At 35.4% G+C, this 72,089-nt stretch overlaps 4 protein-coding genes and 2 long non-coding RNA genes across 7 annotated transcripts; 4 read left to right on the top strand and 2 right to left on the bottom strand.

The window, feature by feature from the left end:
• The first annotated feature begins 13,154 nt into the window (after positions 1–13,154).
• LOC112703085 (uncharacterized) lies at positions 13,155–21,298 on the top strand. Its single transcript, XM_025754401.3, has 15 exons — positions 13,155–14,372; positions 14,504–14,559; positions 14,894–14,952; positions 15,070–15,141; positions 15,316–15,396; positions 15,604–15,711; positions 16,162–16,224; positions 16,356–16,436; positions 17,111–17,176; positions 17,763–17,918; positions 18,377–18,469; positions 19,216–19,254; positions 19,563–19,645; positions 19,867–19,939; positions 21,006–21,298. Exons 1-15 carry the CDS (start codon positions 13,447–13,449, stop codon positions 21,174–21,176), a joined length of 2,127 nt encoding a protein of 708 aa, XP_025610186.1. The 5' UTR covers positions 13,155–13,446; the 3' UTR covers positions 21,177–21,298.
• Positions 21,128–23,885, bottom strand: LOC112703086 (ATP-dependent 6-phosphofructokinase 3). Of its 2 annotated transcripts, XM_025754402.3 has the most exons (11): positions 23,567–23,885; positions 23,410–23,456; positions 23,278–23,317; positions 22,997–23,197; positions 22,668–22,880; positions 22,522–22,590; positions 22,299–22,428; positions 21,903–22,174; positions 21,773–21,821; positions 21,529–21,683; positions 21,128–21,453 (listed from the first exon to the last, which is right to left on the bottom strand). In XM_025754402.3, exons 1-11 carry the CDS (start codon positions 23,651–23,653, stop codon positions 21,304–21,306), a joined length of 1,413 nt encoding a protein of 470 aa, XP_025610187.1. In that variant the 5' UTR covers positions 23,654–23,885; the 3' UTR covers positions 21,128–21,303. The 2 variants fall into 2 exon arrangements, with proteins under 2 accessions (XP_025610187.1, XP_025610188.1); XM_025754403.3 differs by lacking the exon at positions 22,997–23,197.
• A 2,893-nt stretch (positions 23,886–26,778) lies between these two features.
• On the top strand, positions 26,779–27,686 carry LOC140174233 (uncharacterized). The gene is made up of 2 exons (XR_011863490.1): positions 26,779–27,096; positions 27,214–27,686. It is a non-coding gene; the product is annotated as an uncharacterized lncRNA (long non-coding RNA).
• Positions 27,687–34,955: 7,269 nt separating this feature from the next.
• On the top strand, positions 34,956–38,683 carry LOC112703087 (mitochondrial-processing peptidase subunit alpha). Its single transcript, XM_025754405.2, has 13 exons — positions 34,956–35,168; positions 35,510–35,746; positions 35,859–36,155; positions 36,267–36,434; positions 36,543–36,710; positions 36,813–36,893; positions 37,018–37,084; positions 37,197–37,294; positions 37,672–37,744; positions 37,832–37,902; positions 38,051–38,100; positions 38,187–38,299; positions 38,398–38,683. The coding sequence occupies exons 1-13, from the start codon at positions 35,130–35,132 to the stop codon at positions 38,448–38,450; spliced, it is 1,515 nt and encodes a 504-aa protein (XP_025610190.1). The 5' UTR covers positions 34,956–35,129; the 3' UTR covers positions 38,451–38,683.
• A 20,712-nt stretch (positions 38,684–59,395) lies between these two features.
• Positions 59,396–61,926, top strand: LOC114924279 (uncharacterized). Its single transcript, XR_003811292.2, has 3 exons — positions 59,396–59,701; positions 61,258–61,316; positions 61,577–61,926. It is a non-coding gene; the product is annotated as an uncharacterized lncRNA (long non-coding RNA).
• A 5,018-nt stretch (positions 61,927–66,944) lies between these two features.
• On the bottom strand, positions 66,945–68,427 carry LOC112704086 (protein IQ-domain 26). Its single transcript, XM_025755644.2, has 3 exons — positions 68,008–68,427; positions 67,696–67,881; positions 66,945–67,616 (listed from the first exon to the last, which is right to left on the bottom strand). Exons 1-3 carry the CDS (start codon positions 68,293–68,295, stop codon positions 67,035–67,037), a joined length of 1,056 nt encoding a protein of 351 aa, XP_025611429.1. The 5' UTR covers positions 68,296–68,427; the 3' UTR covers positions 66,945–67,034.
• Positions 68,428–72,089: the final 3,662 nt, after the last annotated feature.

Raw genomic sequence — 72,089 nt, forward strand, 5'->3', positions numbered from 1 at the left:
CCCGGATCCGAGAAGAAGCCTTAAAACGGCGAACGGCCCTCAGATACAATCAGAAAGTAATAAAGCGACGCTTCTCCATTCACGACCTGATTCTAATCCGAAATGACATCAGAACACAAAAGTCGGGAGAAGGAAAGCTAGCTGCAAATGGAAAGGACCCTACAAGGTAACAGAAGTCTTAGGAACATGCTATTACAAAGTATCCGACCTAGAAGGCAATGAGCTGCCCAGGGCCTGGCACGCCTGTAATCTAAGACGATACTACAGCTAGAAAAATATAACCTGAGGTGTACTCTTTTTCCCTACAAGGGTTTTTTAATGAGACACCTGGTCAAGAAAGGCACCCGACCTAGCCAAGGGTAAACACTCTGTAAATATTCTTTCTTTTTTAATACTAATAAAATTTTTCTCTTTTCTTTCTCTTTCTTCTTCATGATGAAACAAATCCCGGAAAGTACCCCGCCAAGGCGCATTAATTTATGCTCGGCAAAACGCACAAAATCATTGCCAAGAGACCATACAAGGTCGGCAAAGATAAAGCGACGAGGTTCAAATTAATGTGAGAAGTTATAAAGCAACTCTGAAAAGGCTCAAAAAGCCAAATAAAAAGAGATTACAAAAATAACTTAAAAGGCCGACCAACGACAAGGTCGGACCTAACAAAGGGAAGTACTCAGCCGCACCCCCCCGAGGTCCGAGAAAAAGCCCGGATCCGAGAAAGAAGCCTTAGAACGGCGAAAACAAAGATTTCGAAAACGCTTACTAAAAAGTTGCTATACATAAACAACTAAAAAGTACAAGCGAAAAAACGAAATCAAAGGGAAGGGCAAAACAAAGTTTCAAAAAAAGCGCTAGCTAAAAGGTTGTTATCCAAAAACAACTAAAAAGCATAAAAGCGGAACTAAGAGTCAAAACGCGAACAAGCACCGCATAATAAGCTAAAAAGTTACTACAAGTAGCTAATAGCAAAAGGGTGTCCAAAGCATCAAACAAAAACCGTCCAAAAAGAGCCCACAGGCCGGGCAAAAAACCAAAGATAAAAGGATTACAGAGAATCAAGATCCTTTCCAGACTCCACATCGGCAGAAGGCTGCGGAGGAAACATAGAAATCGGGACAGCATTGACGGCGCCATCATCTCGGTTTAAAACCTCCACGCCAGATCCATCCCCGGCCAAAGGTAAAGTCGGGTTCGCAACCGAAACTTTGGGGTCGGACACCGGAACCTCATCCTCGTTGGGAGCAGGAACAATCTTTCCCTCCACAACAACGTTATCCGTACTAAATAAGCTCAGATCCAGGTCAGGAGCAAGAACCCGGACCTGAGCCTTCAAATTTTCAAACATAGCATCCATACCCTTAGCCACATGTCCTTCTAGCTCGTAAAAATCATCCTGAGCAGATCGCAACCTCTCCTTTGTCTCCACAAGCTCAGTAAATGTCCGAGTATAACTCTCCTTCGCCGCCTTCGCCATCTCCTCAGATGCATTCGCTGCCGCCACAGCCGCGGTAGCTTTAGCTTTCTCTTTCTCCAAAGATGCCTCCAGCTCAGTAATCCTAGCAGCCTTCAGTTCACTAATCCTCTCGAACTCAGACTGAGCCTTCTCAAGTCGGGAACTGGTCGCACCAAGGGGGGATTTCTTGAACTCCCGGGCAATAGCGGCATGAAGACTAGCCATCTGGACACAACTCCGCGCCATATACTGAAAATGGTGCTCCATAGACACATCATCAGTAGAAATAAAGGTCTGAGGGAGAATATGCTGTTCAATCCAACCAAGAGCATCAAAATCCTTGTCATTAAAGCCCGCAAGCTCTTGGGAGGTCTTCTGTTTCTTGGGAGGAGGACCCGAGGACGAAGGCGGGGAAGAGTGACCGGGTCCAGAGGACGGAGGATCTTGATTAATAGCTCGGAACTGGGGAGTCGGAATAGTCTTCGACCGAGTAGTAACACCCACAGTAGTCTTCTTCGGAGAAGATCGGGCAGAAGCCTCCCCAGCCTCGATATTTCGAGCAGCCACAGACTTCTTCGTCCGACGAAGGTACTTCATGGAATCCGCCTGAGAAGACATCTCTGCAGAAATAAAAGAAAAAGGATTACCACAAACAGAAATTTCACCAAAACAAGCAAAACCAAAATACTAAAAAAGATGAATCTCGAAGAGGTCGGGAACTACCTAACTCGGAACGGAGAAGGCTTGGATCTCCCAACATTTTCTTCGTGTCCAAGTGAGGTGCCCGACCCCATAAACTGCTTACCACACCCACAAAAGCCTGCTCCACCTCATCTAGACTCTCAAGGGTATACTTAGTAGACACTACATTCTCCTGCCAACAAAGAGGAAAAGAAGGCTCCCCACTCTCATCTAGAAAGAAAGGTCGGACGTCTCCAGTAGCCCGGACCTTGAAATAAAAGTTCTTAAAATCATGAAAAGACTCATCATACAGGGTACAAAACTTCCTTCCCTGGTTAGCCCTAAAAGAGACCCAAGATACCTTCCCTCCACCCGACCCCGGCTTCGTCAACACAAACAAATAGGAAAAAAGAGAAATAGAGGGAGAGACGCCCAAAAACTGACACAAAAGTTGAAACAGCTTTAAAAACGCCCAAGAATTTGGATGGAGCTGCGTAGGGGCAAGGTTACAAGACCATAACACCTCGGACTCCAGATCGGTAAAGGGAAGTCGGACACTCAGCTTAGAGAAAAAACAATCATAAGCATAAAAGAAGAGCTTCTCGGAACTATCTAAGGGCGGGAAGCACACTCTCTCCTCGGAATCCGGGGCCACTAGTTCATAATCCCTCTCAGACTCTCTATTTTCACATATGCTACAGTGCCTACGGAACCTAGCTAAATACTCAGAATCTACCACAGAAGGGACTCTTAGAGGAAGAGGGTCTACCCAACCAAGACCACATGGAATCTTAGTCGACATCGCTTGAAGAACCTTTCGAGACATAAAATTCTTACCTACAAAGAAGAATACAACAGCAAGCAAAAATCACATAAAGAAGACAACGAAAACCCATTCAGCAAAACAAGAAACAAAAACCCCACGAAGAAAATACGGCAACCCGGAACAAAAAATACCAGAGAACAAAAAGAGCCCCCCCATATATACAAACAACAAGCAATGGCGGCGCCTCTTTTCGGGGCAACCCAGGCATAAAGAAAAAGAAACAAACAAGAGCCACACAAAGAACAGAAGCATATGTGCACAAGAAAAGAGAAACATGGGAACAAACCTGGAAGAAAGAAACGAAGACGACGAGCTCCGAAGCAAGGAGAACGAAACGACGGCACAGAGGAAACCCCTGAAAGACACACGGAGAGATTCGGGGAAGCAGAGCAAAGAGAAAGAAGAAGCAGTGCTCGAAAAAGGATAAAGAAAAACAAAAGGCAGAAAAGGAGGAAAGGGGCAAATAAATAAAGCCTTCACAGGGCCCGGACGGAAATCGAGGAAAAAACGGTAAAATGCAATAAATGCAGGAACGACCATTTTTGAATTTTGAAAAACTACTATGCCCGAGCTCGACCTCCCAAAAAGGACGAACTCGGGCAGGGGCACTGTTCATACCCTGACCGGGCTCCTCCAACTCGGCAAAATCATAAAAGGTCTGACCTCGTCCTAAGGCTCACGCCTAAAGGTCGGACCTCGGACAATAAAGCAAGAAAGGCCCATCAAAAGGAACGCAGCCCAAAACCTAAAGGCCGAAAAGGCCTAGAAAAGGCGGTTCCACAAAGATAGAGATAAAACTCCCAAAGATAAGATAAGATAAGAATATCTTATCCAGGGAAGATCACGACTAACTACTATAAATACACTGGAACACCCAGGTATGGCATTCATTCCACATTCTACACATATCTGCTTGGACCCATGCTAACTTAAGCATCGGAGTGTCATTGCAGGTACAACCACCAACCACTCTGCATATCAAGCTCGGGTCCCTGAACCCCCACCTCGGGCCTCTCCAGACGACCGAGCTACACGTTTCAGGTAACCCTCGGAACACCTATGAATAGAGGAATAAAGTTGAAATATCGAACTACTCTTCAAAAGGATTAGCAAACAAGAACTTCAAGTTAGGACATGAAAGAACAGGTCGACTCGAACGAAATTCAAGACACACAACTGAATAGCCTCGAGAAATAGTTTCTAGCGTTCCCAAAACCCGCGATTCGCTTTACTCAAAACTCGCATATCATCTATGATAACCCATTAGTGCTTTCATATACATAATTCACTAGTATTAAGCCGGCCAAACTTAATACCAAGAATTATGCAATGCAAGACTAACAGTGTTAATCAATAGACCATCATGTGCATAAAGCTCTAATTCTCGTCATTCGACAAGACCTAATACATGACAAATGCTCAGAGCATGCAATCGAAGCATAGTCGGTCCATTCCTCAGGCTCTACAGAAAAGACCGCTCTGATACCATAATGTAACACCCTAACTACCAAAGCTCACGCTTCCAACTGTGCGACTCTGATAGCTCGGACATTACGACGACACTTATACTATTTAATACTAAAATATGAGCCTATTTAAAACTTTAAACCGCAAAACCGCTCCCAAAAATACTTTTGCTATACAACGTATATCCATACATACCATACAACTTACAAAAACTAATAAAGGGTACATCCATATATATATATATATATATATATATATATATATATATATATATATATATATATATATATATATATATATATATATATATATATATCATATTACAAGCATTAACCAATACAATTCCTATCCCTCTTACAGAATATATCAAGATAAAGGTGAGGGCACAATAAACCATAACTAAAACAATACAGAGCATCTCAACAACAACTAAATAAACTCTTCGTGACTTCTGCACCCATATCCTGAAAGGGAAAAAATGTAAGGGGGTGAGAACATCATCCTCGAAAGGGTTCTCAGTAGAGGATTTTTGGGAATTACTATAATAGGATACGTGAAGATAAACAGTACCAGTGATTAATAATCGTCTTGTGCCTCTTTTCAAAAAACAACGGTTTACAATAAAAGAGAAATCTGAAATCTTTTCTGAAAGAGGAACTATTCATTTAAAACAAGATTCAAAAGTCTTTCAAAAAGGTTTATCTATACTTAACCAAAATAGCCTTTCATATTTTTCCAAACCAGAAACACAAAACTGAAACCAATAATCGGTCCATCTCAATTCAACCACGGCCCTAGGCCCAAACACTCCAACCATCAACCAGTCACCACAATCCAACAGAGTCTCAGTCGCAAACACAAATAGGAAGGTTCAAGCACAAACAAACAATTACAACAAGTAGAACAATTAGCAGTTAATCACAAAGGCAAACTAAGTACAATATGCACACTCAAACAATGTCACATAGATGCATATGATACATGCCTGTCCTAGTGGCTGATGATATCATCTGTCGGTTATAGAGCCAACCCGACAAGTCCTGGTAGCTAACCATTGGACTGTCCCTCTATCGCGCATCCCCAACTCGAGTTATACTCAACATAAACTTGATCATAATCATGATCCATATCCAACATCCTCACTGGTGTATATTCACGAGGGCGAGCTCATCCGGAACTTTCACAGTGCCCGGCCACACTTATGACATAGGGTCAGCAGAGTCTCGAGCCTCCACCTGGAGCACGTGGTGGCTAGCCACTGCTTTCTCCTAGGGAACTCGTGCCTCTGATAGTGGAAGTGCAAATCATAATTATCAATAATTCAGCATATACATGCATTCATTCTCAGCCATGGATCAACATCCATCTCAGCCATCCGGCTCACTGTTCAGTCCAAAACCAGCCAATATTCATATCATACACAGTCATTTCGGCTCACGATTCAATCCAGAACCAGCCAATATTCATAATGATACACAGCCATTCCGGCCCATAACAAAACAGCACCACCATTCAACATCATCAATTTCATAAAATTGGCATTTAAGCCATAAATCACTTTTTCTCAATTCATTTCACTTTGAAATCAGGTTTTAACTCTTTTCAGCCTTGGCTTTAAAGATCTCATTTCTCAAATCATCTCAGGCTCATAAGCCACTTTTACTCAAGGTAAATTCCCGTTTAAAACAGTGCCACTCTCGGCATCCTCTTTACAAAACTTCCATAACCATGGAAAGTTAAAGATTCATTTTGAAACATTCAAAATCATCCATCCGACAATAGAATTTTATAACAAAGCTTCTCGGCAGAGTCTCAAGTCTTTAAAGGAGAATAACATAACTCATTCTGTCAAATTCTCTTAAAATCATTAAAACCTTGGCTTTCCAATTTGAGTAATAAAATAGGATCTAAGCCAAACCGAGTCACATAATCATTTACTTCTTTCAAAGCCGTTTCCTTTACTTAGGAAAAACCAATTTCAACCCCCATGATAAATTCTAGAACATTTCAACTGTTCAAAATTGTTTTAGTCTTGCAAGAATTCAGAATTCAAAGAGTACTTAAAACCTTTCTCAAAACATTTCAAAATGAAACTTGTCAATAGACATTCATGTTCTTTCAAAGTTATTGAAACTCCTCTAATTGAAACCCTCAAGTCAAATTCAAAGGCATTGCCCTTGTCACATTTAAAACAGCTTTAAAACATAAGTTTCATCTAAATAACTTTCTCCTGAAAGAGATACAATGCCTTTCTTAAGAAGCAAGACTAAATCACAATTTCCTCTTTAATAATTCATTTCAAAAGCATGAATCATCCTTTTCTTGATAATTCAAATAAAATAGTAGAAGTCTTTAACTCATCATTTTCTAGACAACATTCAATAAAGACTCGGATTTTATAGAAATTTCGGCAGCACCTTCCCTAAAACTTGGACTTTGACACCCGGTTCGGGTCCCAACTAAACTGTTTCACAATCATTTTCAACAGTCCAAATTTCAAAATCAGTCCAAGGCAAGCCAAAATCCAATAGTCAACTCAATTCCATATTTCAAGAAAATCGTTTCAAAATTAAATCATTATCAGCCGAATAAACTCATTTCTAAAGCTTTAAAGAAACGGTTTAGCAACAATCATTTATCAAACCAGATCATTTAAAGCAAACCAGGCTGAATTCAAAAGTGTATTCTATTTTTCACATTCTCAAGAAAATCAACTCAACTCAAATCAATTCCCAACGGATTAAACTCGATCTCAAAGCTTTAAAAGAATCAACTTCAAAAGCATGTCGTTTCACAAAACCACACAACAAACCAACCGACAAACGTTCATAATCAATCGAGACAATTCAAACCATACATAAGGCCGATACAATCACCAAATACACATTTTCTCACATCAGTATCCATATGTCATAATTCTAATATACAAAATATAGTTTTTCGGAAAGCGCCCCTACCTCAAAACGCAAATTCATAACCCAAACACGTCCTTTCCACCTCAACCCAAAATCAACAATCAAAATCCCGACTCCGCGTGTTTTTCTCAATATAAGAAACAGCCTCAACGCCACGTATAAGCTCAGCTACTACTTCCTAACACATCAATATCGCGAAAATCTTAAAACTCATAACTGAAAACAAATGGCAAGGATTTTCGAGATAAAACACTTACTAAAATAAAAGGAATGACACGGCAGCCTCCGCAACACTTATGCGACACGAAATCACCGGAACTCAAACCTACATTACCAAGCCTCAAGGTCTTTAGCCAAACATAACCGAACACTAAACCAGGGGTTTTCGAAACGCGAAATACTTACTATACTAACAAGCGAAGCAGCTACAATTTCGAATTACCCCAACAAAAGATCTGTGAGTGGCCAGAAGCTCCAGTGGCCCAACAGCAGCTTTAATTCCAACGCGCAAATACCGGGACTCAATCCTGTGTAACCAATGTCTTAGAATTTCTAACAGATTATAACAGAGTACTCAATTTAAGGGGTTTCGGAAGCAAAACGCTTACCAAGAAAGACTGGTTCCGGTGGCCACAATACTGCTCCCGGCAGCCAAAGGTGCAGCGGCCATGACAACAATGGCAACTGAGCTCTAACGGTGGCAGAAACCCTTCCTACTTACCCATTCCGGTCTCCTTCTCCCCAGCAGCAACAAGGCAGTGGCGGAGCCTTCACAGCGACGGCGGCAGCTCAGCAATGGCAGAGGGGTGGCAGAACCTCCTACCACCATCCCGCCTCATCTTCCATGCAACCTTCTTCTCTCTCCTCGAAGCTCGACGGCGACAGCGCACAACGGCGCGGCTCCGCGCGGTGGTTCGCACTCCTCCTCGCGTGACCTTCCTTCCTTCTTGCGCACAAGCCCACTCGTTAGTCTCCTCCTCTCTCGCCTAAGTCCCAATCTGTGGCGGAGACGACCCCGCAAATAACATGGTGGCATCAACTGGGCAGGGATGGCAGGACGCGATGGCGGCAGTGGCGCTAGGCCGGCGACGCCCTTCCTTCCTCTCCTTCTCAACGATGGCGCGACGCACCTCCCTTTCTCATCCTCCTGCTGGCTCACTGTTTCTTTCTTTCAGGGAAAAGGAAACTTTGTATGAGTTACTGATGGGAAAAAAAGGAATGGGGTGGCGGCTACAGGGTTTCAAGTCTGTGAGTTTGCTGAGGGTGAAAGGGGAAAGGGTCTGCTGCTGCGGCTGTGTGTTTGGGTGAAGGGAACCAGGTCGGGTACAAGTCACTGGGTTATGGTTTCCTCATTTTGAAAATTAGGGTTAGGGATATTTTGGTAATTTCAAATAAAAGTAGGGGTAATATAGTAATTAGGAACAAATTTTAATCCAACAAAATTAATGTATAAAAATACTATTTGCTCATCAATTTTTATAAATTATTTTCAATAAAATGTCCCAACCAAATAATTGGAAGTAATATACTTAATTTCTTCATATTCTAAAATAACAATACTAATATTTTAAATATTACTTATTTAATCCAAATCATATGAAATTCTTATTATTTCATAACTGCTAATTTGATAATTTAAATATAAAAATAATCCAATAATTATAAAAATTGGATAGTAATCATAACTTATCTCAAAATCAATAGTTCACAACTTGCCTTAATTATCTTGAATAAAATAGTTTTTGAAATTAAGGTTATAAATAACTATATGATTTGAGACTTGATCATAAAAATACTTTTTAAAGATTCTGGGTCTTACATTAGGTATGTAGGATGCTGTCCGGGCCATCATCATCAGTGCAGCAGCGTCTTCTGGGGCTGAATTACTGTGTGTTGACATATAACGTACTATAAGAATAAGAATAGACGAATGATATTGAAAACCAAATTTTATTATGCTGAACTTACATTTTAGATGGAGCTGGTAGAACCATGGGTGTGCTTTCATCAGGTTTCGGGGGTTGTGGAGTGCTGCAGTGTTAGATAAAATGAATCATATTATAAAAAAAATAGTTACAGATCAATTGTGAAGATATACACCCAAATAAGAAAAATATACACCCAAATAATAATAAAATAAACCCAAAAATGATCTAAGGAAAATATACACCCAAATAATAACCAAATACACCCGAATATTATTCCTTACCTTTTTGTTCTTTCTTCACTAATTTTTTCTCTCGGAGACTTTGCGGGGGATGGTTCAATTGCTGACACAGGAGTTGTCTAGGACAGAGAGACATAAACTTGAATCGGAACTTTAAACAAGACAAAAATAAAAAGTTAAAAAAGCCTGTTAAAATTCATAATTATAAGGTTGAAATTTAATTGTATAACTCACATTGAAAGCGCTTCAGTTTGTGAATGTGTCTCCATCCGCACAACCATCATGTTCTGTTGAGCTGGGTCACTGGCTTCTACCAGACTCAACCTGAAATACACCCAAATAAAGTCAAAATACACTTGAAGCATTGAATAGAAACACAGACTTTGTTTTTTGAAAACTTACATAGTTGCATTTTTTGCTTTTTTTTCGCCTTTTTTTCTTGAATAAAATATTAAAGGACTTTTTTTTCTAAAAAAATATATACAGAATTAGAAGCAGATGGTAAAAAAAGATAAAAGCAACCGATATTAAAAACAGAAATTACATGCTATCAGCCGGTTTGTTTATGCTGCTTTGATCTGTTTGTCCTTGAGACAAAGGATCATTCTCACTTCCTAAGTTCACCTCCAGCATTCTAAGCATAGAATAAACATCATTCAGTAAAAATATCATACAGTTAAATCAAGAAACAAGATTTTATCAAATAAAGGTTCTTACGTTTCGGATGAGTCATAGCGACCTTCTGTCGATTGCAGGTCAGCTTCCTTCTTCCTGGAAAACCAAAAATAATTATCAGCAACCAAAACACCTTAAAATCGGTAATATACACCCAAATATAACAAACCCCTGTGCAGCAGCTTTTTCATTGGTTTTCTTCTTTTTTGATTCCTTTAAGAATTCTTGTAATACTTCAGTTCCAAATTTAGATCTGACAGTACATGCATAAAAGAACATGTTAAAAAATATAATTTTGATGATAAACGGTAATATAGCTTTATAAAGTATCTTACCCATCATAGGATTGAGTTTGTTCACGAGACGAATCCTCAACAACGTGCTTTCTCTTTTTGGATTGCGCCCTGGAAAAAAAAGTATGAATCAGAAAAATAAAATAAAATTGATGATAAAATACTATCCAACGCTGTGCTTACTTTAATTTTTGTGTGTAGTCTGAATTTTTTTCTTTATTTTTTGTTTTTTTTATTGGTGATGATTCTTTACTTCTGAAAGTTAATGAGAAATACTCTTTTAATACATCAAATTTTGAAGAAAGCGATGATAATTTCAGAATCTTACCCATCATTCGATTCAGTTTCTGAATTGGAAGGCAAACAATCATTAGTAAAATACACGCTAAAAGTGACAAAATACACCAAAAAATATTACTTACTTTTTGGTTGTTCTGGTAGGTTGTTTCCTTTCTGGTTCCTTTTACTCTTCTTCAGACTCAGACTCAGAGGAAGAATCAATTTCAGTTTCAGATGTATCACTCTCAGATGATGATGAACTTGCCTTATTTTTTTTGTTTTTTTGTTTTTTTTGTTTTTCCTTCATTTGTTTCAATTTCTTTTTTGTTTCTGCTTTCTTTACGATGCCCTGAAACAGTAGAAATATTAGTTTACAACATCTACATAAATAAAATACACCCAAATTAGAGAAGGTATTCTGTTCACTTACCATATGTCCATCTATTTCTGTTCTCGTCCTTGCAACCAACTGCTCTCTATTCTAGTTGCTAACCCAGGGCAGTCCAGGATTTTCTTCTCCTTCATTGTCTTTGTTTTTTTCCAGATGGAAATAGATTATCATCAAGGCAAAGAGGCAGCCTTCGATTGATTTTTTCTTTTTCAGATGGTAATTATTTATGCCTTTGATGATGAAATTCAGCATATGGGCTCTCCAGTTACCCTCCGTTATTTTGTTCATCTTAAAAATTGGAACTATGTGCACAGGAGAGATTTTGTTTATTGTTGTTGGCAACAAGAATACCATCTGAATATAGAGGATGAAAATTCTCTCGAATATCAGGCGATCTTGTTCATTTTCAACACCAATACTCATGTTCTCATCGGTCAAATTCTTTAGAGTCTTCCACTGGAACCTTCTAAAAATCAGTTTGTTCTCTTCAAAAAGTTTCTTATAACTCACTTTATCAGGAAATAGATCTCCTACAAAAAAAAAAAATTACACTTTAAATCACTTTAGATACACCCAAATATCACTCATATACACCCAAATATCACTCATATACACCTATATTATTTCTTGATTACATGATAGCAGAATAAGATATTATAAAAAATGAAAGTATAAAAATTTTTTGTAATTAGTTACCTGATGCATTGAGACCAAGCGCAGCCCCTATTGTGCTGGGTTTAACTTTAAAGGAACCATAGCTTGTTTCAAGTGTGTATTTGCCCAATTTAAAGGAGTTAGCCAACTCCTTTAATAGTTTGTGATGCACCCTCATTGGCGGGATGTGAATGAGTCCACCAAAACCTAATTCCCGAATAATCGCTTTCTTTGCCTCGCTTATATTTTTAAATTTTTCACTCAATAATCTGGTGGCACACTTCAAGTCTTTGGTTTGCTGTAAAAAAAGTAAAATTAGAGTCATTTAAATAACATATATTTTTAAACAGATACACTCAAATATCAGCCACATACACCCAAATCTAGTCTTATAAACATTTTTTTTCAATTAAACAAAATTAAATGAGTTTAAAATCATATTCCAATCAACTAAACATGCATAAAATGACACTACAAGGTTAAGCACAATTAGAACAGGACCAGTTAGACTTTAATACTCCTAATATATATCAGTCCCAAATACACCTTTACATTTTTTTTGGATTACATGACATTATATGAGTTCAGAAAGATATTTAAGTTCAAAATGCCACTAGAAGCAACAATCGCATTCCAAGTCTGATATATACACCCAAAAGTCCGTCATATACACCCAAAAATCATTTAGAAGAGGAAGAGTCTTTCATGTAAACATGTAAACATGCACAATACAAAGTATACAAACCTACTTAAAAAATATGTAAACATACACAAAACTTGTACCAGAACAGATCAAAACACACGTTAAAGCATTCACTAGAAGTACGTAAAATAGCGTAAATGAAGAACAGTTTCATCAGAACAGTAATATAAGATCTAAACCAAGAACAATGAAACAAAGAGAGAAATACGGACGATATAGTGCTTCGATTTCGAAATCAGAAACAGAAATGTTAAAAATATAGAAGAACAGTAAAACAGTACTTTGAATAATGTTTGTTCGTTTTTTTTGCTATTTTTGGATGGAGATTTGTATGTTTTTTTCTTGATTTCTTCTACTTTTTGCAAGGAGTTAGAAGGTTTCTTCAGAATTGCTGTTGGTTTCAAATGTGGCTTGAATCTCGACGATTTAGGTATTGATTGAGGAAGAAGATGAAGAGTCTTTCATAATGAATGCGTTTTGGAAAAATGAAATGGTTGAATAAGGCACATGTGTTTACGCTCAATTATAGAGGAGTGTAGTGCGCGTATTTTTTGTGGGATTTATATCAATTTGTATAATTTGTAAGGCAAAAAGACTTGTATGTGTAACAGTAAAAAATATAAATTTAACCAACGAGACAAAAAATAAATGTAAAAAATAAATGATAGTAAGATTAACGGGAGAGACTGAGAGTAGAACGCTGATTTGAATTTCATGGAGAAGACAGAGAATTGAGCCAAGCTCTATGAGGAGGAGAAAATGCGCGGTTACACCCAACTGGCCAACTCACTGAAAGTTTCAAACTTGTTGGTGTCGCGGGTAACTTAGTCGTAGTGGTGCTCTCACCATTGCTGATGGTTTTCAGCTTTTCTAAACATAACAACAACACTTTTCTCTCTTTCTCTCTCCCTCTCTATTCATAAACCCTAGAAATCAATCACTATGACACTGTTTCGAAGACTCATCTTCATTGAGCACCAACGGCACCGCCTTTTCAACCTCACATACATTTTCTCTGCTTCTTCTTCTTCTTCTCAATATCATTATCTTCGTTCCTCTCCGTTTTCCTCCGCCACCACCCCTTCCCCGCAGACGCAACCTGACGACCCCGCCCACCGTGGAACATCCCCGCGCACGAGGTGGAGCACTTACGGAGACATTTTTGACAGCCACACCAAAAGAGCCCCCGCAATCAGTGACCATGAACTAGAAGAGCATGAAGAAGATAAACAACTGAAAGAAGAAGAAGAAGAAGATAGTATTGAAAAACTTCGTTGTGCTCTCGAAAAACGTGAGAGGAGCAGAGTGAAGACAGTCAGCACAATAAATAATGACATTTTTGGCAGCCACACTGAAAGAGCCCCCGCAATCAGTGATCATGAACTAGAAGAGCGTGAAGAAGATAAACAACTGAAAGAAGAAGAACAAGAAGTAGTAGAAGAAGAAGAAGAAGATGAGGAGGGAGAAGAAGAAGTTGAAGAACCTCGTCGTGCAATCACAAAACAACGTGAGAGGAGCAGAGTGAAGACCGAGAGCTCAATTCATGGTGGAGATGTTCTTCCGGAGAGAATCATTAGCACCAAGAGAAGCGGCGGCGCGAAGGTGAAGAAGCAGTGGCTTTGCTCCAATTGCGGGTACACAGCTGGGAAATGGTGGGGGATATGCCCCTCCTGCGAGTTATCTGGTACAATGAGGGAGTTTCATGAGGCCAAGGTCACTGATGCTGATAAAAGCAGGGCCAAAAGTGGCTTGGCGGTTTGCGAGGATACCATCCGGTTGTGGCTACCGCAGAACGCTGCCGAGTTGCGTCCTATCAAATTGGAGGAGGTAAACAAAGGATTCAGTCACAAGCAGTGGAGAATCCCTTTGTAAGTTCCCTTCTTTTTGTTAGGGTTTTGCTTTTGTCCTTCTAGATCGTGTAGCCATTGCTCTTTGAAATGACATGTGCTTCTTTTCTGAAGTGTTATATTGTGTAGTTTGATGTTTCCTTTAATTTCAGGCCTGGTACTTTCGGAACTGAAGTTTCCACTGTGCTTGGTGGTGGTCTTGTACCAGGTTCAGTCCAATTTACTCAATCTACATATTTAGTATATCTGCTATCAATATGACCCTGACGATGAAAACAAACTTTAATGTTTTGTGGGTGGAACAAGTTGGAAAGACTTGCTGCTTTTGCTGGTTGTCTTGATGAATGAATTGTTGCTTCACTGTCTATGACCCTAGTACGAATTTGAGCTAGTTGTTTGAGAAGTTACAATGGCTTTTTGTTTACTGTTTCTGTTTCCGCCCCCCCCCCCCGGGGGGGGGGTTGTTCATGTTTACTTGCCACTTCAGTCCAGGGTGAATTTGATGCCAATGACTAACATCATCAATAATTGTTGGTTTGAAGGCTCATTGACTCTAGTTAGTGGTGATCCTGGTATTGGCAAGAGTACTCTATTGTTACAGGTATGAATTATTTATTTGGTGGTAAACTGAATCTAGATCGGATTATCAACCTTTTTTTATTTATGTAGTGGTCAAGTACCACTAATGCTTTGTTTTATTGCGACTTTTGATTGGAAGATGGCAGCAATGATAGCAAAGGGTTGCAGTGAAGGCAAAGCGTCTCGAGTTTTATACGTATCTGGTGAAGAGGTTAGCTTTTATTGGGTTTCTTTCTTGCATCCTGGTATTGTAGTTTGGGATAATATTTGATTTCCCTGATGTGGGCACTGAAGTTTAACGTTTGATTTGTGACTGTGCTCTGGGTTTAGAGTTGGTTGACCTTCTTTAATTTGGTTGCATTTATTTTGTTTTGTCATGTGACAGAGCCTTGAGCAAATTGGTAACAGAGCAGAACGCCTTGGGATTAAATCAGATATATATTTATATTCAAGTACTGATATTGAGGTAGAAATCTGGATTTCTTCTGATTAGTTTGCTGCTAGCATTCTTCTTGCTTTACTATTTTCTGTTTTATACATGGATTTTTATTGAAGTTGTTGTCTAGGCCCTATTAAGCGATCATTTCATGTAATAGCCTTAACTTGCGACAAGTGTATGGTGAAGTCTAGATACTTGTATGCTTTTTTATCTTAATTTATTTCATCCTTTCAGGACATATTGAAGAAAGCTCAGCTTCTTTCCCCGCGTGCTATGGTTGTTGATTCAATACAAACTGTTTATTTGAAAGGGCTATTATCAAGTGCTGGAGGTATTTTGCAGGTGGATAATCTGGCATATTTATCTATCCTGAAGAAAATTTAAATTTATCATGAATGATTTAGCTGTTATGAACAACAAATTTCTGTTTGGATTGTCTCAAAATGATATGTCACGTGGTGTGGTGTAGTTTGGTAACTTTTTTGGGGGTATTTAATTGGTTTTTTTTTCCCCATGTTAACTTCATTTTCCTAGCATTGATCCTACTCAAATTAATGTTTTCATTATATATATATATATATGACAAGATTCACGAGTAGTAGTTTATCCTTGCTTAAACTATTTAATTATTTATTTGGTTGACAAGTGGAACTGTCTATTTTCTTGTCATACCTTATTGTTTTAATCTGCTCATCTACTCTACCAAAAGTGGTCAAAGAGCATTACATTGTCCTTTTAACAATGAAGGGATGTTGCTTCCTTGGTAGATGACATTTCATCGGTGTGTGGCAGGTGAAGGAATGTACAGCGGCTTTGATGAGATTTGCAAAAACAACTAACATCCCAATTCTATTGGTGAGCACACCATTAATTATCATTCCTGTATAATATCTATTTGTTCTTTTTATATAGGTTTTCTGTGAACCTGAGAGAGCAGGGTTATATGATCTTGATAATTGTTTTAATTTTTTCCACCTGGTATTCAGGTTGGGCATGTGAACAAAAGTGGAGATGTAGCTGGACCTCGTGTCTTGGAGCATATTGTTGATGTTGTTTTGTATTTGGAAGTTGGTACCTTCTTACATTGTACCTTCTTTGTATAGTTTTTAAACATGATTTGTGCCTATTTTTTTTTTAAAACAACTAGAGTACCACCCACGCTACGCGCGGTTATATAATTTATCTATATGGCTAATTAATCATAAAAATTGATATTAAAGAAATACAGAAAAAGGTCTAAATTTAAACACAATGATATAAGCATGTGTAATGATAAAAGTCAATCCTTCAATTTAAATATGTTAATGTATGTCGAGAAGCTTCACTTCTTTACGAATAATAAATGTCTAGTTAGTTGCATTATAATGTTACTTATTTTTTAGTTTAAATTTTTTTGAGTTTCATTATTTTATTTGTTGATTGATTATATTTTTCTTATCTAAACAAAGTGGAACAGAGGACAGTTAATAAGAGGATGGTGTATGTAGAGGAAGAGGAACACATGTCTCATAAATAAAAAAATTCCCATTTTTTTTGCAAGTCAATCATCAATGATCCCCTTTTGAAAATTTCAATGTTTGCAGCACCTTGTTCTTCCTAGTCGTTTACTTATTTTACTATGTTACATTTAAATTAAAACTATGCTGTCTTGTTTGCAGTACTTTTTATGTTACTAATAGCAGAATTATTGAAATCATTGAATTTAGTTAAGTTTCCTCCCATATCATCTTTTACTGGTCAGGGTGAGAAGTGTTCTTCCTACCGTATGCTCCGTGCTGTGAAAAATCGGTTTGGATCCACTGATGAGGTATGCTATTGCTACTACTTTGATGGTATGGTCTACAATGTTCTTGATATTGCCTACTTGGTTTCTACCAATACTTTTGAAAACTATCTGTCAGCAATGTGCTTAACATCTTTAATATTTCTAGATCCCATTTCTTGCATGTTTTGTTGTAAGGGATTTAACATGTCTAGTGCTGTTGCTTATCATCAATATAATTAAATAGAGAAGTAAGTTTGTGAATTATTATACCTATCAGGATCAGGGATATGATTTTGTGGGGAATTGTTAGGCTAACTACCTTGCTGACTCAGCAAGTATTTGCGTGGGGCAGGTTCTGGGGGTGGTGTGAATGGTGAGGAAAGGGAGTAGAAAGTGGGGTGGGCAATCATTTGGCTCAGACTACAGAGTCAGGCTGCTTTATGCCCTGAATTATTCTCGTTTTCTGCATCTCTATCCTTCTGATGCCCAATTTTTGGTTTCTTTCATATTATGTCAATTTCTCCATGTTATTTGAACTTGATATTACTTATTTCCCTCTCCCTCTTTAATAATCATGATCTGGGAAGAATGATGTTTGATATGTGTTGTCTTCAATTGGTTTCATCAGCTTGGAGTTTTTGAGATGGTACAATTGGGACTCAAGGCTGTTCCAAATGCCTCTGAAATATTTATCACTGAGCAACCAACACATTCAGATGTTTTAACTGGAATAGCTGTTACTGTACTAATGGATGGTTCAAGAACTTTCTTAATTGAAATTCAGGTAACTTTCTTTTGTGCTATCATTGATCAGAAACTAGAAGCTGTTAAGCCCGTTATGGACTTCCTTCTTTCGATTTTATATTGAGTTAGAACCCTCATCTTCCTTGCCAGTAATTGATGATATAACACAATTGTAACTTTGTAAGAAAACAATGATGCTTACAGACTTACAGTAGTCTTCCTTCAATACTTACTGATAAATTCGTGCAAGCAGTTTCTAGATTTCAGATGAATGACACATGTTAATGGGGCCTTTCAACAACCATATTCATTCGATACTGTGCTGAGTTGTCAAAGCTCTTAATAACAAAATTGCAAATTTACAATTATGGTAGTGTTAGAAATGTCCAATACACCTTAAATTTCATCATTTTGTCTTGAGCTAATCTTCATCTTTATTATTTCTTCTCTATCATTTAGAAGAAACTATTTAGGCTGTTGTTCAATTATACTTTTCAGGCACTTTGCCTTTGTCCTTCCCCCATTCCAACTTCGTCAGTGGATCTACAAGTTAATGGGATCCCTACAAAAAGAGCTACTATGATAAAATGTGTAAGCTTTATTTTGGCTAGAATTTTGTACTTGCTTTTGTAGTTGATATTGTTATATCTAATAACCATTTATATGTCACTATCTATTAAGATTTTGTGAGAAACATGACATAATATCAAGTCTCCATTATTAAGGTGGTCCCATTCTTGCATTGTGGACGAGTGGACTTGTGCATTGTTTGTGCCTCTAGTCTAGTGGTCTCTTGCATGATGAGACATATTTAAATATGAAAACCATTTATCTGTCTGTTTAAAAAAGTTAATCCTTTAGATGGTTTATGTTATTACTCATACAATATGGTTTACTTTCTTTTTCCTTTGCGAATTATACTCCAAATTGGTCTTTAATAATTTTTGTTTTGGACAAATTAGTCTCTAACAAAAAGAAAAAAAGACAAATTAGAGACTAATTTAATTTCTCTACCATACTACTTTTAGAAAAAATAAAGCACTAATTTGTCACTTTTTAAAAAAATAGGGACTAATTTATTCTTTTATTTTATTAGAGACTAATTTGTCCAATATTCTAAAAACAATAGAAACTAATTTGTTAACTTTCTTTAGTGACTAATTAGTCTAAAGCAAAAATTGTGAGGGACCAATTTGGAGTATTACTTTTCCTTTGTCTTCATGAGGAGAAAATGAATGAAAGGGATGCTTGGAGAGTTATACTTTTTCTTGTTTAAAATATAATTGTCTGAAATTTATTGAATTAGGCTTTGATTATTGCGTGTTCTTGAACTGTAGGTTCTTATAAAGCAAGCAGGACTTAAGCTCCAAGATAATGTAAGAGTTTATAAATGTGATATATGCTTTCTAGTTTTGTTTTGTTTTTTTTGTTTTTTTGTTTTTTTTTTCACTGTTTCTCTGAGTGGATTCATGTGCTCTGTTTCCTCATAATACACATTATGTAAAAGTTGATAAAAATTTTTCCCATGCTTAAACATTGACTGATTACCCATTGCTTCTTTTTTTAACCACTCAAGTACTTGTCTGCATAATAGTTATAATTTAACTGGTGGATTTATATTCTTGTTTTTGATATTTGTATTAATTCTAATATTTTATTTCCTTGTCTTGCCTTGGTACAACAGGCTGTGTTTTTGAATGTGGTTGGTGGATGGACACTTGCAGAGACTGCTGGGGATCTTGCAATAGCAGCTGCAATTTGTAGCAGGTTCATTTTCTACATTGTTTTGAAATGATGTAAACTTGTTGGACTAACAATGCTTATGAAAGATGAGGTTCAAAGATGGTGCTATGAACCATTTCGTGCTCCTTGTTTGGATAAATAATTCTTACAGCCCGTGTTGAATAAGTGAACTGGACTGTTTTAGCTGTTCTTTCTTTCCCACTCATTAATTATTATCCATCTCCAACTCTTTTTTTCCTCTCCAGTTTCATGGAGTTCCCTATCCCAAAAGGTGTTGCATTCATAGGCGAAGTTGGCCTCGGTGGAGAGCTGCGCATGGTGAGCAAGTTCTTTTCATTAAAATTTTGCCACGTTAATATTTGAAAGCCTAACTTAGAGTCTTCAACAGCAGTGTTGTGCTGGCCATTCTATTGAAGAGGTTAATGATATATTAATGTTGCATCCTATTTCCAGTTATTGAAGCTTCCTTTTTAATATTTTCTCACCAGTTCTTGTTGGATCTCCTGTATGGTTTTTTGTTGGCAGCTTCTAAAAATGATTCAAAAATTATATTATTTGCCCATGTTTTGGTAGGGCGTCAAAATGGGCCAAATCCATCGGGCCAGCCCATTTACCCATTTAAATGAGTGGGTTTTACTTTTAAAATTAAGTCCGTTTAAATTTCGGGATAAACGGGCCCGAGCCCCGATTAATCCAAAAAATGACGGGTTAAACAGGTGACCCGTTTATTTTTTTTTTACATTTTTTTCAAAAAAAGTTGTACTTTTAGCCAATATTTCTCCCAATACGACCAAAAATCCGATCCATCAACTAAAATAATACTGTTTGTTTAGGATTTTTGACCTAAAAATGATATTTTTTGTCAAAATATTTTCAAAAAATAAAATAAAAGGGTAAACGGGCTAGCTCGTTAAACCCATTGGGTTGACAATAAACAGTCTGGGCTAAAAATTATGGCCTGCAAATGAAGCGGGCCTAAACGGCTGGGCCTAAATAGGCTGGGCTGACCCGTTTGACAGCCCTATGTTTTGGACTTGATTATTTGGTCGGTATGCTTTTCACAAACAATACATGATCCATAGTTAAATAATTTTTACTACTTCATCCTTAAACTATTCACTAGAGCTTGATTGAATTTAACTAGAACCATGCATCCTACAGTAAAATTGAGGACATCATATCTATTTGTTCCATCAGAATTTTAGCTTTCATAATTTTCATTTCCTTTAAAGATGTTTGAAACAATACCTTTTTCTGAAGCTTCTAAGATCTGCAGATTGCTTTTATATATTAAGTCAAATTTTAACAAATTGGTTGTTTGGTTTATTTATTTATATATCAGGTCAGCTTGACAATCTATCGGTCTAACTATTTGATGATGCAGGTCCCAAGAATAGAGAAAAGGGTAAACACGTTGGCGAAGCTAGGCTACAGAACTTGTGTTGTACCAAAACAAGCTGAAAAGGTTTTAGAAACTGAAGGTCTAGGAAATATGAGAGTTATAGGTTGCAACAATCTGAAAGAGGTTTTGGATGCTATATTCATCACAGAATGAAAGGTCGCTAGTGTTGTGAATAACTTGTAATTTTTCATCCATTATTATCACTTGGTGTTGTAGTAATGTAGGCATCATACTCTGCCCTTTTGTTCACATGTTTAATCAGCGTCTTTTGTGGATGTGTTTAGCTGTCTGATGTTTGGTTTTCAGTTTTTTCGTCTCTTGCTCCAACCATTTCTTTAGTGTTTGAGAAGCTAGGTTGATGAGTTGAAGCTAGTAACCTTGCCCACATCCTATCAGTTATCACAACGTTCTTCTCTCCTTCATTTATCAGCTGCATATTCAAACTTGTGGTTGTGGTGAACTATAATCTTGCATGAAATGATGCAGAAGGGCAACTAGAACTTACATGAAATGGGATGTAGCAGTTTCTTCCATTAACTGGTCCAACTGTGAAGCCTGTGTATCCGGCCATTGCACCATGAACAGCACTTTGGGCAAGTAGGGTGCAGAACACATTATCAGATGCATTGCTTGGAATAGCACGGATCATGTAAGTAGGATCTACAAAACATTACTTCTGACTGGTTACAACATTTTCTTCCTCCAGATATATAGCAGAGAATAAAATTGTTAAATGGAAGAGATCTCACCAATGTACTTGAGACTTAGAGTCATGTTTTTACGTTTTGCGAAGTGGTCCTGCAAGCATGAAAATCTAGCAATTCATATGATTGACTAATTGCTATCATCTTCAACATGTTTAAGTTAAGCTTGGTTTACCTTAATTTTCTGGGATAACCAGAGACCAACATCTTGAAATAACTGATCCGGAGTAGCATCGCCCTGTACTCTCTTGATAGGAGTTGGGTTTTTAGAAAGAAGCTCTTGTCCTGCACCCTCAGCAACTACTATAACCATGTGACTCTGTTCTTTAAGTCTTTTCTCGATGAATTCCAAGAGACCACCTGGACCTTCAAGATAAAAGTGTGATTCTGGAATCAAGCAACAGTCCACATCTCTGCTGGCAAGGGTTGCATACATGGCTATAAATCCTGCATGAATGCATCAAAATCCTGTTACTGTATTCAAATACAGAATGATATAGATAACAATGAAAACATGGACTATTTCTATTTGTTAAAGGGGATCAAGCACATATATTGAATTGAAGCTTACCACTGTAACGCCCCATTAACTTGACAACACCAATACAATTTTCCGTACTTTCCGCTTCCACATGAGCAGAATTGATAGCTCTTTGTGCCTCTTCAACAGCAGTGTCAAAACCAATGGACTTGTCAATAACCTAATTCAGATACATAATAATAACAATGACATTCAAATAAGTGATGCATAATAGAAGTAATTCAGATATGAAATGAAATCAAGGCATCCTTACAGGGATATCATTATCAATGGTTTTTGGAATTCCAACCACTGAAACTTTCAAGCCACGCCTTCTAACTTCCTACATAAAGAACTAATCCTTATGAGTACACATTTTTTTGACTTGTAAAAGTATTGTATCCATCAAGGAAGGATTACCTCAAAAATCAAAGCAGCCTCCATCTGAGTTCCATACCCTCCAAGAATATAAACTTGATTGATGCCTCTATCCTGAATGCTATCAACAATCTTTGAGGTATCATGGCCACCATATGATGTTCCAAGTATGGTCCCACCTCTCTTATGGATATCATTCACAACCTTTGGTGTCAAAGGAACTGTGTTCCGAGAATAAAATCCGGGGTATCCTCCCTACAAATTTAAGCAAACAAACAAGTTTAGTCTAAAAACAGAAAATATCGAAAATGAAAATACAAACCAAATACATAACCAGAAAAGGAATAACCTATAACATAAATAAATGGTACCTCTATTCCAAGAACTCTGTGAACCCCATACATATGATACAAGCCACACACTATTTCTCTTATGACTGTATTTAAACCTGGACAAAGGCCACCACATGTGACAATACAAGCACACACTTCCTCTGAATCAAAGTATACTTTCTCAGCGGGGCCAGCACGCCTAAAATGGATTCCTCTAGGACTATTCTTGTGGACAACTATCTACATAAAAGTAACCAAAACCCAAATAAATAACCCAATAACACATCATAAGTTAGACCAGAGAGACAAGAATTGCTTGCCTGCTGTGCTACTGTGTCATCTTTATTCACATAATACTGCCTGTGGAAACATATTATAGTCACAGATTAACCAACTTTATCAGAGTTCAGTTGAATGAAAGAATCAAATTAAGGCTGAATAGGGTGACTCACTTAACAACTGCATAAGATGGATTGTCTTGTAATGGATCAGGATATGTCTGCATGATAATCAACCAGAAAAAACAGAGAATCATATCTACTCTTAACTCAATTATGACAAAAATAAGCAGAAAGGCACCAATTTAATGAATAAGAGTAACAGTCTCACAGGGAGATGAGGTATGTAATCAGATAGGTGAGGTACATCCTCAAGAACAAAGTCAGAAACCGAGGAATTTGCACAATCCAGAACCATGATGATGATGATGATGATGATGATGGTGTTACTATGTTAGCACTTAGCAGCAGAATTGGATTTTGCAATTGTTTAGGTGAGTGTGGTTAAAAGTCACAGGTATTTCAGCAGCACACCCAGAAATCATAGCAAACAAAAACATCGGGTGGACCGTACCACCTTTATGAAATCCATGTGCCATAGAATATATAAAAGGAAATAGACAGCACCATAGATATATATGAACAATGACAGTGACATATATATTTTCTCTAAATATTTATATCTTTCAAGTTATTCCTCAATTTAAATGAATGGCTAATAAGTAATAACTTTAAAACTTTGTATGAAAGGCCACAACTAATCAATAATTTATGTAATTAAGATAAAGCCACAACTAAGAGTTTGTTGTATTCATTTTATGCCGAATATTCTACTGATTATTTCACCGTCTACTACACCTAAACATATATATCTCAATAAAAAATAAAAACAGTTTAACTTTCTTACCTTAATTCAATAGCTTTTCAATGCAACTGAAGATTAAATTATTACTTCTTACACACTTTAATTGGAGTATGGAAATTAGGAAATGTTTTATATATATATGTGCACGTGAGTTCATTGATTAAGTTTGATTTTTCATGCATAATTGTTCAATGCTTGATGAAACGGGTTAGTTAAATATCATCTTTGATCATTATTTATCAAAGTATGGCGTCATTAGCATTGCTCGTGCTTTGTGACTCATGACTCATGCTTCACATATTAATCTTATTGCCAATACGTCAATATTGATGCAAGCAATATATATATATTTTCTTTTATGTTCTAATTATAATCCTAACCTAATACGTACAATATGATGAATCAGTGACGGAGAAAAAGTGTGTATGACTCGATCTGTCATTGTTGTAGGAGTGAAATAATCTCATATAATGATTACAAATCTTATATTCTTAGATGAAATTTCACACCATTAAAATTATCAATAATAACTAATTAATGACTACAAATTATAAAATTTGCTGGTTTTCTAGCACTCCTCTTGTATAAAAGAGAGGAGGGATCATTTATATGATTAGATTGTGTGGTTTGTATGAAAGGTAACGAAAATTGAATGATAGGATCAATAGAAGAGGGTCAAATAGTAATGGTAGGAGTAGTGTTTGGCAAGAATTGAGGAGTGGAACTAGTGGGTTCATTGTTTTTTATCAATGGGAATATGAATTCATGAAAAATAATATATCCTTTAGAATTATTTTGATAACTAAAAAATATAGTTTTGTGTACTGTAGGATCAAATTTTGATCAATGACTTAAAAGAGTTAAAATAAACAAAATTTCAAAAAGAGTATTAAAATTAAGAATAGAAGATGAAACTCTATTATCAAATTGGATTAGTCTAGTAATTAGTTCACTAATCTGCTTAAATAAGTGTTAGGGGTTCGAATTTTACCTTATGTATATAACAACTTATTAACTAGCGACAAATCTTTAAATTGAGCTCCGATCCGCATCAGATTAATCCTTAGCCTGCCGGACTGAGATTTTAACACAACTTCTTTGATGAATTATCCCTTTTGATGAGTAAAAATTATTTAATAAAAATTTAGGACCATTATTGAAACAGATAAGTTTAACGTTTGAATTAAATTGAGCCTGTACTAAATTAATGAAATTTTTAATGTGTTGAGACATTTTTTTATTTTAATAAAATAATTCAAGTAAAATGACTAAAATTATCAACAATGATAAAAAAAAATATTTGTGATTATGAATTGAATTTTGAAGAAAAGACTCTAAACATTCAAATCTAATAATTCAAACACAATGCTTACTTTATTATGACTAATGAAAAAAAAATTTCTTTATTTAAAAAATGACATATATCACAAGTTTTATCATAGTGTAAGAAAATAAAAAATATTGTTTGTGCAAAAAGTTAAATTTCTTTCCAGAAATATAGCCTAAACAAAAATGCCAAATGTTTGATGGAGTAATGTTAGTGATTTGGATGAAATTGATGGAGTGGGTTAGTAATGGAGGATGAATAGTAAAGATGTGTTAAAAAATATACAAGTCTTTTCTTAATCTACCCAAACTAATCAACCTCAAACTATTCGATTCCGGCAAGATACAATGGAATTTGAAAAAAGTAAGTTCATATGCATGGTTGCAAGTGAGTTTGAAAATATAAATTAAATTAAAATAAAATTCTAGCAAGTATAAAACATCAGAAAGAATTAAAGATGTGAAAAATTTAATAATGCCTTTATAACAAGCAATAGTTTGAGAACTATTTTACATATAAATAATTAATGGCTTAATTTTGGTGTAGGAAATAAAACAAGATAATTTTAAAATTAAAATGTGATGATGCTGAATTATTTAAAAAGAAAAAATGTATAAGAAGAACATAATAAATAGATATCTAAATTTAGGTTTGGAAGAAACCCAATTTGAGAGGAGGAGAATGACTTAATCTCTATTTTTTGAACTCTGGGTCTCAGTTTTTGTAAGAGAGTTACTTAGATAAAAATGTCAAAAATATTTTTTTAAAGATATTTTTTAAAAATTAAAATTTAATACATATAATTAATTAAACTGTCTTATTTTTATTAAAATTAGACCGAACAAATCAATTTAACCAAAAAGTAATAAATTTAATTTTGAATCGGTATAAATTAATATTTTTTATAAAAAATAACTACAATATCTCTATTATAAAAAATAACTAAATTACTCTTTTATATATATATATATATATATATATATATATATATATATATATTAATTTTGAAAACTCTAAATCCTAACCCTATGACGACAGAGAAGAAAAATGCTAGAATTTAGGATTCTCAAAATTAATATATATAATAAGAGTATTTTAGTCATTTTCTATAATAGGGGTATTGTAGTCATTTTTTATAAAAACTAATATTAATTTAGACGGTTTCAAAATTTGATTCACCATTTTTCGGTCAAATTAATTTGTCTGACCTAATTTTGACAAAAATAACACAATTTAATCGATTATATGTGTTAAATTTTAATTATAAAAAAATATTTAAAAAAAAGACGTTTTAGTTATCTTTATCGGATCTCCTTTTTACAGAAGGGCCAAAGAGCGCTGTGTTGAGTTTGGATTAAACTTAGACCAAGTTCTTGAAACACCTTTTCAAATGGAGCAACTCTTTCTCTTTTTCCTTGGCGCTGGCACGGTCAGGGAAGCGCAGCCGTCTAAGATACGTGGATGTCCCGACCATGGCCAGACGAAGGCCAGCGATTCTCAGTGACAACGGGCAAGAATCTTTTGTTCATCGAGAAGATCAGCAGCTGCTTGAAGCTTGTTTACTGGAAGAAGGGAATCGAGATTCGAGCAAGAGAAGTTGAGATCGAACCACCAAAAGTCGCTCGTCAAGCCCTTTAAAAAATCTGGTAATGAAGCATTGAATGCGGTGGTAAGTTTTCGCTAGGCAAACACAAGCAAGAAGTAGTCTCGAGTTTTCTAGTTCCTCCCATAGCGTTTTAGAGCAGTAAAGAGATCCTTGTTTAAAGGAGTAAACTTCTTCTTGCAGTTCAACAATGTGCAGAAGTCACAAAGATCGTTTCAAACATATGAAGCAGTGAGACTATCAAGGGTGACAAAGAATGAAAGAGTCAAGAAAGGACTAAGTTGTTGCATCCTTTTCAGGCTGAAAAAAGAAGATCGTCAAAAGATAGAGGTACAATAGTGTCGATGAAAAAATCATGTTTGTTTTTAGAACTAATAGCCATGGAAAATGATCGAGATCCAGAATGGTAATTGTTGCTATTAAGGACAGGTGAGACAAGAACTGATGTTGAATTTTCTGATGGATGTATATAATAAAGACGGGATGAATTTTGAAAAGGGTTTTAATTTGCATCATCCATAGAAGAGGAGGGTGAGGGAGAAGGGGTTAGTTATTGAAATTCCAAATTTTTACCATTGATGAATATCATCAGAGTTTTGAGAGTTCTAATACCATATTGAAATTTTTGGGAGAAGAACAGAATTAAAAATAATATTATTTATAAAGTTGTGTTATTATTTGATACAATTAAACTATATAAAAAAATTATTAATTAATTTTATAAATATTTATCTACTTATTTTACTCATTATGATTCTAATAATAATAAGAAGTACAATTTATTTTACTTGAATTTTTTGTATTTTATTTTGAGTATTTTGGACCACACAATATAGTAAGTTTAATATCATGAATTTAGACATTCTATTATTCTGTAGTTTATTTTTTTAGATATTGAATAAAGATTGGTATAATTCTTTAATATTAGGAGTTATGATGTTTTACAAAATTTAAGAAGTTATAGAATTTATAAAAGATCGATTGTCAAAGCAGATTTTTTTTTTTATTTATAAAGACAAACTACATATTGTATTATTTTAATATTAAAATTATAATACACAAATTACGTATTATAAATACACAAATTGTATATTGTCAGTACAATATATATTTTGCGTATTGTACTAGCACAAAACAATATTCTTAAAATACTATAAAATTCCATTTTTTATAATATTAACGTAAAATTCTATTAACTCTCCAAAATAAAAATTCTTACGCTCCAGTATGCAGATAACTATTGTTAGTTTCTTTCATAGGTATTAGTAAAAAATCAGGGTATATAAGAGATTTTTTTTTATTTGTAGGGAAAAAGAAGAATTTTTTTTATTCTTTTCAATGGCCAAAATTTTTGTTCTTTATGTTATTCTCTAATATAAGATTTTTGTTCTTATATATGTGAGTGTCTTTCCTTATCCATATATAATTTTTTGAGTAATTACTCAAATTAGTCCCTGAGAATTTTAAAAGCGGACACTTTAATCCTTAAAGAAAATTAATACACAAAAATAGCCCCAAAGATTTTTTTCAACGGACAATTTAGTCCCTGGCTTAATTTCTCCGTTTGTGACTGACGAAAAATGATGAAGTGGCACGTCTGAAGACCTCGTGGACTGCTACGTGTTAGGTGACGCGGCTGGACAAATTAGTCCCTATCCTTGTCAGCAGAATAGCGTCGTTTTTCGCGTTTGAGAGGAATATAAAAAATCTCTCTTCACTTCATAGGAAGGTAAAAGACTCTAACCTCTACCTTTGTTCAGTTCAGGTTTTTACAGAGGAAACCATAACTTGTTAGAGCGTTTATCTTCTACATCATCTCCCATATCATTCTCGTTAGCAGAACGGCGTTGTTTGTAACTGTGGTGCCCCTCATATTTCTTCTCTACAAATCAAAAACCTACCGTGGTGCCCTGCTCGTATTCTGAAATTGAGCATGTCCCAAATGACAAGTAGTGCAGGAGGCTTAGCCACTTCTAGCTCCCGCGAAGGGAGGTTCGTCCATGAGGGCGGTGAGAATCTGAGTTTAAGTAAGGGACAACACCCGAAATGCTTATGTGGTCTCTATGCAATTATCTCCAAATCCGGCACCATCGAGAATCCAGGAAGGTTATTCTTCGGGTGTCCAAGGTATAACGTAATTACCGATTCTGTTGTTGGACTCAAATTATTTGGATTTAGAATCTTGTTAACACATTGAGGATTTGGACGTTGCAGAAAAACTATCCTATTGTAAATTCTTTGTATGGGTTGACATGGTTTTTGACCTCAACGGAAAGAATGTTGGGTTGAAAGAAGTTGCTGTTACTGATGACTTGGTGGGTGGTTTTCGAGAGACTTTGTTGGAGCTGCAAGACAGGGTGGGTGTGTTAGAGAACAATGAAAATGCAGTTGTGAAGAAAGACTGGAAAAATGTTTACTTTAATCTATACTTATCGGCTGGATTTATTGTATTAATTTATGTAGTTGTGTTTAATTGCTCTACAAAAGCTTAGATTTGTATGTTTATTCTGAATTTATGAATGAAATCAAAGTATTGTGCATGTTATGCGTTTTTTTGGGTAAATTTTAAGGGCATTTGTGTTGAATTTCATAAGAGTAACTGCATTATTATGTTCGGAAACAAATATAAATGAAAAGGGTATTTCTAATTATCTATCACAGTTAACTAATCAATGAACGAACACATGAATTAAGGAAAGACACCCTGGAGTACCATAATTAAAAACATACTTAGTCACATACATTCAACTACACAATTCTATGAAAAATAACAACATAACAATAGAAAAGATATATGTCAATTTCATGGAAGGCATTAGCATGACCACGACACTGAATATTAAAGTTTTATCCTAAATTCGAAGTTAATCCAAAAAAAAAACAGCCATGATGCTATTTCTTAGCACAAAAGACTAGAGTTTTAGATTAAATTTCGAAATTCATTCAAAAAGAGAACAAGTATAGAGTTGTTTCTCAGCACAAAAGACTATAATTTTCTCCTAAATATTAAAGTTCATCCAAAAAGAGAACAAGCATAGAGCAATTTCTCATCACTTCTTTCTAGGAGCCTTGAATCTTGGATTCGGGATGAACTGGAATATCCTTGTCGATGTACCCTTACTAGCAGCTGCCATTGTTTATGCCGAGACCCCATCACTGCTTCTAGGAGGTGGGATAGGTGGTGGAGTGTTTGACTGCACTGGAGGTGGTGGGAGATGATGTGGTCTAATAATAAGCTGCTTAGGTCTTGCATGTGGTGGAACATTGGATCTCAATGCAAAATCCTATAAATTGTAGAAACTAAAAAAATATAGTTATTGTATACTCTACTAAAATAGAGACACAATAGTGTAAATTATAGAAACAAAAAGATACATCTATTGCAACAAATCACTACATTTGGAACTGAGTTAATATTATTAGAGATCCAAATTTTAAACAAAATAATGGTGAAAAAATTATTTCAACATGAATAGGATAGTAACACGATAAAATTAGCTTCAAGAAAAAATGTTTTTCAAATGCAAGTATTATAATTAGAACTACATATAACTACAAGCATAATGACCCATTCTAGCAGTTTTTTATCATGTCTAATTCAAGGAACGAAATAAATTAAAAGAAAGACGGATCAGTCCTCAAGAAAAATAAAAATAGTCATATAAGTCCTTTTAGAAATTTAAATAATCCTATTCAGTCCCTTCGATAAGTTTGGTTCATGTTATACTTGAGATTGCGGTGCTAATTGTGAAACATGGATCTTATCTGCCCCAAGATTGGAGGATACAGAACTAGTTCCAGCACCACGTCCTCCATTCTCCTAGATGTAGTAGCAGGCCTTCTCTTTGGAGCTGGAGGGCCTTTACAAGTCTTTTGATTATGGCCAGTCTTGCCACATTTATTACATGTAACTCGAAATCTCTTTGAAACCTTGTTTCCATCTGTCTCCTTTTCAGAAGGGTCATTTCTTCTTCTATTCACTGGCCTTCCAACATATATATTCAGCTTAGGTGAGACTGGGTTTAGTATGTCTGTCTTCTCCCAATACTCTTCAAAATTGACTGGCTGGATGCAGTGCTGGTATGTTGCTCTAGCTGCTCCAATTTTTAAAAGTGGATGTACATATGGCTTAGCTCTATCACCCCTTCTTGCGATTGCAGCTAGTGCATGAACACAAGGAAGACCTAAAGATAATACATATTTAGTAACAACTCCAATTAAGTTCAATATACACATGTTGAAGTAAATACAAATTGAAATAATGCACCTATCAACTGCCAAGTATTACAAGTGCACTTGTTATTGCCTAAGTGAACAGAAAATTTTTTTAACCCCTGTTGGACCTCAAAAACCATCCTCTCATCATCCCCAACCCATATTGGATGATAATACTTAACCCCTTTTATAATGTTGTCAAGTCTCTTTTGTTGTATAGGGGCCAATTCAGTGCCAACATATGTCTCCAAAACTTGTTTATACTTTGTCATTCTTCGCATAATGTAGCACCTCAGCTCTTCACACATTGTAAGGATAGATTTGCCTCTATAGTTAATTATCTTTGCATTCCATACCTCACACATGTTGTTCGTCAAGTTATCACACTTTGGCCCGTGACTAAATTGTGATTTGGTCTAACATGCAGGCTCAAATCTAGATAAGTAGTTCCATGCATCTTCATTCACCCTCCGAAGCTTCTGCATATTTTTTTCAAATTCTGTGAAAGTAGTACGCTTGGCACACTTCCAAACAATATTCTTCACCTGCTTATCTTTGAACTGGTTGGTAAAGTTTTTTCATATGTGTCTAACACAATTTCTGTGATATGCAGGTGGCATCACTTCTTTTAATGCAGGTAGAAGACCCTAATTACAATAAAAAATGAACTTATATAACAAACTATAAAGTACAAATGATGGTTATATAATAGTGATTGATTCTCATCAAGCTTATACTATTGAGACAAATTTAGTAACTTTTACTGCACGGAAGAATAGTCTAATGAGGAACGATTTCACATGTTACAAAAACCAAGCTATTACATATTAACTATGTCTACATTAATCCTTTTTTAAAGGTTTTTTGCTATTTTAATTACTCTCTTTTCTTTATTTGTTTTATCTTTTCTTTCATAAAAAAATTAGCTAATCATAACACATGCCGAACCATGTTAAGGTAATACAAATCAAACATTATTTTAGCATGTCAACTGTGTATACAAGAAATTAAAAGATGAGTTATAAACATTGACTTAGTCAAAATAATAATGTGGAACCTTAAAGAAAAGTAATATTGAATAGGAATTAACAGGAAAGAATCTTGTAAACCGTGTATATTTGTTAAAATTCTGAGTGGGCACATATTTCTTGATTTGGTAACTCTTCAGTTGATTATTTCATGCATATTAAATTAACCACGGACAAGGGTTAGTTCTACCAACCACAGCATCTGCAGTCACAGTCCTACCATTCCCAGACCTAGCATTCACAGCTTCTTCTCCTATGGTTCCAGCATTGACACCTGCATCCTTTGTATTAACAGGATTCACATTCACACCTTGCACATTGTTTACTTCATTACCTTCCACAGCAACCTCATCATTACTTTGCACATTTCCACCTTTACTAGTAGATGTCTCCTTAGCCCCTTTTGGTTTTTTTGGTTTTTTTATCCTCTCCTATCCATGCTCACAATCACATCTCACTCTCATTTAATCATTCTTGATGTACCTAATCTTTCTCCCCTCATAGATGACATGATCTTTTAGAGCAGCCTTAAAGCTTTCAATTGTTGTGAATTCCATCCCCAATTTAAAGTACAGCTCTCCAAAGCCAACATTTTCATTAAACTGTGAAAACTCATACCTCTCTCTCTCTTCTTCAGAACTCTCTGGAGTTAGCAGTGTCTCTGACTCATACTCAAAAGTAGGTTCTTCCTCCTCCTCATTTTGTATACTTTCTTCATTATTTTCAGCACCATTGTTGTCAGTACCACCAGAATTTGGCACTGGAGCCTGTGATGAAGTTGGACTAGTATTCATGTGTCTAACATTGTCTGGGGACATAAAATTGGACCCAACACCAGCTGGCCTACTATCCTTTGGGCCACCAGATTTTGATCTAAAACCACTTGGTCCTTTAGTTTTTGTCCTTGCAGATTTTGGGCCCCTAACACTTGGCCTAATTGAGCTAGGCACACTTGTTTGTTTCTTGTCAATCTTTGACTTCTTCTTCTCCATACCACTCTCTGGTTTTTTCTTAATTTTACTACTCTTTTTATTGACAATCACACTGTCGGAGTCACTGCTTTCATCTTCAAATCTTGGAGGGGGTGGTTTATATGGTTCGTTCTCAGTGGTTTCATACCCCTCATCATCACTAGATTCCTCTTCCACATCTGCACCACCCTCAAAGTCCAAGTCGATATCCTCAAGTGGAGTAACCATTATCGGGTGATCAAAATACAAATGAAACTCATCAGTCCCCTTGTTCTTTTGTATGTTCTCGCGCAACTGATTAATCTCCAAATCTCTTTTTATTGGGTGCAGTCCACTCTCAAAATCAGCAGTCGTAACATCATACCAATACATAGTAGTGTAGTTCAAATAGCCTAACTCTTTGAACAGGGTTTGTAGGCCAAAGAAACAGATAAGATCAACATCCATCTTAGAAAATTTCTCAACTTTTTCATCCAGATAAAGAAAAACTCATTTGTTATCCCTAACAAAATGCCCACCATGGTGAAAAACAAGACTCACAAATTCCTCCATTTATTTGCAAGAACAACACGTTTAATGATTAACAAACATAATCATATAACCCTAAATTCTGACAAATTCTATAAAGGAAAAACAAAAAAAAACAAAAAATCTACCTTTAACACCGTAAAAACTAACAACTTTGTATACTACTGAGCAATTGTGAGGGAACATACATGCAAACACAAAATTAGAACTAGCAAATAATGCCATTGCACATTTTGTGCTCTGTACCCCAACCCAAAAAATGAATCAGTAAATCTAAACTAGTTTTTCAGACAGAGAATAAGAATATAATACATTCTTACCTTCTTCAACGCAAGTCTTGAGTGGTCCTTATCACTCTTATATGCAATTCCGTGCTTTTGGATTTGAGCATGAGGCGTCACGAATGGTAACAGAATGCAGAATTTTATCAACGTCGTTACAATGGTAATGTGGGAGATGTTGTAGGAGATGAGGTGAGAGATGATGTAGAAGATGAAAGCTCCAACAAGGTATGGTTTTCTCTGTAAAAAACTGAACAAAGGTGGGGGTTAGGGTATTTTACCTTCATATAAAGTGAAGAGAGATTTTTTATATTCCTCTCAAACGAGAAAAATGACGCCCTTCTGCTGGCGAGGATAAGGATTAATTTGTCCAATCGCGTCACCTGACACGTAGCAGTCCACGTGGCCTTCAGACGTTCCACTTCATCATTTTTCGTCAGTCACAAACGGAAAAATCAAGTCAGGGATTGAATTGTCCGCCGGAAAAAATCTTTGAGGGTGTTTTTGTGTATTAATTTTTTTTATTAGAGACTAAAATGTTCACTTTTAAAATTTTCAGGGACTAATTTAGATAATTATTCTAATTTTTTTAAAAAAATATGTGATTTTACTCTAGGCCAAAGTTTGGTGAAGTTGTTAGTTTTAGTGTGCAACATGTTTCTTAAATAATAATTCTGATAATCAACTAGGTCTAATAGTAAGTTAATATATAATAAGTTAGTTTATAAATGTGGTAAAATTAATTTCTAATCAACCATTTGGAACCATATAAAAAAAGTAAAAAGAAAAAAAAAAGAAAAAAATAACTTTTCTATGGTCAGATCAGATCACTAATTTTATAAAAATTCATAATGTGTTAAAACTACAGAGGTTAATTAGAAATTAAAATTTTAATTTTCACCAATAACCATAGTGAGGGATCACTTACCAGACCCAACTGCCCACAAACCTGGGAGAATCAAAAGCTTCCTTTTTTCGTTCTCTTCGACACTTTCTTCCTTCGCTTTCTCTTCTTCAATCCAACCAAATTCGATTCTGATTAGGGATTCCGTTCATTCCTACTCTCATTTTCAATCATGTATAGACTTGCAGCTTCACGTCTCTCCCATCTCAAGGTTAAAATCTTCCCTTTCTTTTTACTTTTCAGATCCCAGATTCGTAATTACGATAAATAACTACTCTTTTCCATTTTTTCTACACACCGATATAAAAAAGTTCCCATTTTGATTGATAACAGATTTGTGAGTGGTTCCATTTTTGTTGTGTTTATAGCTGACGGACTACTTGTTTTGTTATTTTGTTATTTCATTACACGAATATGACAAACAATATTGTTCTGATAACACCTCTATTGTTTTGTTTTGACACGATGCATTAATTGGTTGTAGAAAATGGATGTTATATTGTAGCTCATGTGTGCATGTGGTGATGTTGTGTGATTGGAACTTGTGAATAGGGGCATGGCAGAACCTTGGGAGCCACTAGGCTTGCAGCATCAAGCGCAGCAGCTACAAAACCTGCATCAGGAGGTTTGTTTAGTTGGCTTGGTGGGAGTTTTAGTTCTCTTCCACCTCTGGACACACCACTTGCTGGTGTTGCCCTCCCTGATCCACTGCCTGATCGTGTTGAACCAAGCAAGACCAAGATCTCTACTCTCCCCAATGGTCTCAAGATAGCATCAGAGACATCATCAGTATGTGCATCCTTATAGTTAATGGCAATCTATGTTAATACATTGGTAAAACATTTGAGCATGTGTGTTAGTCTGTTTATTATGTTGTTTTTGCATTTTGGTTGTCAATTAGAACCCTGCGGCCTCAATAGGGTTGTATCTCGACTGTGGTTCGCTATATGAGACTCCAATGTCAAGTGGGGCATCACACTTGCTGGAGCGAATGGCTTTCAAGAGCACAGCAAACCGGAGTCATTTCCGTATCGTGAGGGAAGTGGAAGCAATCGGTGGTAATGTAGGAGCTTCGGCCTCTCGAGAGCAAATGGGCTACACATTCGATGCTTTAAAAACCTATGTTCCACAAATGATTGAATTGCTAGTTGATTGTGTAAGAAACCCAGTCTTCTTGGATTGGGAAGTCAATGAAGAGGTATGTTGTTTTTTATGATTCTCTCTTCTAGGGTCTTCTAGCTTTTAAGATAGCTCATGCATAATTTTATAGCAGTTCTCTCTGATCTTGTTAAACCTTCCATTAGTGCAGCTTCGAAAGGTGAAAGCAGAGCTTGGAGAACTTTCAAACAATCCCCAGGGCTTACTTTTGGAGGCAATACACTCGGCTGGTTATTCAGGTGCACTGGCTACTCCACTTTTGGCTCCTGAATCAGCACTAAACAGATTAGATGGGTCCATTTTGGAAGAATTTGTTTCTGTAAGATCTATTATCCTTTTTGATACATCATGATTCATTTGTAGTCCAAAACTAATTTTTCTTGCAAAATATTTGATAATTTGAATGTTATTGTATTTGCAAATTCAGGAGAACTATACTGCGTCGAGGATGGTACTTGCAGCATCCGGGGTTGAACATGAAGAACTATTATCTGTTGCTGAGCCACTTCTCTCTGATCTACCTAGTGTTGCCCACCCTGGAGAACCAAAATCTGTCTATGTTGGTGGCGATTTTCGTCGTCAAGGTGAATCAGGGGTATGTATTGATTTCGTATCCACTTATGCATGGCATATCCTTATTATTCATTTGTCTCCTTTCAAATTGTTACTTATCTACTAAGAACTGTTGCAAGGGCAGGGTGCACATGTAGCTATTGCTTTTGAAGTTCCTGGTGGTTGGCAACAAGAAAAAGACGCTATTGTTTTGACTGTTTTACAGGTACTTGGTTTTCATTTGAGTCTTTCTGATTTCAAGAGATAGCACGTCTATAGATTTGCGTAATTTCTTTTTTCTGCGTTCCCTTGCACAAGAAGGGGAACAAAATAACTCTTGAGTATTGCAGATGCTTATGGGAGGTGGTGGATCCTTCTCAGCAGGGGGCCCTGGAAAAGGGATGCACTCAAGGCTATGTAAATTTTGCCTTTGTCTTCTAGTTTTGATTTACTTTGTGTTTATATTTGTATACCTTTCTCCGATGCTTAACTTAGTTTGAATTTTTTATGTATTTACAATTGAATCCAGATCTTCGTGTCTTGAACGAATACCAACAGATTCAATCTTTTTCTGCATTCAATAGTATCTTCAACAATACAGGATTGTTTGGCATATGTGCAAGCACTGTAAGTCACAATCTTTGTTGACATAGATGTGATGCCATCTTTTTACCTCATTTTCCCTTTCTTTTCTTTTCTTTTTTCTTGGTTCATTAGAAGTGAAGTTTGGGTAGTATGTTTACATGAACAAGCTCTTATGTTTTGCATTGTTGTCTGCTGATAGCCTGATAGAAGTTAGACTTAAAATGTACTTTATAGTCAATGCTCCCATTAGCTGACGCAATCACTATATACAAGTGTTAGGATTTTTCATGATGCCTGGATCATCATTTTAATTATCGTAATGGTCATAATTTTTCGCAATTTGCGCTCCGTAGTTACTGCCTTATTCTTTCTGTTTCGGTGAGGATGACTGAATGATGCTTCTTATAACCTTTTTGTAGAGCTCTGATTTCGTGGCAAAAGCTGTGGATATAGCAGCCAAGGAATTAATAGCAATTGCATCACCTGGACAAGGTTATTTGCCACTTTATTTTCCCTGCTGTGTATTTATGTGAATCTTTATTTTATCTGAAATTAAACTTCAGCTTCTTCCAATGGCAGTTTCACAGGTACAGCTCAACCGTGCCAAAGAATCCACAAAGTCTGCAGTGCTAATGAATTTGGAATCTAGAGTACGTTTTCTTGTTCATTATTTATGTTAACACTAATTGTGATCATGAAATTAGCTGTGCTTCTCATTCGTTTAGCTAAACATGGTTATATGTGGTCACTAGAGATTTCATAGAGTTTTTATATGCTTATAAGTCATTGTTGTTGCAGATGATTGCATCAGAAGATATAGGAAGACAGATATTGACTTATGGAGAAAGGTAAAATTACATTTCACTCGTAACGAAATTACATTGATGTGATATTACATAATTAGTAACAAATGGAATATGTGAGGCCATTTCAGGAAGCCTGTGGAACAGTTCCTGAAGGCTGTAGATGGAATCACCTTGAACGATATCACTAGAATTTCTCAGAAGATTATTTCCTCACCACTGACTATGGCATCTTATGGGGATGGTAATAAACTAATAATCATCACTCAAATAAATTCTCTTCCACAAGTAAAATATATTTGGTTTTTGATGATGTTTTTGACTCCTATTGTTCCATTGCAGTTATCAATGTCCCCAGTTATGAATCTGTGAACAGGAAGTTCCATGCAAAATGAAATTTCTTCTGAGTTGATGTAGCAGTGGCTACTCCCAATTTTGCATCCCAACAGTGCTGAAAATAAATATTCCAGAGAAATTTTGTGTGTGGATTTCAGAAAAAAAGCACTGTTCAATTTTATTTTATTTTCACTTGTATACTTGGTTGAGTGATCATTCATTCCCTCTGAAATATAGGTGTATGATCACATAAATTTTTGTTTATCAATTAATTAATTTTTTTGGCTATCGATACCTGATTCTTGTTCTTGAATGTATCTAATTTCCATTAACAAGGAAAATAACTAGTTTTATCAAATCTTGGTATCCAAATATAAATAGTGGTGAGTGGAAATCTAATTAATATAAGGCGTTAAGTTGCATGTTGTTCACAAGTCATGATTTTAAAATGATAATACATTAAGGAATAAGGACGGTATATCAAACCTATCAAAGTAATAACCAAAGTAAACCCTTTAAATGAGTAACCTATGATACTTGACTAAAATTGGCCTACTCTACCATAATTATTAGTTCACCACAACTTTGTTTGACAAAAATAAAGGCGGGTGGCCACAAAATCCAATTAATTGACTTCAATGTTACAAAAATAAAATAATCTGTTTTGGAAATATAATATGTGGCCCATGCAGGTATCTGCAATGAGCACGACGCTCTAACCACCTTTGAGCTAATAGGCCTTAAAATTTTATGTTGTAAAAATTTTAGTTGAAATAATCACATTTTTTTTCATGTTTTTTAATATTTTTTTGCTCAAGCTTTTAGAAATCATTGATGTCAAAGTTTAATTGATTTTCATAGGCAACATTTACCATGCAGATCTAATATTTGCTCTTCCAGTTTATCACACAAAAATGAATGGCAGCCATATTTGTTAACAAACTAGAATGAGACCCGCACGCGTGACAATAAATTAATGATAATATATAATAAATATTAAAAATTATTATATTTTGTAGAATTAAATTAAATATGTATAACTAAAATTAAATTTAAAAGATATTTTATTTAAAATAATTTATAGTATAAAAAATTTAAATGTTAAATTTCTACAATATGACTTTTAAGGCGATATTTCTAAAATTATTAGTATTTTATTAATAACTATATATGTAAATAAAAAATAAATTATTTGTATATTTCCTTACTTTTTAAGTATCAATTTTATTCTTCGTATTTTTGTGGATTTTCTATTAATATCTACTTGATCTTCTTCTCTTAGCAGATGTAATTTTCCAATAATATCTACAATAAAAAAACAAAAATGTATAGAAATTTTTTTTGAATAAGTTATTTTTAATAAGAATAATTAAAATGGTATAAAGTAAAATTACCTATTAATATTTTTCTTTGACCGACTCTGTCAGACAATGTCTCAAGTGATGCAAATTCAAAATAGTGTTAGAAAATGTTTAAAACTGGATCTTTAATTTCTTTCACAACAGTTGTGAGTAAAAAGTTTGCTTTCATTGTATTTTTAATTAGTCTATACAAATCATTTGCATCTTTTATTTTCAAACTTTTTATAGTATAGATTTTTTTTTTGTAACAAATGTTTGAATTTGTTCATCATATTTTTTTTCACAATTACATGAAGAGGTATTCCCTACAGTATTAGTAAATCATAGTTAATAATTAATTAAAAAAATTGATTACATTTATTTTTTTAAGTTATTAAAAAAACAATAAATAGCATATTGAAAGAAGTATAATTTTAACGATATTAAAATATAATTATATATAAAGTATTATAAAATAATATAAAAAGTATAAAAAATAAAAATAATTAAAATATTTTTTCGTAAATTCAAGTTAAAAATATAACATATATGTTTGTTTTGTATCTTTTTATCTAATATAATCATTTCTAAGCAAAGAGGCTCCTCTTAATTTGTGGGTATTAATGTTTTTCATAGACGAACCACATGAACTTTGATAAACTAATTGCCTATATGTTTGGTGATATTGTCCAAAGAATGATACCCCATTGAGTAAGTTTGAGATGTTGTACGTGTAGTACGAAAATAAATTTTTTGTGGTAAATCTGATATTATTTGTAGGAATAGTGACAAGAGACTTATATAAGTAGTTCAAATAGTATGGAATTTAAATATTTGTAACATAAAATTTATTATGATTAATAATATTGTTCATGCCATGTCCCAATATTATGGTCCAGGTCCAAATAAGCCAAAAAAAGGCCCAATCCAAAGGTTGGCCTTTATCGCTTACCCGACCTCCTCAAAGAGGTCGGGTTCGACATAAGCTGGCAGATAACACTTATTCAAATAAGTGACTGCCCCCTAAAATCTCTCATCTACTTCTAGAAGAGATATCTCAACAACCCTAAGATAAAGGGACAGTTATCCACCTTCAGAAGTGGAACTACTCCAATGGTAGTTATTGGATCATCACCTATAAATACACTGACACACTCAGGTAAAACTAAGTTCCAATACACTAAAAACCTGCCTACCCCCTTGATAACTTAGGCATCAAAATGTCTTTGCAGGTACCACCCCCTCATTCTCTCACATACACAACTCGGACGGCAGCTCCCAGACACAAAGCAAGTCGAAGGCCACCTTCCCCCAGCGTTTGAGTCTCTCATTCAAGCCCAATCCATCTAATTCAGGTTACCCACGTAACATTATCGCCGTTGCCGGGGACCTAAGAGATCAACTCATAATGGCGGATGACCAGAACAAGGACGGATATACTGCATCAGAGTCTGAGCAAGAGCATCAAGATGCAGTCAACAATGACAGAGCAATAATATCTCTGCAAGGAGCAAACAGACAACATAGAGAAGGCCCTTTAGGCGTTCAATATTCAAGAAGAATCTCCTCTGAGGTGCACAAGCCAGAGAAGGAGGGACAATCTCACGCCGCCGATCTCATGAGACTGCTACACGGCCACCAAGGACGGCTAGAACAGCTGGAACAAGAGCTGGAACGACAGCGAGTAGCGGAGAAAAACCTAAGGAGAGAAGTTGAGCGACGAAAAGAGCATGAAGAAAATCTCTTAAAACTAGAATACAATCTCCGAAATAGGAGTTCTCGCATTGACTGAGAAGACACCCTATTAGGGGGAGAAGATCCGTTCAGTGAAGACATCATGAGGGCAAACGTTCTAAGGAACTTTGTAAAACCCGATTAATTAACGGCTAATTAACCCATAAATGAGAATTTATTCTAGAAAGCCCAAAATGTGATTTTTGTGGCTAAATGTGATAGAGGAGATTGAGACGAGAGTTTCGGTACCAATTTCATAGAATTCGGACCAAGATTGGACCGAACGGGCCAAACCGGGCCAATTGGACCCAAAGTGGGCCCTTGGCCCAACATAACTTAACCAAAACCCTAGTTTTCAGCACTCTCTCTCCTCATTTGTTACACACACAAGCTGAAATTAGAGAGAAAGGGAGGAAGAACACTTTCTCAAGTTCTCTCCCTTGGTTGATCTTCAAATCACCATAACTTTTGATCTAGAGCTCCGATTGCCGCTCCGTTTGCGGCCACGCGTTCACTGCGGAGAGCTCTACAAAACCCATACAACCAATCTTGAGGTAAGCCACGTGTTTCTGTTCTAAATCTCAGCCCTTATTTTCGAGTTTCATGGGTGAAATGTTGAGATTTTGGGTTCTTTGATGTTATAGGACCCAACTCTCTTGAAGGAGAAGGTTAATCTTGTCTCCTTGGACCTTGGGTGTGGTAAGATTCTCAACCCTAGTGTAATTTTGTTGTTTTATGATGTTGGGTATTGAGATGTTGTGTATGGGTATGATGATTGTGGCTTAGGTTGTGTATATGTGAATATTGGAGCTTGATTGGTGATTTTGAAAAGCTTGGAAAGGGTTTGGTGGTGAAAAATATGTTCTTGGAGGTGTTGAGGCCTTGAGAGCTTGTGGATAAGTGATTTGGAAGTGCTCCGGTGGAGCTTGGGAAAATCGGCTAAGGTATGGTTTCGGTTTCCCGTATCTAATATGTAATGTGGTAGGAAATACTTAGGCTAGAGGCCCTAAGATAGGCATTGAAATGTTGATGTTGTTGAATGATTGAGATATATGATGTGGTCATATATGTGATGATGATTAATGATGCCTTGGTGGTATGATGTATGAGAAATATGCATGTTGTGATATATGCTTGATGATTGGTTATGGTTGAATTGTGGGTTGAACCATGTTTATGGTGAGCATGATGTTGATTGTGTATAATAATGAATTATTGGGATTGGTGTTGTTGGATTTGGCATGAGGAAGAGTATATGATATGTCAATATGTTTGAGTTTGAGCCACTTGGGTGAAGTGGGTTAAAATGATGAGATAGTGATTTTGTAATTCGTGGTAAAGTGTCAATGTGTGAGTTGAGGAGGCTTGATGTTGAAATTAATGTATTTTGATTGATTTCAAAGAAAAGGGATGAAAATGGCATGTTTGATTGATTTTGAAAAGAGTTGGAAATGGCTTGTTTGAAAATGGCACTTTGTGGTTTTTATGAAAAATATGATTCTTGGGCATACTTTGGTGGGACATAACTTGGACTACGGATCTCTGTTTTGTACCAAATATTTTTAGAAATGAAATTGGATCCGAAATGTCCGTGCCGTTCGAAGAACGGGTGAAAAACGATCTAAAATGAGAAAGTTATGTCCGTTGGAAGATTGGGGTTTAAATTGGTGAATTCTGCAGCTTTTAACTTAGAAAATTTTTAGCAGAATGACCCCTTGCGCGTGGGCGCACTTGGCGCGTGCGCGCCGTTCTTCCCGAAAATGCCATCCACGCGTGTGCGTGATGTGCGCGGGCGCGCCGATTGTGCTGCACCCAATGCCCAGCCATTTTCCCGAGAGTTATGCTAGAACGGTGCCAGTGTTGTGCCTGGGGCACGAGGACACCCACGCGTACGCGTGGTTGACACGTACGCGTCGATTGGCAAATGTTTAACTCACGCGTTAGCGTGCATGACGCTTGCGCGTCGATGAAGTTTTTGAGGCCATCCATGCGTGCGCGTGGAGTGCGCGTACGCGTGGACCTGTTTTCATCCCAAAGTTGATTTTTGAGTTTTAAAAGCCAAATTTCATACTTCTAAGCCTCCGATCTCACCACTTATATCTTAAATCATTATGATATGCCTAGCTATGAGAGAAGGGCTAGTGAATGCGGTAACTTGCGAGTGAAGCAAGGGGAAAATGAATAATCAATGAGGATCATTGATGATTATGTGAGATGTGGAGGATGGTGGTGGAAGTGCTTGTTATGCCATTGGCCAAAGGGCTGTAATTGTTTATGAATTGGCTGGTTCTGGATTGAACCGTGAGCCGGAATAGCTGTGTATGCTATGAATATTGGCTGGTTCTGGATTGAACCGTGAGCCAGAATAGCTGTGTATGCTATGAATATTGGCTGGTTATGGATTTAACCGTGAGCCGGAATGGCTGATATGGATGTTGATCCATGGATGAGAATTCATGCATGTTTATGCTGAATTATTGATAATTGTGATTTGCACTTCCACTATCGGAGATACGAGTTTCCCTGGGTAGTAGCAGTGGCTAGCCACCACGTGCTCCAGGTTGAGACTTGATTCTCTTTTGACCCTATGTCATAAGTGTGGCCGGGCACTTTGAAAGACCCGGATGAGCTCGCCCCCGTAATTATTCACCAGTGAGGGTGATGGATATAGATCATGATTATGATCAAGTTTATGACGAGTATAACTCGAGTTGGGGATGCGTGACAGAGGGACAGTCCAATGGTTAGCTACCAGGACTTGTCGGGTTGGCTCTATAACCGACAGATGATATCATCAGCCACTAGGGACAGGCATTCATCATATGCATACTATATGAATTGTTTGAGATTGCCTATTTGACTGCATATTACTTGCTAATTGTCTAAATGCCTTACTTGTTCCTAATTGTATATTTCTTGCTTGATATAACTGTGTTTGCTATATTATACTCCTGCTGGTGGTTGGGAGGTCTGAAGGAATTGGAAAGGGAAGTATTAGTTAGACTGAAGTATCCTTAGTCATATGCCCTTTATGGTTTAGTTTGTTTATAAGCTTTGATATTATTTGGAGGAAGTTCTAGGATTGCCTTCGGCTTTCCTCCATTATTATGTATTATATATGTGGAAGCTGTTACCATGCTGGGGACCTCTGGTTCTCACCCATGCGGATTTTGTGGTTTTCAGATGCAGGACGTGAGGTTTCCCGTTGAGGCATGCTGGAGACTTCTAGATTTGCGAAGATCCTTTGTTCTCGGGGCTATGTTTTGGTTTATATGTTTTGCTTAGATACTTTTATCTCCATTAAATAATACAAACTGTGATGACTCCTCTTATGGGAGATTTTGGAGAATAGGTTTTATGTACTTGTGTCCCTTTGGGTTTCCTTTGGGGTTTTCCTTATTATATCATATGTATATATTGTTATGCTCGGATCGGTTATCTTCGCAGCCGGATCTTGAGTCTTGATATTCCTGTTTTTGACACTCCTTTGTATATATATAATCACGCGTTGGTTATCCTTGTTCGTTCCGTTATCGATCGGAGTGTTGCGCTTTGAGTTGCGATGGTTTTTGTTTACCCCTTTTTCTACAAATGCTCCTAGTTATAATCAATCATTCATACTACTATATGTACTAAATTTTTATTTTAGAAGTCGTAATACCTTGCCATCTCTGAATTATGACTTAAGCATAAGACTCTGTATGGTAGGGTGTTACAAACTTCAAAAGCCTTGACATGGATCTGTACGACGGAACCACCGACCTAAAACACCACCTCAGCAATTTCAAAAGTCAGATATATCTAGCCGACGCCTCCGATGTTACCCGCTACAAAGTCTTTCCAACGACTTTGACAAAGGCAGTGATGAAGTGGTTCGATGGCCTTCCGCCCAGGTTGGTCACCAGCTTCGACGACCTCTCGCGTAAGTTCCTTATGCGGTTCTCAATATAGAAGGACAAAGTCAAGCACGCGCCTAGTCTACTGGGGGGTAAAATAGGAGGTCGGAGAATTCCTGAGAGACTACATGGAAAGGTTCAACAAGGCGTTCCTAGAAATTCAGGACCTGCCTACAGAAGCAGTGATCATGGGCCTAATAAATGGACTCCGAGAAGGACCCTTCTCTCAGTCCATCTCGAAAAGGCATCCCACTTCTTTAAGCAATTTTAAAGAAAGAGCTGAAAAGTACATCATCATGGAGGAAAATGCCAGACTGCGGGAATCGAGCTGGTGATCCGGGCATCCTCACTCATCAAAGGAAAAAGAGAGGAAGCCCAAGAAGAAAGAAGAAGTTGGATCTGAAAGGCCGAGAAGATATCATTCTTACACTCCCCTACGAGTTTCCCTAGTTGATGTTTACAGGAAAATTTGTCACACTGAAAAGCTACCTCCCCCTCGGCCTATCAAGAATAAGAACGGGGGAGTCATAGCAAATACTGTGAAGATCACAAGTTATATGGGCACTCTACCAACGATTGTTACGACTTAAAAAAATGTGATAGAAAAGCTGACCAGGAAAGGTCGGCTTGACAGATATCTCATGGAAAGGTCGGACAATCATGGAAAGAGAAAACGAGATGAGAAAGATCAGAGAGATCCGCCACCACGGACCCCGAAACGACACATACATATTATCTCTGGAGGGTTCGCTGGGGGAGGACTCACCAAATCATCTCGTAAAAGACATCTGAAGGAAGTTTACCAAGTCAAGAGTGAACTACCCAACCTCCCAACCATCTCTTTCACCAAAGAAGACGGGCAGGGAATTGTTCCCGAACATGACAATCCGGTGGTAATTACAATGATCCTCACCAACGCCCATCTACACAGAACCCTGGTAGATCAGGGAAGCTCGGCATATATCCTATTCAAGCCAGCGTTCAATAAGTTGGGATTGGACAAAAAAAGGAGTTAAGGGCATACCCTGACACCCTTTACGGATTGGGGGACACACCAATAAAACCACTGGGATATTCATACCCCTACATACAACTTTTGGAAAGGGGATGAAATCCAAGACTCTGAGAATTGACTTTATTGTCGTCGATGTGGGTTCAGCCTATAATGCCTTGATAGGTAGAACGACCCTAAACCGGCTTGGAGCAGTGGTATCTACCCCCGATCTTTGCATGAAATTCCCAACACCAGAGAGAATTGCAACCATCAAGGGAGATCAGAAGCTGGCGAGAAAGTGTTACAATGAAAGCCTAAACCTGAGGGGTAAAGGCAAGGAAGTGAACACCATTGAGCTTGGAGGCATCCGAGTTAAAGAAGAATTGCAACCACGGCCCGGAGAGAAGACTGAAGAGGTACAGATCAGGCAAAAAGATGGAAAGAATACCAATATAGGAGCCAATTTAACAGGAGATTTGAAGCAGAAGTTGGCAAGGCTCCTACAAGAAAATTCTGACCTCTTCGCCTGGAAAGCCTCCGACATGCCCGGGATAGATTCCAAGCTCATGACACATAAATTGTCAGTGTAGCCTGGATCCCGACCTGTTCAACAGAGAAGATGGAAGCTCGGTCCTGAACGAGCTCAAGTGGTCGAAGAACAAATGCAAGCACTCCTAGAGGCCGACTTTATCAGAGAAGTCAAATATCCGGCCTGGCTGGCAATGGTGCTAGTCAAGAAGCAGAACAGCAAGTGGAGGATGTGCGTTGACAACACCGACTTGAACAAGGCATGTCCAAAAGACCCATATCCTCTTCCAAATATTGATGCCCTAGTAGATTCCAGCTCGGGATATCGATACTTGTCATTGATAGATGCAGAGTCTGGATATAATCAAATTCTGATGTATGGGCTGGATCAGTAGAAGACATCTTTCATCACGTCTAGAGCAAATTACTGTTATGTGGTCATGTCCTTCAGGTTAAAAAATGCAGGAGCCACATACCAAAGGTTGATGAACAAGGTGTTTGTACCTCACCTTGGGAGTTTAATGGAAGAATATATGGATGACATGTTAATAAAAACCAAGGATAAGACCAGCCTCCTTACCGATCTCTCACAAGTCTTCAGCACCATAAGGATGCACGGGATAAGATTGAATCCCGCAAAGTGTACTTTTGCAGTGGAGGCTGGCAAATTCTAGGATTTATGCTAACACAAAGGGGGATAGAAGCTAACCCTAACAAGTGCAGAGCAATCCTAGAGATGAAAGCCCGACCGATTTAAAGGAAGTCCAGTAGTTGAATGGCTGACTTGCAGCTCTCTCCAGGTTTTTAGCAGGATGAGCATTGAGATCCCAACCACTTTTCTCTCTATTAAGAAAAGGATGCCAGTTTGAATGGACTCCCGAATGCGAAGAGGCTTTCCAGGAGTTCAAAAGGTTTTTCAGCCAACCTCCTATTCTGACCCGACTTAAAATCGGAGAAGAACTCGTCCTGTATTTAGCTGTAGCCGAAAAAGCTGTGGCGTCAGCATTGATACGGGAGAATGAGGTCGGCCAGCATCTTGTGTACTTCACCAGTAAAGTTCTGCAAGGTCCCGAGTTTAGGTACCAAAAAGTCGAGAAGTTTGCATATGCCTTAATAGTGGCATCTCGAACAATAAAAGTTCGAACAAACCAGTCCATGAAGCAAATTCTTCTAAAAACAGACATCACGGGTAGAATGGTTCAATGAGATATAGAACTATCCAAATTTGACCTAAAGTATAAAACTCGGACAATGATTAAAGCCCAATGCCTGACCGACTTCATGGCAGAATACGCGAGAGATCAAGAGGAGACCTCCACAACCTGGGAGTTGTACATGGACGGCTCTTCCAATAAAGTCAAAAGTAGTGCAGGTATAATACTGGTCAACCAAGAGGGGACCCAAATAGAAGTCTCCCTGAAATTTGAATCCGCGGCCTCCAACAATCAAGCATAATATGAAGCCTTAATTGCCGGGTTAAAGTTAGCAAAAGAAGTCGGTGCAACCAAAGTAGTGGCATTCAGTGACTCTCAAGTGGTGACTTCTAAAATCAATGGAGAGTATCAGGCTAAAGACCCAAACATGAAAAGGTACTTAGACAAAATTTGGGAGTATCTTAGACGATTCTCAAAGACCGAGGTCAAGCACATAACTTGGGATCTTAACAGCAGAGCAGACGCCCTCTCCAAGTTAGCAAGTACCAAGATAGGAGAAAATAATAGAAGTCTGATCCAGAAAACCCTCCAAGAGCCCTCGGTCATGAAGACGGAGGCTAAACAAGATGTCCTAGAGGTATCCGGCTTAGACCTTGGGTGGATGATCCGATTAATCAAATACATAAAATTCGACATCCTACCCAAGGAGGAAAAAGAAGCCAAGAAAATCTGAAGGGAGGCACAAAGTTACACCTTGGTGAAAAATATCCTCTATAGAAGAGGAATATCCACACCATTGCTAAAGTGCGTCCTAACCTCAAAAACGACAGAAGTTTTGGAAGAGGTGCATAATGACATCTGCGAAAATCATCTCGGAGCAAGGTCTTTAGCCAAAAAAGTTATCTGAGCCGGGTTTTACTGGCCGACCTTGCAGAAAGATGCTACCGACTTCGTGAAGAAATGTCAGCCATGCCAAATGCATGCTAACTTTTATGTCGCTCCCCCTCGGAGAACTTATCAGCATAACTTCTCCATGGCCTTTTGCAAAATGGGGATTGGACCTACTCGGACCTTTTCTCCAAACACTTAGACAAGTAAAATACCTCATAGTGGAAATAGACTACCTCACGAAGTGGATCGAAGCAGAACCCTTAGCCACCATCACAGCTCAGAGAAGTCGGAAGTTCCTCTACAAGAATATCATTACTAGATAAGGAATTCTCCATTCCATCATCACGTATAATGGTACCCATTTCACCGACTCTATATTCAGAAACTTAGTAGCCACTATGAGGATCAAGCATCAGTTCACCTCAGTTGAGCACCCACAAACAAATGGGCAAGCAGAAGCAGCCAATAAAATCATACTGGCCAGATTGAAGAAAAGGCTTCAGGATACAAATGGGGCCTGGGCCGAGGAGCTCCCACAAGTGTTGTGGGCCTATCGAACCACACCTCAATCAACTACTAGAGAAACACCCTTCTGACTCGCTTATGGCATAGAAGCCATGATACCAGTTGAAGTCAACGAGAAAAGTCCAAGATGAGGTCGGCAATATTCAGGCACATAAAGAAGAACTCGAACTACTCCCTGAAGTCCGAGAACAGGCCCAGATAAGGGAAGCAGCACTAAAGCAAACGATGACGGACATGTACAACAAGAAAGTCATTCGTAGAAGTTTTGCCTCAAAAGACTTGATCTTGATTAGGAATGACATCGGCGTAAACAAGTTAGGTGAAGGAAAGCTTGCTGCCAATTGGAAGGGGCCATACAGGATAATTAAAATACTTGGAAAAGGGTATTACAAAGTATCCGACCTGAATGGTACTGAGCTCCCCAGGTCATGGCATGCCTGCAACATGAGGAGATATTATAGCTAGAAGCGAACTCCGCTCCCTGATGTACTATTTTTTCCGACTTCATGGTTTTTTCCCAAAAAGGATTTTTCTGAAGGGGTTTTAACAAGGAATTAAAGTGGGGACTAAAGGTTAAAAGTTGAAAATCTCTTAGTAGCTAAAACAAATTTTGTAAAAGTTATCTCCATCAATCGACGAGCATTTATTTTATCTCTTCATAATTCTGTTATTATTATCATGATTCTACGAAACACACCGATTTAAACTAAAAAAAGCGTGAAAATCCCTTGACCAATCTGAGTGGTCAGCGAGATAAAACGATAAGGTACAAGTCGGTGTAAAGAGGTTATAAAAGACGATCATGATAACTCGAAAAAGTAATATCGCTAACAACTCACAAGTCGGAAAGCCCGAGAAAAAACAAAATACATCGCAAAAATAACCTAAGTTATGAAAACAATTCAATTGATTATATAAACTCGAAATAATGGAACACGAAAGAGATACGAAAATCTCTCAAAGATAGAAGCGAAGGTTTTCTCAAAATTACTTGGCAAAAAGTTTTCGAAAAGTTTTGGACGATAGTAAAACTGTCTAACTTAGACAAAATAATCCATATGACAAAGTTTTCTGTGTAAAACCCGAAAGATCAAAACAACAAAGGTTTTTCACAAAAAGCCTTATAAAATTAAAAGATCATCCAACAAAAAATTTTCTCATCAAGCATAAAAAACGCCACAAAGCGTACATAATAAAAATATTTTTGTTAAAAGGCCCTTATCCAAAAAAAAGGGACCAGCAAAACAAATAATTGTTGTTAACGACCCTATTAAGGGTCAAGTGTTAGAAGCAACCACATAAAACAAATACACAAAAATAAGTTGTTCAAAAAATGCCCACAAGCCGGGCCCTAGTAGCTAGAAATCATTGAAAACCAAGAGGAGAATTGGAGTCATCGGCTGGAATGGAGCTCGGGTCTGCTGCAGGAGTCAGAGGGGTCAGAGGGATCTCTTTGGCGGCAGAGGTCAGAGCTTCGGCTGGTTGAGAAGAAGAGCTCGGCAGGAATCCTTCCTGTTTCTCCACCTCGCAAGGAGGGGATTCAATAATACGCTGCCCACGAGTCCTCAACTCAGAATTGGTCTCAGGACGAGGAGGAGAGACAATCTCCCCATTGATGACCACTTTGTCGGGATGGAGGGGTGAAAGGTCCAAGACGAGAGCGATGAATCCGACTTGTTCCTTAAAAACCCTGAACGCCTCCTCATAGCTCTCAATAATGGAATCCTCCAGATCGTGATAGGCCTCCCAATTTCGATCCAGCTACTTCTTTAGATCAATAATTTCAGAAAAGGCCCTCACATAACTCTTCTCAGCCTTACTCTTCATCCCCTCAGCCAAAGCACATTGGGCCATTAAATTTTTCTCCCTCTCCTTGAACTGAGCAAGCTCATCTCTCAACCAAGTATTCTCCTCCTGCAGCCTCTTCTCCTCTTCCTGATACAGAGCAATCCTCCCCTGAAGATCCTCTTTGGATTTTTAAGAGGAACTCAAGAGAGTTTTAGCGAGTATATCAAGAAAGGCAGTACAGACCCCAGCAGTCCAAATTCCCCCCGTTCCAGAATCTGAAGATGGTTTCGTAAGGAAGCACCATCCAAGAAAATTTGGCTAAAAGGAAGGATGTGCTTCGTTGCAAACTTCGGACCATTGAAACCGGCCTCCCCAGCAGTGGAGGAACCAGTCTCTAAGGTCTTTCGCTTCTTCTTTTCAAGCTCGGCAGAGGGCTGAACGGGTGGGGCAGGGGCAGGAGGAGGAAAAGAAGAAGTATGAATAGGGTTTACCAGAATAGGACGGAAAGAGGAGGTCCCCAAACCAGGATCTCGGAAAGGAGGAGTGCCAAAAGCTCTAACCTTTGCAGCATCAAGGCGGGCACGAGCATTCCTTTTCGCCTCTTAAACCTTATTGTATGCTATCTTTGACCCGCTTTTCACCATTTCTGAAAGAAAGAATAAAAGTTGATCAACCTACAAATCGAAAAAGAACACATTGCAAGTCAGAATTCATCAAAAGTAGCCACAAAGAAACAAAAACTACCTAGCTCGGTTTGGACAAAACTCGGAGGGCCAAGAAGGAATTTCTTAGTATCTAGGTTTGGAGCTCGCCCCCAAGCCTCTCGAAAAAACCCAACAACGGCCTCCTCTACCTCATCCAAGTCATCTAGGCTATATTTATCAACAGGGGAGGCCTCCAACCAGTATAGAGAAAATCGGGGTTGGTTGTTCTCATTCAAGAAAAAAGGGTAATGGCCCTCTACGGCCTGGATCTTGAAGAAAAAGTTTTTGAAGTCATGAAAGGATTCGTCAAAGATAGAAAAAACTTTCCGACCTTGAATAGCCCGAAAAGACACCCATTGCTGTTTGTTTTGCTTATTGGAAGCACTAAAGGGCTTGGTCAAGTGGAAGAGATAGAAAACGATTTTTAAGGAAATCAAAAAATCAAGCTCGTGGTTGACAAGTTGGTAGATTATCATAAAACCCCAAGAATTGGGATGAAGCTAGGTAGGGGCAACTCAACAATGAGATAAAACTCCCATCTCAAAGTCAGAAAAAGGAAAAGAAAACCCCAAGCGGGTAAAAAGGCAGTCATACACAAAAAAGAAGTGAGGCTTAGAATCATTGATCCTCCCACAGCAAATCCGATCGTCAGGATCTGGGGCCACCAGTTCGTATTTTGGTTCATCAGCCTCAAGACTACAAATTCTATGATGGGTACGAAGCTCGGTTATGAAGGCAGTATCCGCTAGAGGTTTTTCAAAAAGTACGGAATCATCTACCCATCTCAAGAGGGTCTCAGGAATACGAGAAGACATTTTTCAGCAATGAGGGAATGTATATATAAGTAATAAAACCTACAAGAAAAAATAAAATCATCAAAAAATAGGCCCCTAAAGACAAGACAGTTTCTTCTAAAGCAAATAAGGAAAACAATCACTAAGCGACAAAAGAAGCGATTTTCGTAAAATAAACATACAAAAATTCTAAAGCTTCGCACTATAAATAAAGGAACGATAAAGGCATAAACTTCCCTCATACGCACAAGTACACCAAATAGAAATAAAGAAAGTACTACATAAATGACGAAGGAAGATAAAGAAGAATCAACTTTCTTTGTATAATCAAAGAGAAGCAATCACGGCGAAAGAAAGCGGTGGAGCACCAATAAACAAAAAACCCAAAGTTCAGAGTAAGAAAATGCAAATATGGGAAAGGTAACTTCGAAGAGAAGATGAAAGGAAACAAAGAAATGAGAGGGAAAAGTATTTATAACGTACTAGGGGCAAAACAGTAAAACGATGCTGTCATTAAAGAAACACGCCGTTACCAATATAACTGCTCCCCCATGTGTAAATGCAAAGACCCAAACGGACGCGACGTTTGATTAGATGTGACGGTTGAGAAATTCAAAATCACGTCGGTTTTAAACTAAAATCACGTCGTCTTTCCGACTTGAATAGACCCGAGTTCAATTAATACTCGAATCCAACTCATAACTAAGAGATCGGATTCGAATAGGGGCACTGTTCATGCCCTGACCCAATACTATGGTCTAGGCCCAAGTAAGCCAAAAAAGGCCCAATCCAAAAGTTGGCCTTTACCGCTTACCCAACCTCCTCAAAGAGGCCAGGTTCGATATAAGCTGGCAGATAACACTTATTCAAATAAATAACTGCCCCCTAAAATCTCTCATCCACTTTTAGAAGAGATATCTCAATTAACAACTCTAAGATAAAGGGACGGTTATCCACCTTCAGAAATGGAACTACTTCAACAGTGGTTATTGGGTCATCTATAAATACACTGACACATTCAGATAAAGCTAAGTTCCAATACACTAAAAATCTGCCTACTCCCTTGCTAACTTAGACATCAGAATGTCTTTGCAGATACTACCCTTTCATTCTCTCACATACACAACTCGGACGGCGGCTCCCAGATGTAAAGCAACTCGGAGGCCACCTTTCCCCAGCGTTTGGACCTCTCATTCAAGTTCAATCCATCTAATTCAGGTTACCCACGTAATAAATATTATTATGATATTTGTAATATGGATGTTTATTACATTTAATAAGTTATTTATAGAAATTAATAAATTAATTATTAAAGTTATAAATTTATTGTATTGTTTATAATGGTAAGATATAATAAATATAGGGATATAAATTTAATGTCTTTGTAAATTACAAATTTAGTTAGACGTTATTAATTTATAATTATTGTCATTGATAATTTTGTACTCAAATTTGTATATATTTCTGTTACTTATATATATATATATATATATATATATATATATATATATATTTGTTGATTTTGAAATAATAATTGATTTAGCAAAAATTGAGTGATTGATTCTAAAATTTTACCAAATAAGCGATGTTACTAATATAATATTAATAAGAGAAAAAATATTTTAAAAATAATGTGAATAAATTTATTTATTTATTTTTATATATTAAAAATAGATAAATAGATCGAATACTGGACCAATATATTCGGGCCCAGAGAGATAATTGTAATTGGGGCAGGAAAAATAAATTGATAATGGTAAGTAACTAAGTGCAGTGAAGCACTCCCTCACTCAGATTCTATATATACAATTCAAACATAAACACGCTCTTTTTTTCATCATTCTCTCTCTTTCGATAACTTGTTCATCATCCCCTTATCAGGTATCATTATATGTGCTTATAACTAGTTTCACTCAAAGATACTGGAAATGAAAGAATCGTGGCTACTTAATTTTTTGTCCACAAGACTTAGTTTGATGCTTGATGACATGCATCTAATGCTTGGGTTACACGTGCAGCAACAAGGTTTCGTCCTTGCATCTGCCTCTGAAAGAAGGCTTCTTTTTCAGACTCACGTGTTGGCTCTATGTTAGCAGAGATGAGGGAGAATTAGGCCGCAACCTGGCTTCAGTATTCATCACATATGATTTTATGTTGCTTCTCTGCTCTAAATAGATTGTGTTAACTAAGGCTGCTTCATATGTGATGAAGAATTGTAAAATCTTGTTATCTCACTAATGAATAGTACCATGCATGGATGCCCACTGTTTCTTTGTAATCGTGGCGGCAGATTCATCCGATTTCTTTTTTTTTTTTTCTTTTGGTCGGGTTTTAGAAACCATTGCTTTCAAAGTTTAAATGATTTTCATAGGCAACATTTGCCATGCAGATCTAATGCTTGCTTTTAACAATTTTTGTGATCAAATAAATAAATTACGATTGTGTCCTAGAAAGAAGTAACACTTTTTGGATAATTAAGTATACGTTCCTATATGCTCCAAAACTGTTAATACATACGGCAAAAGGAATATTTCAAGTTGCAAGAGATGGTCCTAATTCTATCCAACTTAAATTATTTACGTTTCATATATATTGAGATTAAAGAGCTTTGGAAGATCAAAATAATCCTTAGTTGCCTTTCACAACAACTAGACAAATGGACGCTCCAAGTAGATAACTCATAACTCATTTTTAAACATCTTTTGGGGATAGCTTAACTATGTAACCCTAGTTTTTGACTAACTAATCCTCGATTTCAAGTAATTAATAACCATAATGTGTGTGCATTATTATAAATTTGAAGTACTATATAACTAACAAATAATACAAAATAATATTTGTATACTAAAATTAATCACTAATGTATTTGTATATAAATATATGTGTAGTTTAATTAATTTTTAATGTATATTTATATTTTAGCATGTATTTTAAATTAATGATTGACTTTGATAACCGATTTTAATGTATGCGTAGCATAATTCTAAATATAATTATGTACTACGAAAGAAGCGTCTAAAATATAGTGGCTACTACGATAAAGTTGTCATTTTTATCTTTTTGTAAAGACGTTTTCTATTTTGTGGTTGTTATTGATTTAAAAGCATATCACTAAAAGTGTTACTTAAAGAGAAAGTGTTACATTTAATCGTTAACTTGGCTCTGATACCAATTTTTCACTTTCGACTTTTCTTTTAATTCTTCTTTCGAAATTCCTACTAACTCTTCATATTTTGCTTCGAATAAATTTACAATTTGCATAGATTCAATTGGTGGTGCTCTATTCAAGGGATTTTGATAAAAAATAATTTGCAACTTCATAATCTAAAGTATTAACCATTTCTACAATTTCTCTTGTATTTGTTATATGATTATTTATTACTAGTCCTTGATGTATATTTATAATTCTGATTTCATATTTATAATTTTTTAATTTTGTTCTAATTTCTATCATAATTATAATATTTTTAGAACAGCCTGTTTTTTATTATCTAATAAAGCAATTAATCTATAATAATCAGATTCTTCCGTTAATTCTATACTTTTTAAATAATTCATAACTAAGAGACTAGGACAAAGACGTACCTTTCTGGAGAAAAACTTCCTTTATTTAGTATATTTTACATAAGGTGTTTTTATCTCCAGAGGGGAGATTGTAGATATTAACTCCAGAGGGAAGTTTAAAATTATTTTTTTCTAAGGGAATTCTTTGTCAGACTACAGAATCGCCTCGGCAGCTTCCTCCTTACTTTCCTAACATATGAGTACTCTTAGCCTTCTCCTTTCTGTTTTCTGATGCCTTCTACAATTGCCTAAGCAATCTATTTATAATGGTTGGGTCTGATGGACAATTTCCATCTTTACCCTTCTTAAGACGTCATTGCTTACGTCATTTTTTACTAACTTATTGCACCAGCTACATTATTGGTGCTTTATGACCTAAGCACATACGTTATTATGCAATGATGTTGAGGGATGCTTCAGATGTACTATCCTTCTCTTTTATCATGTAGGTGGATCCTATTTCATTATTGCTTTCTTCAGATATTTTCGAGGCACATAGCTGGCATCTGTAGTCTTCTCTGTTTTTTATCAAATAGCAGATATTCCTTCTTATCCCTTCAGGGAGCTTTTCTAGAAGTCCAGATAAATTGTAGAATGCTGATTCAAATTTTACTAAGAGTGTCATTTCTCTTTCTTCAATTTCATTTCTTTTACTAGACACAAGCAGAGTATTTCTACTTTTATAATTAATTCTTGTGCGAAATTCCTTCGTTATTTTTTGAGTTCTTTCAAAGACCCTTGCTAATGTGCTGGCTAGTCTTCCTTCATGACTATAAATTGTTAAATTTTGAATTCGATCAATTGGTTAAAAATTTTCTGAAAAAACGGACATGAATATTACTTGGTATGCTGGAACCAAGCATTCTTCTTCTTCATTAAAAATAGGTTGACTATTTGTAAATTTTAGGGATACATCCCTTAGATTTACGTTGTCAATCATATTTTTAAATCTCTTTACTGCATCAACGAATCCTGCAGGAAACTCACTAATAATTTTTAGATCATTAAAAATTAAAATTGTATCAATTAATCCATACTGGAAAAACTGATAAGTGTCAGATGGGGAAGCATCTGGAAAGATAACCAGCTTTGTTAGCTGTTCTTTGGCAATAGGATAGTATCCCAAAATTGCCCTTTTTTCTTCAGTCCAATTCAGGATTATATTAAGGGTTTCTCTGAGATTTGATCTACGGACCCTTTTCTTTTCATTGATTTCAGCCCTTGTAGGAATGTTTCTTATTATTCATGTTCTCTGGACTTGAATTGGAGCTTTATCTGCTCTTCTTAGAGTTTGCTCTGGGTGAAGAGCTTCGTATTTCCTGAAGGATTCCTTTGCCTCTTCCAGCGTTAAAAATCCTCCTTTATGAATTATCTTTGATTGATGTGTGAATGGTGCTACTTTTTCCCAGGCATCATATACTCCTTTCATGGGGCCATTATAAATTACATAATATTTTTTATCTTTGGTGAATTTTTTAATAATTTCAGCAATTATTTTATTTTCTGAAAATTTTTTTCCTCCTAGTTTGCCCACCATGCATAGCTGGCTGAACTCTGATGGTTTTGCTTGTTGTGTTAATTTTATTGTTTCAATGACCTTTTTGAGGGATTGGATCTGTGTCCTTATTTGCTGACAATGCTTGCATTTTTCGAGTTCTTGCTCATATTTTTGAATTTCTTGATCTAATGCGTTGTAGACTAACTCCATTCTCTTGTTAATGTATCTGCAATAATATTTTTGTCACCCTTGATATATTCAATTTTTATTGGATATTGTAACAAAAATAATTGCCATCTTACCAATTCTCCATGATTATAATCAACTTTAAAATTATATCGTATGAAACCTGTTAGGTAACTTGAATCTGTCTTTAATGTGAATTCTTTGGGTAGTAAATCAATTTTCCATTTTTTAAAAGTTTTAATTGCTGCTAGAGTCTCCTTTTCATGAGTAGTATATCTCTGTTCTGTTGGTGTAAATGTCCCTGAAATATACCTGCAAAGTAATTCCTTTAGGAAATATTTAGAATCTAGTGATTATTTTTCTTGTTCGAAGCTTTTTATAGCTTTCTTAGCCTTTAGACATCCTGACCAGATTGTGTTTGAAGTATCTGTTTCTATTATTAAGTAGTCATTTTCTTATGGAATATAAAGTTCTGAAAGCTTTTTACATAATTCTTTGACTTTTTGAATTTGCATATTATCTTCTTCTTTCCATTTCCATTCTTTTTAGTACTTATTTTTGGAAATAAGTTTTTAGTGTATTCTATTATATTCTTTAAAAATCATTGATCAAAAATATAATTTATACACCCTAAAAATTTTTGTAATTATTTTCTATCTTCTATTTTATTAGGGAATAAATTTACCTTTTCTAAAACATTTGGTTGAAGTTTTAACTTTCCTTGAGTGAATAGAATTAATTCAAGAACACTACAAGAAAAAGCGTGTTTATCGACAGCAAAAATCGACGGCTATTTCTGCCGTCGATAATTTTCGACGGCCTACTGTCGATATTACTAAAAAAATAATTGAAAATAAAAATATTAAAATCGACGGTCTGGTCGTCGATATTTTTATAATGCATTAATTTATTTTCCTATTATCGTCATAGGATAGACGAACCAGAAGTCGAAAATAAAATCGACGAATGTGGCGTCTATTTTATTATTTTAAATATCGACAACATTGCCGTCGATAAATTTGAACGGTCTAGATTACTTTCTAAAATTGGATGAACGGTCTAAATTTAATCTATATAATAGACGCCACATGTGTTGTTTTTTTTATATTAAAATCGACGAATATGGCGTCTATTTTATTATTTTAAATATCGACAACATTGCCGTCGATAAATTTGAACGATCTAGATTACTTTCTAAAATGGAATGAACGGTTTAAATTTAATCTATATAATAGACGCTATATGTGTTGTTTTTTTATATTAAAATCGACGAATATGTCGTCTATTTTATTATTTAAAATATCGACACCTTTGCCGTCGATAAATTTGAATAAAATCGACAAATAGGCCGTCGATTTTTATCACTAAAAACACATTTTCTCAACTCGTGCTTCCAAAGTTCAAAAACGCATACTTCCCTAAATTCAAGTTAGGTATTCTAGGTATCCTTTGATTGAATTCGCTTTCTCTTCAACACCGCCTCCGTCCGACACCACCACCGGCGACCACCATTGCCTACCCTCTCTCTCTTCCTTCTTCCCCATTTCTCCATTTCTTAGTTCCTGCGTGCGACACCCCTGTTCGTGGAGTCACCCTCTATCCGCGTCTTCAAGCACCGACAAGCAACCACTAGCGGCGGCGACCTTCTGTGCCACCGTGACATCACCACCACCCCACCGCCTCTCCGTTCTTCTTCCTCCTTTCATCAATGCAGGTTCCCTTCTCTTGTTCCCTGTCTTTCTTTTCTTTATTTTCACTACTTTTTAATTCTGTTATAAGAAATTTTGGTTAAGCTTAGGTTTGTTAAAACTTGTGTTTCTGGACTGAAATTGTTATTGGCTGCATCTTTATGAAATTACTGGGTTGAATGTTGCTTAGATTAAACTGAAATTTACTGTTTTGAATTCTGCACACCACATGTTCGGAGAAATGCCTGAATGGAATTTTTATATGTAAGGCTTTATTATTATGATTATTATTAGGTTTATTTTTTCAATTTTATAATATTTTGATAGAGTAAAATAGTAAATAGTGAATTGTATCTAGTTAGAGAAGAATCTAATAACACATCGTTTGGGTAATGAGCTCGATGGGGTTCAATGGTTGGTACCACACTTTGGTAAAAGCTAAGGCACATTTTGTGTGGTCCGCTAGTTTTAGTTTGTACTTGAGACACATACACTTTCTTCCAGTTCTATCTTATTACAAATAAATATTGCTAACTTATTTGTTGATCATTAAAAGTTTTCAAATGAAATGTCATGGTTCGAGTTTTGATTTTATTTAATCTATTTACCTTGATCAATTATATTTTCTGGTATTATTACTACACTGTTTAGTTTTAGATTATGGTGCTTATGGTATTAGTTCAACTTGCTAGTTATATTTCAATGTCTCTGAATTGTATGAATTAATTTATGATTAACAGATAAGATCCATGACAGTGGTCATCAGTGGACTGTTCTCTAGAATTAATAGATAAGATCCATAACCGTTTCATGAGTTTTGCTTAGGCCTTGCCCAATAAAAAAGGGCTCACATGCTAATTACCAGTTTGGTTTTTCTTTTTATTTTTAGTGTCCTTTTAAGATATTTGTTTTATTTGTTCATTTGTGTCTGCAACTATAGGCTTATAGCATATCTGAATTCTGAAACATGAGAATATGTCAGATTTTTCATTCAAATTAAGTACATATACGTGTAAAGTGTAACATTGACTTGTGGTGAAAGTTCAATTCATTAGCAATTAAAATAAAAAGTCATTAGCATATGAATCTTTCTTTTTTCTGGTAACTGTAGCATAAAAAGGCAATAATTGAATGCTAAAGCCTAAATTACAAAGTCTTTCAAAGTGTGCCTTTTGGACATGAATGATGATGATGATGAGTGTATATCTAAACTCCTACTTGGCTTTTGAGACTTCCACTCATTAATATGAAAGAAAATAAAGCTTTGTTTTCGTTTAAAACTCTGTTTCTTCCTACAAATGACCTATGCATTTTGTTCTGTTTTTCTTTTGAAATCTGGCACAAATCTATTGGCTCTCTGGATTCCATCCTCATTTTTATTAATAACAGTCTCAAGACAAAAATATAAAAATATTAAAATAATTATTTTTCTATTGTTTCAATACCTTATAGTTTATATAGTATTTTAACGTGACTTCCATTTCTTCTCAAACATTTAGAGTTATATCTATAGATTGCAATGATTCCCTATTCCTAACTTTATATTTTGATTTTCTAACAACAACATATACATTTGAAGCAGCTTTCTTAAAAGATTCCTTCTCTCTCTGGTGCTGCAAAGTTAGGGTTTTCTATGACCAGGTACACTACCCTTTTCATTTTTCAATTACTGCTTGCTGTAATTTTAGCTCAGGTATTAGCAATTGCCAATTTCTGCTTATTCTTCATGTGTTGATTGCTTGCTTGATTTCTTGTTAGCTAGTTTTAAGTTTGTTGGAATTTGAAATTCTATTACTGATTAAGCATTTTGTTACTAGCTGATTCTGTTTTCTGGTTTAGCTTCTTGGAGCTTAGTTAGTTTTCTGATATACTCTTTTACAATATTTGATATTTCTATGCAGCATTTCACAGTGAAAATTGTAGTAGTGTGGGTCAATAGAATCTTTTGATCAAAGAAACAATAGTGGAGTATTTGGTTCTTCAGCATATACACTATCACAAAGTATTGATAGAGTTTAAGACTCTCAGAAAAGTTATTCAGCATATACAACTTCAAGTAGTTGACCTCCAGGTTCCTAACGTAAATAATGAGGAAGACGATGAATATTTTGAATATTTTGTATTATTAGTAGATTGTAATTTAAACGAATATAAGTCTAAGTTTAGTTATTTATCTTGTCTTAAGTCTTTTTGATAAGTTTGTAAACTCATTATCTAATATTTAGTATAAATTTTATTTTTATATTTAAAAGTTTATTTGTCTTGTTATCTAATATTCTGTTTAAATTTTATTTTTATATTTAAAAGTTTATTTGTATTAACGGTTTACTATTTTTCAAATAGAAAAAAAAAATAAAACATATAACTATTAAAATCGACGGCAAAGTTGTCGCTTTTAAAAGTTAAAATAGACAAATCTAAATAATTAAATCGACGGCAAAGGTGTCGATTTTATTCAAGTATATATCGACGGCCTTGGCGTCGATTTTATTAAACAGATTATAGACAAAAGTGTTGTTGATTTTATTGAGTTAAATATCGACACAAAGGCTGTCGATTTTATTGAATCAATTATCGACAAAGAGGGCGTCGATTTTAAATAATAATATCGACGGCAATGTTGTCGATTTTATAAAGGATGTAAAATTCTCACACCCATATTACAGACGGAATGGACGTCGATTTTATTAAATTATTATCGACGACCATCAAAGCCGTCGATTTTATTAGCATTTTGAAAAATCGACAGGCTTTATAGCGACCAACTGCGCCGTCTATTTTGCCGTCGAATTTCAATATTATCGACGGCTAAGCCGTCGATTTGGCCGTCGATTTTAACGACGTTTCTTGTAGTGGAAAGTATATTTCTTGTTTTGCTATTCTTGCTTTCTTTTTGCTAAGAACTAATAATTGTTCTTTACATCTTTCTAATACTATTAATAATTTTTGAAAATGATCTTCTTTATTCTGTTTTGTAAAAATTAATATATCATCAATGTAAACTAAAACAAATTCATTTAACTCTTTTAGATTTTCTTCCATAAATTTTTGATAGATACCTGGGGCTTGTTTTAATCCAAATGGTAAAATATTCCATTCATAGAGTAACACACTTGTTGATTCTTTTGTTGGGCAAGTAAAAGCAGTTAATTTCTTTGTTTTTTCGCCTAAACGAAGTTGCCAATATCCTGATTTTGCATTGAGAGATGAAAACTAAGTTGCTCCTTTGATTTTTTCTAAAATAGAATCTTTTCTTGGAAGTTTATGAGCATCACCAACAGTTGCTTCATTCATCTTCTTATAATTAATTACCATTTTTCGTTTTCCCCTTTTAATTTCATTATTGTTTTCGACATAAAAGGCTGGAGCCGCATGAGGACTTTTACTTAATCTTATAATTCCTTTTTCCAAAAGATCTTTACATTCTAATGAGAACTCCTTTCTATCTCTTACAGAATAAGGAATTTTATTTGGAACATTTATTTCCTTTGTAGGATCTTTTAATTTAGTGCTTACTAATTCTTTGTTTGTATTTTTAATATATAAAAGATTATCAGCGCAAATTTCACCCAAAAGTTCTTCTATTTTTATTTCAAGATTATTTTTTGGGATATTTATCTGAAAATATAAATTTAAATAACATTTTTCTAATATAGAAAATATTTTAAATTTTAAAATCTTATCTATAGTAGTAGTTGGTATTTTTATACGTTTTGATTTTTGATTTATTGAAGAATCGTGTGGAGCTTTTAAAACTATATATGTTAGTTCTTGAATGAGTGGATGATATAACTTTAAGAAATTATTTTCTATGATAAAATCCATTACAGAATCTAACATATATATGGATGGAACAATAAACCTATAATTTTGAATAAATATTTCAACCATTTCTACTTTTTGATCAATTTTATGTATTGATTTGTCAGCTATTCTAACTCTTAACGGTTTTTTTTTTAATTTTTTCCAATCAAGTTTTATATTTGTACTAGCAAAGCATTGTGTTGCTCCAGTATCTATGAAAGCATTTATAAACTTTTCTGTTATTTTTATAGTAATAAATGTAGCATTATTGCTCAGTCTCTAAGTCTATTTCTGAGACATATTTAAAAATATAGTCTAAATTATTATCTGATTCTTCTAATGGTTCCATGAAACAAGACTTAAGCAATTTCTAATTATTTGGTAAGGTCCTTTTTATCCTTCTTTTTTGGACATTCATTTGCATAGTGTCCTTCTTCTTAAAAATACCAACACTTACAATTTTCTTTTTTATTTGGGTAATAGTTATTTTTTTGTCTTTTGTTTTTATTGTTATTTCTTTTTTCTCCAGTTTGGATAATATTTTTTTTCTAAATTGATATTTTTTTCTTTGAAAATTTTTATTAAGACCATATTTTTGAGGAATTTCTTCTTGATAGCAAATTCTAATTATATTTTCAAGTCTTTTTTGAGTTGCTTCTTGCATACAACGTTCTTTATTTCCTCTCTTATTGCAGAGGTTGCTCCGCCAAAATTATTTTCAATTGTTCCTCTATTTATTTCGCTTATAAATCTTCCCATTATAAATTCATTAGCAGGGTATGAAAATTTTGTTATATACATACTAAGATAATGGTCTTTATCTTCTTCTTTTAATTTATAATAATATATTCTGTATTCACATATATAAGATTCCACATTACATAAATCATATATTTGAATATAGCTAAATGATTTTTTGCTTCTTGATATTCTTTATTATAAACTTCTTGTCTATAATCTATAATATTTTTTCTGAAAAATTCTCTATACAGAATCATCATTATATGTAATATCTTATCATAAACTATTGTTTTTGTTGCTAATTCTTCTATTATTTGATTTTCTATTGATGTGATATAATCTCTTACAGTTCCTTTAGTATGAAACCCTATATAATTCCAAATATCTCTTCCAGACAATTCACTAAGTTTTGGATTAGTAAAGGCTTCTAATAAGAAGGAATTCAACCAGTTCTCGAAAATTTCTTTTTCATTCTTTTTACAGTCTAAATCGAGCATTCTTTCTCTTTCCAGTTCCTGGATTTTAGGAACGTATTTTGATGGCATTTTTGTATACTTTGAATTTTTATTCATAAATCCCTTTTTAAAAGCATAATTTTCAAAACTTGTTTCCCATTTAAATTGAGATTGATTATCCTTAGATGTTCCAGCTTCATTTTTTACTTGTATTGGAATTGCTGGTTCTTCATCACTTGAATAATCTAGGATATGTTCTTCATTTTCTATATTTTCAGAATTTACTAGTTCTTCTTCTATTTGAAATTCTTGTTCCATAATATTATTTTCTTGAGCCATTTTTAATTGTTTAAAAAGCATTGTAACTTCTTCTAATTTTTCTTCAATATTCATAATTTTAATGGTGGTTTTACTTTTAGTTCTGTTATGTTGGCTATATTTTGAAAATTTTCTTTTTTGAAATTATCTTTTTAAAAATATTTATTTAATATCTGTTCAATTTCGTTTATATTATGTTTCTCTTTTTCCTTATTTCTTTGAAATTTTATAGATACTAATATTTCTTCAAGCATATCTACTATAGAATTTAATTGGGGGTTAAAAGTATGATAAAGATGTGGAAAATCATTTCCATGATAATTTTTTTAGAAACTCCGTGAGAAATATAAGTTTTTTCAGGTTTTTGAAGTCCTTCAATAAAACTTATAGTAAAATAAAGATTTTGAGAAAAATCATTTTGTATTGATTTTAAGAATTCGGTATCATTACAATTAACATTAGTTAAAATCATTAGTTTTTGATCTATTAATTTTGATAATTTAATTATTTCTTCTCTTAAATCTTCTAATTTACTTTTTTCATTAAGTGACATTTTTTTTATAAAACGCTATGGTTTTAAGTGTTTTATAGTGAAAAATATGGCTTAAAATGTATGGTTTAGATTTTGCGACGTAAGCGTCTTTAACAAAAATTGTTTTTGAAATCTTTATCTTAGTGGTGGCCCTAAAATATTTGCCTTTTTATATAAAACAAAGGTTCACTTATTATTTAATAGAATAAAATTATCTAATATTGATAAAGTTTAATTTGTATAATATATAGCAAAAACATCCGTAGTAAAAATATTAAAAATATATATTAAAATTAACTATTAAAATTTATTATTAATATATTTATGTATAAATATATGTATAATTTAATTTATTTTTGATATATATTTATATTTTAATATATATTTTATATTAATAATTAATTTTAATGGCTCATTTTAAAGTACGTCTAGCATAATAATAAAAATAGAAGCCATGTAAATAACACTCATGACCATGAGCATGAATAACACTCTGCACGAAATATGAATAATAATGTGATGTATATGCATGAACGTGCAGGTTACAGAGACAATTATTCGGTCAAAGAAATGTGTAAATACCCAAAACACCCCTCAGAATTGGAATCATGTTACATAAGTAGGTAGCAGGATGTAACAATTTTCGAGAACCAAAATGCTTAAACGTTTCGTAACATCGAATCCAATCGAATACACACCTAATCATTGCTCAATGCTCATAGTACTATGAATATATTCGAATTCGAAAAGACAATTATTGGTCATGATTCACCTTCATGAATACATCGCTTATTTATGATTTTATCATGGAAACTGGAATGTTGTACTTGTCGTTACCATTTTGTGATTATGCGCGATAATAGGTAACGGATATTACTCCTTAATTGTCATTATATTCATCAAACTATTAGGAGTAACACAAAATAGAACTAGAGTAATATATGTTAATTGGAGGCTGCTAATTGATTTCAAATTTTGCCAGCTATGTTCATTCCAATGTTGGTTTCTAAACATGTTACATGTGAGTAGCTATCAATAGGACACACTATTTTTGGAGAAAATGTTGGAAACATTTTTTGAGTACTTCAAATTAACCAAATTCAATGGACTTTCTAAGACATCATACAAGTCGTGCTTCTTTCAATTAAAAAGCAAAAGATAATGTTGACTTACTTTATTGCTTAATTTTTAATCCTGATTTAATCTAAAATTATCAATTTTATTAGGATTTTTATGGTATTTTTCAATTCGACAAACTAATTATTACTTCATTACTTGTTGGTCAAAAAGTTGATGCATATACAAAGTGAAATTTGCATTTGACTCCCAGATACTTGTTTAATCGGATGAACCAGCTAACCACTCAACCAACTTAAGTTGGTTAAAAAATTATCAATCTAAAAAGCTTTTGATAAACTAATCCAAACACAAAACAAAAGTAGATAACAAACTCTTTAAAAGAAAAGGAATGTACAGTAGCAGATTCCAAAATTAAGATACTAAGCATGTCTATTTCAGTTTCCTCTCAAGTCTGTCAAAACTGCAATAATGTTGAGAGTGTGATTTGGATGACCAATGCATTCTAACACCACTAGTACTATTTCTTGCTGCCATTATTTCAGTGAGTAAGAACCTCTTCTTAGGCTCAGGCCTTTGCTTTGGAGCACTATGAGACCTAACCTTTGCCTTATATGACTGAGTATTGGCCATGTAGTTAGGGGAATTGCAGTAAGGCCTAAAGGACTCTCCACAAACACTCTTCACTGGTGTAGCCGGAGCATTCGTCAGACGAGGCGTGCTGCGAGCTGTTGCGATCTCACATTCATCCGTGTTCGAGTACCATTCCAAATGCTGAGGAGGATGCCTGCATTCAAGAACTGAGATTGCTTGATAGTGAAGGTGGTCTTTTTGAGTCTCAGACATAGTAGTTGTTGTGATTCTCCTTGATCTTGATTGTGGCCTGTATGTATCAATTTCAACATTCTTGGGGCTCTCATCAAATCCTTTCATATTTAAGGATGTTTCATAGGATTTGCTTGTTGGTAGTAGCCTCTTACTATGGAACTCACTTCTTGTTTCATCATACCATTGCTACAATAGAACAAAACATACCAACTAAGAAAAAGAACAATTATGAATAATGATGATAGTAATAAGAAGCAGATTTTACCACATATCTTCTTCCAGGAGTTTGAGGCCGAAAACTATTCGAACGGCGAGCTCTGGCGGCAACCTGAGCTCTTATTAGAGCTTGCATACTGTGAAGAGTTGCAGCAGCCCTTTTCCTAACAAGATAGCCTCTAACTAGAGCTTGTATCTTAACCAATCCTTTGAGTGCTCTAAGAGCCTTCCTAGCCTGAAATCAATGCAACAAAATCATAACCAATGTTTTTGATCTCTAAAGTAACATGAAATTGATGAGGCACTGTTCTATTCATTTCCTTGAACAAAGATGCTTTAATCAGATTCACAATGAACATACCAAGTAACCTCTGAAATAAGATTGGATCTTCAATGCAGCCCACTTCTCCCTGCTTACTGCCACGGCTATGGCACCCATGTTCTGCTCATTCCCTTTTTCAGCAGAGTCAGAGTCAGAGCCCCTGACTCCATAATTTGTAGAAGCATTTTGAGTCAAATCTCCATCTTTGGCAGACTTTGCAAAACTCCAACGTTTCTTCTCCTTCTTGTCAGTAGAAGCAGCCATTGAAGCACAATTGTCCTTCTTCAATCCCAATAACCCCTTCAACCACCTGCTAGCTTTTCCCATAACTTACTGGGGTAAGAAAAGAGAAAGTGTTTCAGAGTTAAATCAAATAAGAAGCTAGAGAGACAGAGGAGTATGTGTCATGTGTGGTGCATAATGCAAGTTTGGATTTAAAAAATGGAGGGACAAAGAGAAAGGGTTATAGTCTAACAAATTCAGTGAAAAATCTACAGAATGTGAGCATGTAGTGGAGACAAAGATTGACAAATGGTATAATAAGCACCAAAACTGAGATATAATAATATATAAAAAATAATGGGATAATTTTTTAAAAAATAAAACACTGACACACCTCGTGAAGAAGTGCATTACAAGACAAGAATGTCACAGAAACATTAGATAGGTACAATGCCAAAAATAAATGTACATCTAATTCTAAATATACAAAATTCAAAAAACAATGAGAGTGCCTATAGAGAAGAGTTTCTATGTTTCTGGGTGAGAATGATGGTTCTATGCTTACCTTGCCAATTTTGCTCAGAAAATTCAGATATGTTACAGTCAATGGGGATCTCTTTGCAATCAACTCTTGATTTGGACTTTGACTCATAACATATCATATCATGTCGTTACTAATAACCTATTTAATCGTATTTGACTGTTGCATTTCGCATTCAAATTTTGAAATTAATGTGTTTTCTTAGTATCATCAGTCCAAGGAAGTTGGACTGATTATTATAACAATTAACATGTTTAGTAATGTTTAGCTTAAGGAAGTTTCAAAGTCAAAACCATAGTACAAAAATATTCTGGTCTTAGATTAAGGTTCTTGTACCCATACTAATAAATAGAGGAAGGAAAAAAGATTAAAAAATAGCATAGTACAGATTACAGAACTGGGCCGAATATTGCATTTTTTTGGGCCAAGAGTAGAAGCCCAAAATAGTTCTAGAGAAGTAGAGCCCAATATTGGATATGTTTGTTAAAAAGTTCAACAAATGGGCCTCAATATATGACAAAAAAAATGGACCTCAATAAAGTATCTTATCTCTATTTATGCATTATTGCGTTATTGCTAACAGAATTTTCTTATTAAAAATAATTAGAAATCATAATTTTTTTAATTTTTATCTTTTAAATATTTTTCAAAAATAACAAACATATATAAACTTTTATTAAAAATAATTAAGACTCTTATATATTCTAATATGACTATGTTATAGTAACTATGTAATTGTTGTTAAAATTTAAAATTTTTTTAATATTTTGGTAACAATTTTTTTAAACAACACTTTTTAAAAGGTATCAACTGGTTAACCAAACTTTTTAATGAGATTTTAAGGTCAAAAAGGATGCCTGATGAGTGGAGAAAGAGCACCTTGGTCTACAAGAATAAGGGGGATATATAAAGTTGCGGAAACTATAGAGGAATCAAACTTATGAGTCATACCATGAAATTATGGGAAAGGGGGATAGAGCGGAGGTTGATAAAAGAGACACAAGTAACACAGAACTAATTTGGATTTATGCCAGACAGATCTACCACTGAAGTGATATACCTATTAAGAAGGATGATGGAGAGGTATCGTAGTAATAAAAGGGATCTACATATGGTGTTTATTGATTTGGAAAAAGCGTATGATAGGGTACCAAGGGAGGTCTTATGGAAGGTTTTAGAAAAGAGGAGAGTAAGGATCGCATATATTCGTGCAATTAAAGACATGTACAATGTGGCCACAACTAGTGTGAAGACTCAAGATGGTGTGACAGAGGAATTTCCTATTGCTATAGGATTACACCAGGGATCATCTTTAAGTCCATACCTTTTTACATTAGTCTTAGAAGTACTCATAGAGCACATCCAAGAGCCTGTGCCATGGTGCATGCTTTTTGCCGATGATATCATCCTTATGGGAGAGTCAAGGGAAGACATAAATAAGAAGTTGGAGTTATGGAGAGAAGCTCTAGAAGTGTATGGTCTACGTATAAGCCGTAGCAAGACGGAATATATGGAATGTAAGTTCAGTATGAGAAGGGAAAACACTAATATAGAAGTGAAAATTGGAGAAAACATCTTACGAAAAGTTAAAAGTTTTAAATATCTTGGGTGCATCATACAAGATAATTGAGAGATTGAACATGATGTAAATCATAGGATCCAAACAGGTTGGTCAAAATGGCGGAGTGCATTTGGTTCTATATGCGACAAAAAAGTGCCTTTAAAACTTAAAGATAAATTCTATCGCACCGCTATAAGACCGGCTATGCTTTATGGTACGGAGTGTTGGGCGGCTAAAGGGGAGCACGAACATAAGCTGAGTGTGGCAGAGATGAAGATGTTGAGATGGATGAGTGGTCATATGCGATTGGATAAAATAAGGAACGAAGATACAAGGGAGAAAGTTGGAGTAGCACCCATTGTAGAAAAGATGGTTGAATCACGTCTTAGGTGGTATGGACATGTGAGAAGAAGACCGATAAAACATCCAATCAGGAAGGTAAATGAGATGGAAGATGGACAAGGGAAGAAAGGCAGAGGAAGACCTAAGAAGACCATCCATGAGGTGGTCCAACGAGATCTACATGTAAACGGTCTCTCTATAGACATGACACATGACAGAGCACAATGGTATCGTTTGATTCATGTAGCCGACTCCACTTAGTGGATAAGGTTTTTTTGTTGTTGTTGTTGTTGTAATTTTAGTAATATTTTTTAAAACTCTGTAGCCACTAGAATAAACATGTTAATAATTATTACTTTTTGGAAATAAAAGGACACCAGAATTCAACTCAAAACACATGAGCTGAGGGTTGCACACAGTTTCAAATAATCAAATCACTAAACGCTTCATAATCTTGCTCAACTGGAAATTCTTGCAATGCTGCTGCAGTGTTCATTTTTTTTTTTATAATATTTTCTGAACTTTTAAACCACCTGATACATGCATAGCATATATAGTAGTAGTGATTGATTGATGTATGTATATGTCTGCAATATTGTCACACGATAATGGTGGTGGGTGGCATCTTGATGAAAACAGTTGGTAAAAGACACTCATCAGTAATCATGGGAGTCAGAGAAGAACGTGATAAGCATGAATGGTGCATTATATATGAGCATTACACTAAGTACAGAAATTTAAGTGTTAATACACAATTGCTTTTATATGAAATCTTTAAGCCAAGAAGTAAATATTTGGATTAAGAGCCTAAAATCCATATATAGGATTTATATTACTTTTGTAGATTCGTATCTGGAGAGTTTATAAAGGACAAGAATTGGACATTGGTTGTTTTCTATTACAGTACTAATTCATACCAATAAGGTTACACATAAGTGGACCAGTGAGTAGTTGTTGCTTTCCACTACCTTTATTATTCTTCCTATATATTCAATCTCATTCATTCCTTGGTTTGAAATGATGCAAAATTGCTTGCTTAAATTTAATATGTTGTTCACAAGATAAATTACAGAACTGAGTAATCTTTTTAGCTAACACATATCTTAGCTTCTGCCTAATTGATTATATATATTTTTTCATTGGAATAATTAATTAGTGGGACACCACCTAGTTCTTTTAGTTTGATGGATTATGTTCTAAACTCTAATTACCATGTTCATGGATTATTAGCAAAATGCATTGCCTTTGTGTAAACTTGTTTTATACATTTTTTACATTTAAAATTAAAAAGGGAAAGAAGATAAAATATATATATTTGGGTGCCACTCAGATAAAGACATCTGAAACGTCTTTTTTTAAAAATGTTTTTTAATAATTAAAATTTAATACATATAATCAATTAAATCGTGTGTTATTTTTGTCAAAATTAGTCCAACTAAATTAATTTGACCGAAA

The sequence above is a fragment of the Arachis hypogaea genome, chromosome 7, assembly GCF_003086295.3.
Source record: "Arachis hypogaea cultivar Tifrunner chromosome 7, arahy.Tifrunner.gnm2.J5K5, whole genome shotgun sequence".
In the NCBI taxonomy this organism is placed as follows: domain Eukaryota; kingdom Viridiplantae; phylum Streptophyta; class Magnoliopsida; order Fabales; family Fabaceae; genus Arachis; species Arachis hypogaea.

Coding starts and splice junctions, on each gene's coding strand:
- LOC112703085 (XM_025754401.3), top strand. CDS start 13,447: ATGACACTGTTTCGAAGACTCATCTTCATTGAGCACCAACGGCACCGC. Junction 16,225..16,355: donor CTAACATCCCAATTCTATTG/GTGAGCACACCA, acceptor CCTGGTATTCAG/GTTGGGCATGTGAACAAAAG. Junction 19,646..19,866: donor GCAGCTGCAATTTGTAGCAG/GTTCATTTTCTA, acceptor TTTCCTCTCCAG/TTTCATGGAGTTCCCTATCC.
- LOC112703086 (XM_025754402.3), bottom strand. CDS start 23,653: ATGGTTCTGGATTGTGCAAATTCCTCGGTTTCTGACTTTGTTCTTGAG. Junction 23,318..23,409: donor CCATCTTATGCAGTTGTTAA/GTGAGTCACCCT, acceptor ATGTTTCCACAG/GCAGTATTATGTGAATAAAG. Junction 21,684..21,772: donor TCTAAGTCTCAAGTACATTG/GTGAGATCTCTT, acceptor AATGTTTTGTAG/ATCCTACTTACATGATCCGT.
- LOC112703087 (XM_025754405.2), top strand. CDS start 35,130: ATGTATAGACTTGCAGCTTCACGTCTCTCCCATCTCAAG. Junction 36,435..36,542: donor TTTTGGAAGAATTTGTTTCT/GTAAGATCTATT, acceptor TTGCAAATTCAG/GAGAACTATACTGCGTCGAG. Junction 37,085..37,196: donor AGGGATGCACTCAAGGCTAT/GTAAATTTTGCC, acceptor AATTGAATCCAG/ATCTTCGTGTCTTGAACGAA.
- LOC112704086 (XM_025755644.2), bottom strand. CDS start 68,295: ATGGGAAAAGCTAGCAGGTGGTTGAAGGGGTTATTGGGATTGAAGAAG. Junction 67,882..68,007: donor CTTATTTCAGAGGTTACTTG/GTATGTTCATTG, acceptor CATTGATTTCAG/GCTAGGAAGGCTCTTAGAGC. Junction 67,617..67,695: donor CTCCTGGAAGAAGATATGTG/GTAAAATCTGCT, acceptor GTTCTATTGTAG/CAATGGTATGATGAAACAAG.